The sequence below is a fragment of the Peromyscus maniculatus genome, chromosome 8, assembly GCF_049852395.1.
Source record: "Peromyscus maniculatus bairdii isolate BWxNUB_F1_BW_parent chromosome 8, HU_Pman_BW_mat_3.1, whole genome shotgun sequence".
NCBI lineage: Eukaryota > Metazoa > Chordata > Mammalia > Rodentia > Cricetidae > Peromyscus > Peromyscus maniculatus.
In genome coordinates, this window is record NC_134859.1 from 54,884,520 (window position 1) to 54,951,034 (window position 66,515).

General features: G+C 50.7%; 6 protein-coding genes and 1 long non-coding RNA gene across 23 annotated transcripts; 2 read left to right on the forward strand and 5 right to left on the reverse strand.

Annotated features, from left to right (window-relative positions):
• Positions 1-5,503: 5,503 nt before the first annotated feature.
• Positions 5,504-25,176, reverse strand: LOC121831337 (monocarboxylate transporter 13). 4 transcript variants are annotated; one of them, XM_076542744.1, is made up of 9 exons: positions 24,799-25,172; positions 23,274-23,461; positions 22,979-23,122; positions 21,346-22,083; positions 17,026-20,674; positions 15,562-15,711; positions 14,660-14,721; positions 14,477-14,568; positions 5,504-7,540 (listed from the first exon to the last, which is right to left on the reverse strand). In XM_076542744.1, exons 1-5 carry the CDS (start codon positions 24,852-24,854, stop codon positions 20,469-20,471), a joined length of 1,332 nt encoding a protein of 443 aa, XP_076398859.1. In that variant the 5' UTR covers positions 24,855-25,172; the 3' UTR covers positions 5,504-7,540; positions 14,477-14,568; positions 14,660-14,721; positions 15,562-15,711; positions 17,026-20,468. The 4 variants fall into 4 exon arrangements, with proteins under 4 accessions (XP_076398859.1, XP_076398858.1, XP_076398861.1 ...); XM_076542743.1 differs by having other exon boundaries at positions 15,562-15,714; positions 16,797-20,674; XM_076542746.1 differs by lacking the exon at positions 23,274-23,461 and having other exon boundaries at positions 15,562-15,714; positions 16,797-20,674; positions 24,799-25,176.
• Slc16a11 (solute carrier family 16 member 11) lies at positions 16,376-19,110 on the forward strand. Of its 2 annotated transcripts, none has more exons than XM_076542742.1 (5): positions 16,376-16,936; positions 17,184-17,391; positions 17,636-17,779; positions 17,982-18,749; positions 18,834-19,110. In XM_076542742.1, the coding sequence occupies exons 1-5, from the start codon at positions 16,388-16,390 to the stop codon at positions 19,061-19,063; spliced, it is 1,899 nt and encodes a 632-aa protein (XP_076398857.1). In that variant the 5' UTR covers positions 16,376-16,387; the 3' UTR covers positions 19,064-19,110. The 2 variants fall into 2 exon arrangements, with proteins under 2 accessions (XP_076398857.1, XP_076398856.1); XM_076542741.1 differs by having other exon boundaries at positions 16,377-16,936; positions 17,181-17,391.
• Positions 25,177-27,247: 2,071 nt separating the features above from the next.
• On the reverse strand, positions 27,248-32,986 carry Bcl6b (BCL6B transcription repressor). 2 transcript variants are annotated; one of them, XM_015992272.3, is made up of 9 exons: positions 32,904-32,986; positions 32,168-32,445; positions 31,669-31,890; positions 31,211-31,561; positions 30,731-30,855; positions 29,984-30,148; positions 29,777-29,907; positions 29,552-29,689; positions 27,248-29,218 (listed from the first exon to the last, which is right to left on the reverse strand). In XM_015992272.3, exons 2-9 carry the CDS (start codon positions 32,344-32,346, stop codon positions 29,102-29,104), a joined length of 1,428 nt encoding a protein of 475 aa, XP_015847758.1. In that variant the 5' UTR covers positions 32,347-32,445; positions 32,904-32,986; the 3' UTR covers positions 27,248-29,101. The 2 variants fall into 2 exon arrangements, with proteins under 2 accessions (XP_015847758.1, XP_006973454.1); XM_006973392.3 differs by having other exon boundaries at positions 32,168-32,358; positions 32,904-32,961.
• A 5,378-nt stretch (positions 32,987-38,364) lies between these two features.
• On the reverse strand, positions 38,365-41,107 carry Bacc1 (BPTF associated chromatin complex component 1). Of its 10 annotated transcripts, none has more exons than XM_006973386.4 (6): positions 40,951-41,106; positions 40,698-40,792; positions 40,031-40,132; positions 39,179-39,366; positions 38,861-38,965; positions 38,365-38,626 (listed from the first exon to the last, which is right to left on the reverse strand). In XM_006973386.4, exons 1-6 carry the CDS (start codon positions 40,969-40,971, stop codon positions 38,562-38,564), a joined length of 576 nt encoding a protein of 191 aa, XP_006973448.1. In that variant the 5' UTR covers positions 40,972-41,106; the 3' UTR covers positions 38,365-38,561. The 10 variants fall into 10 exon arrangements, with proteins under 10 accessions (XP_006973448.1, XP_076398862.1, XP_076398863.1 ...); XM_076542747.1 differs by having other exon boundaries at positions 40,879-41,073; XM_076542748.1 differs by having other exon boundaries at positions 38,365-38,622; positions 40,879-41,072.
• A 208-nt stretch (positions 41,108-41,315) lies between these two features.
• Positions 41,316-43,312, reverse strand: Rnasek (ribonuclease K). The gene is made up of 3 exons (XM_076542752.1): positions 43,091-43,312; positions 42,358-42,434; positions 41,316-41,671 (listed from the first exon to the last, which is right to left on the reverse strand). Exons 1-3 carry the CDS (start codon positions 43,166-43,168, stop codon positions 41,530-41,532), a joined length of 297 nt encoding a protein of 98 aa, XP_076398867.1. The 5' UTR covers positions 43,169-43,312; the 3' UTR covers positions 41,316-41,529.
• A 2,195-nt stretch (positions 43,313-45,507) lies between these two features.
• Positions 45,508-58,113, reverse strand: LOC102903566 (polyunsaturated fatty acid lipoxygenase ALOX12). 3 transcript variants are annotated; one of them, XM_006973384.4, is made up of 14 exons: positions 57,869-58,111; positions 57,138-57,339; positions 56,054-56,135; positions 55,828-55,950; positions 55,630-55,733; positions 55,221-55,381; positions 54,203-54,346; positions 52,793-53,002; positions 50,237-50,323; positions 49,836-50,005; positions 49,268-49,389; positions 46,375-46,475; positions 46,087-46,257; positions 45,508-45,982 (listed from the first exon to the last, which is right to left on the reverse strand). In XM_006973384.4, the coding sequence occupies exons 1-14, from the start codon at positions 58,001-58,003 to the stop codon at positions 45,803-45,805; spliced, it is 1,992 nt and encodes a 663-aa protein (XP_006973446.3). In that variant the 5' UTR covers positions 58,004-58,111; the 3' UTR covers positions 45,508-45,802. The 3 variants fall into 3 exon arrangements, with proteins under 3 accessions (XP_006973446.3, XP_076398854.1, XP_076398855.1); XM_076542739.1 differs by lacking the exon at positions 50,237-50,323 and having other exon boundaries at positions 57,869-58,113; XM_076542740.1 differs by lacking the exons at positions 57,138-57,339; positions 57,869-58,111 and having other exon boundaries at positions 55,828-55,969; positions 56,054-56,567.
• On the forward strand, positions 45,721-48,298 carry LOC121831339 (uncharacterized). The gene is made up of 2 exons (XR_013041717.1): positions 45,721-45,841; positions 45,977-48,298. It is a non-coding gene; the product is annotated as an uncharacterized LOC121831339 (long non-coding RNA).
• Positions 58,114-66,515: the final 8,402 nt, after the last annotated feature.

The window sequence follows — 66,515 nt, forward strand, 5'->3', positions numbered from 1 at the left end:
AGCATTTATGTAAACACTGGAGAAAGGTGAGCTCTAAGCCCTGTTTACCCAAGCGACAAGTCACCTCTGCCTAAGGACGACAAGGAAATAAACTCAGAAACCACAAACCTCCCAAGAGCCACCAAGAAGCCGGGAGAGGGGCACCCACTTGTGGGTTCCAGCTGCTCATGAGGTTGAGGATCATTTGAGCCCAGGGGTTTGGGTCAGCTTGGGCAATACAGTGAGACCTTCCCTCCAAAAAGATGAAGGAAGAGGAGGAGGATGGAGAGAGAGAGAGAGAGAGAGAGAGAGAGAGAGAGAGAGAGAGAGAGAGAGAGAGAGAAGAGAAGAAAAGAAAGGATAGCCAGCAGACTTTATACATTGTGGCGTTCAGTATAGACTCTCAGCTGCTGCACTGTGCCCAGCGCTCTGAGCACTCCCTGGCTCCAGTCCTAAAACATCTGCTCCAAGGCCTTTGGCACCAACTTCTCATCTCCCAAATCCCTGGGTCCGGTGAGGTGTAAGCGCATCGCCTGTAAACCAGAACGTCTCCAGTTGCCCAGTGCCTCGCCTCCCCTCCCCTCCAGGTAAGATCATGACACCACCCTCACAAATATGATTTGAATGAGGGGCAGCGTCCTTGCAAATGACTCTATGGATCAAGGAAAAAGGCGCGCCGATGAGAGTTTGAAACTCAGTTACGTAAAGCTTGGTAAAGCTATTTGTCTGAATATGCTAAAGGAGGAATCGCTAGGGAGAGGCTGCCAGGGTTTTTGAAAGGTTGAAAAACAGCGGGGCAGGAGAAAGCTTTCAGAGGAAATAACACTGGGTTGGACAAGGGCAAAGGAGATTTGTGGCAGATAAGAGGAACTCAGTTCAGAAGCAAGAGTTCGGACAGGGAAAGGATTGCCCTCTGGATAAACAAGAAGAGGGTGTGACCGCCTCCAGGTCATGAAACCTGCGGATCGGGGACTTTCCCAGGCTTAGCCAATCCTCCAACTTCACCGGGGCAGCTGCCTCCATGAAGCAAGCAGGGCCCCCTGCTTCCTTGGTTCAGAAGAACACCTTGGTCAGAGTGTTGCACAAGGCATGTTTTTGCCAGGAGTATTGTTATTTCTAGCCCCGGGCTGACTGACCTCCTGCATGTTCTGGTCTGTTAGCGCCCACAGGGTGTCTAGTTTACATTCCCACAGCTGCAGGGAAACCTGTTATCCGACTCCCTGTCTCCTCCCTCTTCTGGCTTCCAGCCCCAGTTGACATGACTCAGCTAAGTAGAGATACCGGCCTGGCCAAGCCCCTGCACCTCAATGGGATTACCTAGGGTTTATGTAGACACATCCTCTAGGAGACCCAGTGAGTTATGGCCTGAGGTACCAGTTTGGGACTGAAAAGGTAGATAAATAGGTCCAGAAAACTCAGTGGTAACTGAAAAAACTGGGCCCAAAAGAGAGAAAACTGACAGACCCACTCTCAATCCCTTCTTGTCAGTCTGTCTGTCTGACCGCCCTTCGCAGATCAAACAGGAGAAGTCCCACAGCCTGGGCCAGAGAGGACTGTGTGGAGATGTCGGGGTGAAACCTGGTGGGGAGAAGATTAGGATGAAATGAACTGGAAGGACGCCCATATTAATAAGCAGTGAGCCTACTATGCGCCTGGGCTTGTGATGGGTCCCTAGAGCATCACTGATAATCCTTGGTTCGTAGTATTGACCTTCTTTTATAGATGCCTCGGAACTGCGGGAGTCAGGCGCAATACTTTTCTTAGGTTACCAGGTCCCAGATGTCATAGTAAGAGGCACGTATACCATCCTCATGGTTCATACCTTTCTGATTGAGACAATCTGCTTACGTTTGGACTAAAACAGTTAAAAGACATTGCGAACGGCCCTGAATCTGGACTCTTTTCTTTTAGAAATCACTCGCCTCACTGTTCATTTATCTGTGTGTTATTTTTAAGGCAAGATCTTGCTATGTAGCCCAGGCTGGCCTTGGGAACGCTCCTTCTTTCTCAGCCTCCCGAGTCCTGGGATCACAGGCATGTACCTCCTCACGAGGTTTTTGTTTGTTTGTTTGTTTTATATTTGTTTGTCTTTAATTCATTTATTTTTCAGAGAAAAAATGCCTTGCTGTGTTTCCGACTCTGGCCCTAACCTCCTGACTTAACCCGTTCTCCAGCCTCAGCCTCCAGAGAGGCTGGGATGCCAGGTGTGCCCTTCTGGGTGTGGCTTTACCGTCCATCTGCAGACACAGAAAGCACGTGTTTGCTTTCCTGGCACTCCATCACTCGAGGCTGAGTGCAGGGGCCTAAGGCTGGAGAGGCCAGGACCATGGCTTTGAACTTGAATTTGGGAACTCCTGCCAAGAAGAGAGAACATTGCCGAAGAGCAGCAAAGGTCAGTGTCTGCAGAAGGCTGCCTGCAGCGACCCCTAGTGTCCTAGCCGTGGCTGGCGCAACTCATCCAGTCTTGCGTCAGTCCGGTCCTGCCAAACCTATTTCTGTAGCCTTCTGGATGGTTTTGTGCGTTATGCACCATCACGTAACCAGTCATTTCTTTCCTTAGCTATGTTAGAGTCTCTATCTACGGATTTTTAAAAAAGATTTATTTATAAGTGTATGTGTGCGTGCCTGTGTGAGTTTATATACACCACATGCATGCAGGTGCCTGGGGGGGCCGGGAGAGGGTGTCAGATGCCCTGGAATTGGAGTTCTAGGTAGTTGTGCTCCGCTGGATGTGGGTACTGGGAACCTGCCCTCTGCAAGAGCACTGAACCATCTCTCCAACGCTGTCCATGCATTTTTTTTTTTTAAATAATGTGACACAGATTTTAAACTCTAACACAGACATTGGCCAAAGTCCCAGAACCAAAATATTCCAAATAAGTCAAATTGGGGCAGAGAATGCTTTCGTGAGGAATTCAGGACACAGTTCCTTCATACAAACGGTTAGCATGTTAACAGGGATGGGAAGTGGGGGGAGGTGACAGAGGGGACGGATGGGGACAGGATGGAAAGAGGTAACATGAACAGATTTGGTAGGGGAGCTGAGAGGGTGGTCATGTCGGGTAGGACTCCTATCTCAGAATAGGCTTTGGCCGATCCAAACCACAGCCACCGACACACACACACACACACACACACACACACACACACACACACACACAGGCTCAGGGGATTCAACATGGTTTTCTATCCAGCCAATTCATATGGTCATCAAACAGATTTGGGCCTGTGCACAATGGGCCCCGCAACCTTCCTGCACCTTACCTACCTCAGCAGTGTTCCTATGGCCCTGAATCTCAAGCCCAGGCCCATAGGTTCTTACCCCCTTCACAGGCCATGTTCTTTTGCAGACTGTGTATCTGCAGTCTGAATTCCGTGCTGACTTCCTGCAGCCTGGTCACTGGTTGAGTTTGGGAAAGTGTCGGGGACGACTGGGGGGTGAGGGGAGAGAGGCATGCCTGTTAAGTTTTGGAATCCCAAGATTAGCCAAGCCCAAACGGGAAAGACGGTCCTTTCCAATTCCTCAAACAGCAATGTTTCTTGTGGACGCCGTACATCCCTGCTCTTCCACTCCCAGCCACCTTGACAGATCGCTCCCCTGTATGCGTCACAGGAAGAGCTGTGGTGGGTAGTACAGGGCTTCACAGAGATTGCAGGCAGAAGGCCTTGAGAATTCACAGGGGTCCTGTGAAAGCCATTTTAGAGTTCACTAATGTAGCCATACTCCTAGATCCTGTGTCCCCCAAATAAATAATGTCTATACAATTCTTGATCCTCTCTATGGCTTTCCTAAAGCCCTTGTCTGGTCCTCATCTACCGCTGTGCTTTCTCCACATGGACAGACATGTCATATTGCCACATGCTGTGGCTCTTTAGCCATTGGGTCCACGCTCTCAGTCACCTCCTCTTCAGGTTTTTACCACACCCCTCAACTCATCATTCACCTTTACCATCTTTGGATGTGGGGGACCCAGAGACTAAAATCTGAGGTCCCCCTCCAGGGCCTCGTGGTGAAGGAACAATTTCTCTGTGTTATGGCACAGAGGAATGAAGAGCCAAAGACAAAAACAGACAATTTCCTGGCAGGCTACAAGTGTTCTCAAGGAGGTAAACACAGGCAGACGAGGCCAGTGCCTGCTGGTGATACCAATAATCCCAACACACAGGAGGCTGAGGCAGGAGGATCAGGAGTTTGAGGCCAGCCTGGATTACATAGTGAGTTTCAGAGCAGCCTCTTACATAACAAGACCCTGTCTTAAGCAAACAAACAAGTCTGGTAGGCCAGCAGTTCTCAACCTCTGGGTCACGACCTATAGGGGTCAAACAACCTTTTCACAGGGGTGGCCGAAAACACAGATATTTACATTACAACTCTTAACAGTAGCAAAATTACATTTATGAAGTAGCAACAAAATAATTTTATGGTTGGGGGGTCACCACAACATGAGGACCTGTATTATAGGGTCACAGCGTTAGGAAAGTTGAGAACCACTGCCGTAGGCAGATTTGGTGTAGGTGTGGTCTGGGGAGACTTCCTGGAGGAGTCCTTCTGCTCAATCTATGGGTATGTCACCCTTAATGGCAGTGTGCCAGGGCAAACAACAGCTTGGAACAATCGTGTGCATCTTCCTGGAGTGTTTTCCTTTTCTTGAAGAAATGAGGAGACAGTGTGTAAGCATTCGTTTCCTATAAATAGTCATAAAAGTAAAGTGTAAAGTTCCCTCTGAATTTTCAACATTAAACATGACGTTTTGAGAACTTCCTCCTGTGTAAAAGCCTGTCCTTCATATTCTCCTCACCCCTCTGACTATGGCATGACTCCTCTCTCCCGTCTCCAGCTTCCCATTTTAGTGACCCCTCCTTCCACAGAAACTCGGGGGACATATCTCCTGGAAAACATTTCCGCTCTTTTGCTTGGCCTCAAGGCCTTCCAGACAGGCCTCCCTACCCCAAAAGGTCCCCCCACCACTGCCCTACCCAGTCACTTTTTCCAGCTCTGCAAACAGGAGGCAATACGCCAAGCTACTTCATGCCTTCTCAATTTTCTCCAAGTTTTGCCATTTGCCTGGAATGCCTCCTACCCGCCACATTCATCTGGCGAACTCCTACTCATCCTTCAAGGCCTTGCTTAAGGGATCCTCTTCTGTGAAGCCTGCAAGGAGGCCCAAACTAAATGAGTCAGTTTCCTCTCATGTGCCACTCCAGAGTAGTTTTCTTTGTCCTTGTGCTGAGATTTCTTTTCTGTGACTGTTTCTCTGACTTGATTGTGGGGGCTAGGAGAAGGAAGACTTAATTATTATTCATGCATGTCTCCTTACTCCTAAACCCAGTGATGAATATGACAGATGTCTATAAACACACACACACACACACACACACACACACACACACACACACACACACGGTTTTTCAGACAGGGCCTTCTGTATATAGCGGTGTGTGACTTTTCCTGGGGAAGTGTGAACACACTCCTATTCACCCCCAAACTAGTGCAATGATGACAGAATAAAGAAAACAGTCTAGCTTGGTGAAATGATGGATTTAATTGGAGTTATTTACAGGATATTCACACCACGGAAGACATGCCTCCCTTCTCAGCAATTATTAGCCACTTGTGTATCCCCAAGGAAGGATGGGAGCCTGAGACATCTCATGAGTCCCTCAAACACCACTCATGCCACCTTGTGAGCTTTGGGAGCTCTGCCCACTTCCACATGGGGGATATTAGTAGGCCGGTCATGTGAGTATCTCATGCAGACAGCCACATGATTCCAAGATAGAAACAGCCCTGTCATGTCCAGAGCACACAGTTCCACAACAGTCCACTCTTTTCTCCAGCTCTTCTATTCTTTGCGCGCTCTCTCTCTCTCTCTCTCTCTCTCTCTCTCTCTCTCTCTCTCTCTCTCTCTCTCTCTTCTGCCATGTTTCCTGAGCCTTGGAGGGGATGATATGGACATATGATGATTTCTCCCCACTTAGGGCTGAGCATTGTTTCTACTTCTACCACAGTAATCGTCGTTCACACTTTCAATAGTAACCTCCACCCACTCTATAAAGAAGCATCTAGAGCCAAGACCCACAGGAACAGTAACCTAGGGATCTAAACATAATGTTTACAAGGCAATTTGACAGGCATATCATATCCATTTCGGGCAAGAACAGCAATAACTTCTCTACTAAAGATTTGTGTCTTACAATACCAAACGCATGTCCTTTCCTGTAAAGGGGCCTTTCCTGTAAAGTTCAACTAGAACGCCGTTGGTTGCACTCATGACAGTTGTGCCACTACTGGACCCATGGGCACATCTTGCCTGGCATGTCATAGTGTAGCATGCAGGGTCCATAACCAAACAAGATTGTAGATGACAATCCTCCCCCAGAAGTCTGCAGAATACTTTCTGGCCCCATAAAAGCAGTGAGCAAAGAAGGCTGAGTTCAATTCCAATCTGATTTCCCCATTTCTTGCAACTAAAAGTGTGTGGTGTCTTCAACAACAGGGTCTTGAAGTCTAGTGCTGGCATGCACCCAAAGACAGTGGCAATAGCCAGTCTTGTGTAGGGGCATCTCTGACCAGCATCTCATAAGATGGAGGCCCATTTTTGGCACTGAGATTTTCATTCAATAACCTTATGGCCCTGGGTGGTGGCAGTGAACACCTTTAATCCCAGCACTCAGGAGGCAGAGGCAGGCAGATCACCAAGTTTGAGGGCAGCCTGGTCTACAGAGTAAGTTCCAGGATAGCCAGGGATACACAGAGAAATCCTGTCTCAAAAAAACAAAAAAACAAAACAAAACAAAAAACCCTTACGGTTTCTGGGAATGCCTTTTCCCACCCAGACAAGGTAGCTTAATTCAAAGTCTTTAACCATTATTTTAACTTACAGGCACTAGCTGTTGTAGGATTCTTGTCAATCATCTTGTTGGGTGTCACTTACACCTTAGGCAACCATAAAACCCCCTAAATACCACCCCTGGACCTGGCCCTTGCCCCTGTGTGGACTGTTTCCCATCCTGTCTCCGTTAGGTGCCTGCATCTCTTTCCATGCTTGTCTAAACCTGTAAAACACTTGGAGATTAGCATCCGATAATGAAACCTTTTCGCAAAGGGTGGGCAGGATCTCAGAGGTCCCACCAACAACAACCACTTCAAGCAAGTGCCGGTTGATCTTGGGATTTCTCAGCTAAAGTGATGTTAGAAAATAATGTCAGTAAGGTCCAAGACAGCATGAAAATATTCCATCACTTTGCAGCAGCTGTTTCCTCAAAAGAGCAATGCTGGGAAAGCGTGATCTGATTCAGGTTTCTGTATCCCGCGGTCATTCTCCACAGCCATTCCATTTCCCCACCCTGGGTGCCGCTGCACTGTCTCCACACGTCTTCACTCCAGAAGGGTCCCGGAAGTCTGGCTCACACTGTTCCATCTGCTATGAGGCCAGCCCAGGATCGGGGCTGTACTGCTGTTTGCCACACACAGTCCGGCTTCCTGACTCTGATGGGTTCTAGGGTTGTCGCTGCCGTTCTGCTGGTCACATTTGCCTGGGCTTCGTGAACAACCTCCACCCTTGGAAAAGAAATACATTCAGCATCCTCTGGTGAGATAATTGCCCTCCCTTGGGAACACCTTACTCTGTTCCACATGTACTGGTCTGTCATTCACTCCTTTTGCCCCCACGGAGGCTCACGAGCAATGACTTTGGCTTTCTGACAGCTTTTCCCCCTAGGGACTCCAACTCCACAAAAAACTGCTACATTTGCTTTTGAGTGACCTGGAAAAGTCCCGTGTCTGCTTTTTCTTTTTCTGATCCTGTATTGCTTGCTTCGGCACTTTATGAACATGATTTACATGCCAGCAACCATCACTCAGATCCTCCAGCACTTCTCCTGTCTTGTAGAGAAAATAGCCCACCACACGGCTCAGCCAAACCACTGAGCACAGATGTCAGGCCTGAGGTCCCCGCCTCAGTAGCTTCTTTCCTGGCTCTCCTGTGCACACAGCCCTATCAGATCAGGGAACTTGATGACAAACACTGCCCCCCCCCCCCCCCCGTGGGGTTTTTTCGAGACAGGGTTTCTCTGCGTAGCTTTGTGCTTTTCCTGGAACTCACTCTGCAGCCCAGGCAGGCCTCGAACTCACAGAGATCCGCCTGGCTCTGCCTCCCGAGTGCTGGGATTAAAAGCGTGTGCCTCCACTGCCCAGCTTACACTGCCTCTCTTATACCCTGCGAGTCTCCCAAGTGCTTGTCCTTCTTCTGTTATCTTCCAGTCCCTGATACTCACAGGGACCTCAACCAATAACAACCAAGTATCCCCAACAGGACTGCTTTCTCTCATATTGTCTCAGACACACAATCTTTGAGTCAAGGATGAAGGAGCAGCTGTATTACTCAGTCTCTTTGCTTCCACAGCAGCCAGACTGACGCCACGGCCCCCACCCCCCGCCCCCCGCCATGTCTCATATTCTCACCAGCCAGGGTTGGAGGCACTGTATAATTTTTTGGTCTTTTCCAGCTAAAGCAGTTCAGAGTAGCCTCTGATTATTGTGGTTTTCTGCTCTGGACCACTATCAAGGTCTCTACCTGCTTAGGTTTCCCTTCCTCTGTATTACAGAAGGGTGTCTCCTGTCCCCCCTCCCCTCTTCACTATCAGATTTTTCCCTATGGGTTCTGTGTTTTTGGATCTCAGGAGGGGCTATTTAACACAGATCTAATTGGTATTCTCTTTCCCTTATGTTCTTCACATGTCCCATCCTACGGAACAGCAAATCAGCGCCTTCCCTTTCTTCCTCTTGTGTTTCCACATTTCCTACCAATTAAGAGGCTATTGAAAAGGACAGACTCCAAACGTATTTTTCATGTTGCAGTTTGTCCCTTAGATGAGCAGGTTCTTTCTGGGCAGACAGTTGAGCTACGGTTGTATGCCTTCCCTTCACCACACACATTTGCGTGTGCATGCACACATATGTAGGCAGAGGAGAGCCTGTGGGAGTCAGTTTTCTCCTTCTACCATGTGGGTGTAGCAGATCAAGCTCAGGTCATCATGCATGGTGACAAGTGTTTTTATCCACTGAGCCGTCTTTCAGGATCATCATAGCAAATGCCACACAACTGATACCAAAGCCTTCATAGGAACTTGTCCCATATGTGCTCCTTTAGGGGACTGCAAAGTATTTTCTACCCGTCAGCCATTTGGTGGGCTTGGGCAATGATCCTCACGCTTACGTGGCAGACCCCACTCATCAGGGAGGTGTCTCATTTCCAGCACATAGAAGAGGATGGTCATGCTGGGATCCCTTCCACAGACGTTTCACCTTCAGATGACACAGCCTTGCTTGAATAGCAGCGACACCATGACTGCTACCACAGCAAGAAGGATACTAGGACATACAAGCAGGGAATGTTGTAGAATATTGTTTTAAGATGGTGACATTTGTTGATGCTGTGGAACATTTGCTTAATGATGCAAAGATGTGCTGCATTCCTTTATGCTGCATTTGTTTAACTCTGTGAAGCTGTGATGCTTTGCCTGTCTAAAACACCTGATGGTCTAATAAAGAACTGAATGGCCAATAGTGAGGCAGGAGAAAGGACAGGCAGGGCTGGCAGGCAGAGAGAATAAATAGGAGAAAATCTGGGAAGAAAAGGAAGAAGGAGCAAGAGAACAAGGAGAGGAGGATGCTAGGGGCCAGCCACACCGCCCACAGCACCACAGCCACACAGCCCCACAGCCCCACAGCCCCACAGCCACCCAGCCACCCAGCCACCCAGCCACACAGCCACACAGCCACACAGCCACCCACCTACCCAGCCACACAATCAGCCATAGAATAAGAGTGAAAGTAAGAAAAGGGAAAAGCCCAAAGGCAAAAGACAGATGGGATAATTTAAGAAAAGCTGGTAAGCAACAAGCCAAGCTAAGGGTGGGCACTGATAAGTAATAATAAGCCTCCGTCTGTGTGTATTTATTTGGGAGCTGGGTGGCAGGCCCCCAAAAGAGTAAAAACAACCAACAACCTTATGGCATGCCAACATGGGGCTAGAGTGAAAGAAAATCCAACAACAACCAAGGAAAGGTGCTTAACTCAGGATCCCCTCTGAAGATACTCCACCTTCAAATAGATCATCTTCAGCTGCATGTCTTATCATCCAGAGTGGGGGACAAGGCAGCTGCTTCTCCCAAAATCATCTTTGGTTTTGTTGTATGGTTGTTTGGCTGCCAACGGGTACATAATTTTCCAGGGGAGATGTTTAAAAAAAAAAAAAAAAAAAAGTCTGTCCACCCCAGATGGGGCACTGAGGACAGACGAAAGAAATGCTTTCAGCCAGGCCTGGCAGTGAACACCTTTAACCCCTGCACGTTAGCCCCAGTTTCCTCAGAGTCAGATGGATCTCTGTGAGTTTGAGGCCAGCTTGGTCTACTGCATAACAGGTTCAGGCCAGTCAGAGTTCATGGTGAGATTCTGTTGTTGTCCCCATCCCCCTGTAAAAAGGTGCCACTGAAATCTAGCTTGGTGAGTCAATGAATTTAACTGGGATTACTTACAGAAGCATGGGTGAGGAAGAATTTAAGAAAGCTTGAGTTTCATCCTCATCAGTACAAAAACAAACCCGAACCTGCCACACATCCCTGAAGGGGTGGTGGGGCCACATCCCGCCAGCTGTTCCTGAAGGGGTGGAGGGGCCACGTCCCGCCAGCTGTTCCAGCAGAGGATCTTTTTCTGCAGCAGTTACTGGGTGCTTGTGTATTCTCAAGAGGTGGTGGGGCCTTGGGAGCACCTCATGCACTGACTGCCTTCGTGCCTCCTGGTGATCTACCCCTGTGTCTCCACGGGAGCTTTGTGGGTCCTCTCCCATCCATAAGAAACTGTTAGTGTGCATCTCACACACAGGTAGCCACAGCGACTCTAGTGTCAAGATGGCAATGGCCACGTCATCCCTTAAGGGCAGAGTTCCACAGCAATACAGCTGACCTGGAACTGTGGATGTAGCTCTATTATGTACTATTATGTAGCTCAGGCTGGCCTGGACCTTGTGACCCCTCTGTTCCTACCACCTGAATGCTAGGATTATAGGTGTATATTACCACTTGGTAAATATATAAAAATGAATACGACTTATTTTGATTCCTCTTTTGGTTTTGGAGTCAAGATAAGGAAGTTGGCATGTTCTCACAAACTTGGAAAGCACAGGAAAAACAAAAACGCCACGATGATAAAAACAAAATTCTCTGTACCAGAGCAGGGTCTCTGGAGGAACAGAATAAATACATATATTTATACATATGTGTGTGTAACAAAGATTCTGTGGGCTGGAGCTGAAGATGAGTTGAGAACATGTTTGCTTTGTATGTGCAGGAGGTCTCAGGCTTCATCCTCAGCCCTGCAAAAACCAACCAAGACCAACGGCACTTCCTGAAGGGGTGACAGAAATGAGTGCCACCATCAAGGACTTCAAAGATGCAGGGGTGGCGGTCCTTACAGCTCCCTTTAACTCTTCCATTTGGTCTGTGCAGAAGACAGACAGATCATGGAGAATGACAATTGAATGTCACAAACCTAATCAAGCAGAGATTCCCATTGTAATTACTGTTCGATGTGATGTTCTTATTTGAGCAGATTAACACATCTCCTAGCACCTAGTATGCAGTGAGTGACCTAGAAGATGATTTTCTTCTTAGCACATGTACCTAAGGACCGCCAGAGACAAGCTGCTTTCACCTAACGAGGCCGGTAGTACACCTTTACAGTTATACCTCAAAGGTATATTGATTCTCCAGCCTTGTTCAAAGCGACCTTGATCACATTTTCCTTCCACAAATTATCACACCAGTCCGCTGTATTGACAACATTATGCTGATTGGACCAAGTGAGCAGAGGATAGCAACCACTCTGAACTCATTGGTAAGACATATGCAAATCAGAAGATGGGAAATAAATCCAACCAAAATTCAAGGGTCTTCTACTTCAGTGAAATTCTTAGGAGTCCAATGGTGTGGGGCATGCAGGGAGAGTCCTTCTATCTAAGGTGAAGGGTAAGTTATCACACCTGGCCCCTCCTATCACCAAGAAAGAAGCACAATGTTTGGTTGGCCTGTTTGGATTCTGGAGACAGCACATTCCTCACTTGGGTGTGTTACTCTGGCCCATATACCAAGTGACTTGGAAAGCTGCTAGCTTTAAGAGGGGCCTGGAAAGGAGAAGGCTCTTCACCAGGTCCAGGCTGCTGTGCAGGCTGATCTACCACTTGGACTATATGACCCAGTGGACCCGATGGTACTTGAAGTGTCAGTGGCAGATAGGGATGCTGTGTGGAGTCTCTGGCAGGCCGCTATAGGTGAAGCACAGTGGAGGCCCTTGGGATTTTGGAGCATGGCTCTCCACCATCTGCAGACAATTGTTGGCCTGCTACTAGGCCTTAGTGGAAACTGAACTTTTAAAAAATATATTGATTTTGTTTTCTATTTTATGTGCATTGGTGTTGCCTGCACCTGTGTCTGTGTGAAGGTGTCAGAACTCCTGGAGTTGCAATTAGTTGTTAAAAGGAAAATGCAAACTCCCTGTATCATGCCAAAATAAAAGAGCCATCTTCTACTGTGGGACAGGACAAAAGCCAAATTAATTAAGGGACTATTCTATTACTAATCTCAACTCTTTGATTCTATTCTGATTTTTTAAACTTTTCTTAAAGTATAAATTTTATATCAAAATTTACAAGATTAATATATATATATAGATAGATATACATTTTAAACTTTGTTAAAATATGAATGGTCATATAGAGTAGTAACTAATTCTACAAAAAAGGCTTCAATTAGCTGCATATATATGTCTTTGTGTTCGAGTCTCTTATCAGTTTTCTGTAGGAAATCATGGCCAGGCCTAACATCAACTGAAGTCTCCAGGAAGAAGATGGGGCCCCACAACAACAACAATTCCACGTGGACAATAATAATATCACTAAGCTGACAAACATCATCTACAGATCAGCTTTGAACTACAAGGTGCTCAGAGCAATTTTGAGATGACTAGCTGAGATGATCCAGTCTCAAAGACTACTTAAATAATGACTTGAGATAAACCCTGAACTTTGCATTATACACAGACTGGATAATGAAGAATATAGTTACCTTTCCTAGAATTTAACAATTAACCTAAAATTTTTCTTTCAGGATAAAGATAACTTTGCCCATGCCCACCAGGAAGCAATTTTAAGAATATGACACCCACGTTCCCAAAGAGGTGGTGTGGGGTGGGTGGTTTTTTGGTCTTTTTAATGGGTTTTGGGTCTGGGATAATTTTCATTGTTTAGGGGGGTTGGTTACAAGTTGTTGTCAAGGGTTAGGAAAAAGGCTAAGCAAAGGAGATTAGATTTAAGGTTCTTGTTTAAAAAAAAAAGAAAAGACGGATCTCTGTGAGTTCGAGGCCAGCCTGGGCTACCAAGTGAGCTCCAGGAAAGGCGCAAAGCTACGCAGAGAAACCCTGTCTCGAAAAACCAAAAAAAAAAAAAAAAAAAAAAATAAAAAATAAAAAAAAATAAAAAATAAAAAAATAAAAAAAAAAGAAAAGAAAAAGACAATTACTAGTTTTAAATACTTTACATTGGATTGGATTGTTTTATATTATACACAAATTTGAAATTGATATTGTTAGAAAATGCTATATATATATTTCTAATTGTATTTATACCATTCATTTAACAATGTAATGCAATTTTCTGATCCTTGAATGTTATTATTACCAACTATTAGGATATAAAGAAATGAAAGTTAGTAGTTAGACACTAGGCCTTAGTGGAAACTGAACTTTTAAAAAAAATATTGATTTTATTTTCTATTTTATGTGCATTGGTGTGGCCTGCATGTGTGTCTGTGTGAAGGTGTCAGAACTCCTGGAGTTGCCATTACAGACAGTGGTGAGCTGCTATGTGTTTTTTGGGAATTGAACCTATGTCCTCTGGAAGAGCAGCCAGTGCTCTTAATTTCTAAGCCATCTCTCCAGCCCTAGAAACTAAACGTTTGATGATGGACTGCCAAGTTACCATGTGACGTGAGCTGCCCATTATGAGCTGGGTGTTATCTGACCCGCCAAGTCACAAAGCTGTACATACACAGCTGCAATCCGTTGTCAAATGGAAGTGGTATGTATGTAACTGGGCCCGAGAAAAGCAAGTTATATGAAGAAGCTGCCCAAATGCCTCTGATTTCTGCCCCTTTTACCATGCTTTCTGTCCCCAAGCACACACCTACAGCTTCATAGGGTGTGCCTCATGGTGTGATGACTAAGGAAGAGAAGACTAGGTCCTGTTTTACAAATGTTCTGCACGCTGTGCAGACACTGAACCGCTGCAGCAATCCAGTCTCTGTCTGGGACTAGGGAACCTTAAAAGGCGCAAGAAGGGACTCCTTACAGTGGTCAGAACTTCTGACAATGCACACGCCATACATTCTGCTTGAAAGGAGAAACGGCCAGATGTGGGATTATATATTCATTCAAAGGGATTACCTGCGGTCCCAGCACGTAGCAGACGTTCAAAGTCATCCTTGGCTACACAGTGAACTTGGGATGAGCCTGGGCTTCATGCGCCCCTGCCTCCCCTGCAAAAAGGAAAGGTGTCACAATTTCCGTTTAAATTTCTTATAAATATTCATACTTTATTATAACCCACGTGATTCTGCTAAAACTCACCGGATTGATGTGGTTCACCGACCTTGAATTTGCTAGCTCTGTTTTGAGTCGGAAGTAGCCACCTGGCCAAGGGAAACAATGCTGTAGAGTCTCGTCAAGTTGCCCTGAGTTACAGCGGTGACCATGGAGCTCGCACAGGTCGTATTCAGACACTGTTCTCAGGCTCTTACTTGCACATGCACACACCATGTCAAATTTAATCCTTATAACAACCCTATCAGGTAACTATTATTATAACCATTTTTAAAAATGAGGAAGCAGACACTTGTTTGCAGTCAGATAAGCGACGGAGCTGAAAGTCGGGCTCCGTAAGTCTCGTTGGGGGTCCATTTCTCTAATGCTATGTTACCTCCAAGAACAACACACACCAATTCTGGCTAAGAACGTAAGGTAGAAGAGGAATGTGCCCTTTCACAACCGGTCACCCGAGGCTTCCGGGGTTTGCACACGGCCAAGGTGCACAGCGTTACTTGGTACAACCCAGACCCAGAGGCCTCAGTCTCCTCCCTGGCTGTATTTCTACTTCACCATGGAGAGAGCGATTTCTTTCGGTTGACCTGGTTCAACTTACAGCAGAGTCCTTACCAGCCTTCTGGGGAAACCAGTTCCCTGCCTCCCTGGTGACTGAGTACCTGCAGGCTCCACCACCCCGGTGGCTTTTACAAAGACAACCCCTGGCTGGTGAAACCAGTGAGGCCACTTTCCTAAAGCGTATGTAGCAGGGCCTTAAGCCTTCAAGGTCTCCTGTAATAGGACATTGCAGCAGAGAAAAGTGACCCAAAACCTAGAATTGACAAAAGAACAGACGGACTGGAGTGGGGCAGAAGCTAATTCCCCAGGGCGGGAGGGTGGGCTGGAAAGGTAGTCTGGCTTGCCTTTGATGATTGTGGGGCCTTACCCACCGTGGTCTGCCGCTGAAAGTCTGTCTGCGTTCTTCAGTTTCACAACTTTTGAACTGTTTTTCTTCTTTTTTTCTAGCCAAATGCTTCCTCATCAATAAGGAAACACTGCCATCCTGTGGCTATGGGTTGATACATGCTCCAACCTGCGAACTGCTGAAATTTCAATGCCATTGTTTAATGATTAAACCAAAGAACACACCTATTGAGTCAAACCGCCGAAGTAAAGCAATAGCGACCTTTAAAGAGGGATGCTCACTAGAATCTTCAAACGAACAACAACAACAGCAACAAAAACAGACAAAAATATCTGGTTCTTTTCTCTGAACTCTTACTTTGCTTTTAAAAAAATCTAGCCTAAGCCTTTAGCGATTCTGGTGGCAAAGATGTCATCTATCCCCAGCCACCCTTGGTTTGGAACCCCACGTACTGTGGCTCTGCATAGATGCTGCCCGTTCCAGGGCAGTCCACACCAATCTGTCTCCAAGCTATTTCGCTCGCCTGTGGCCGGCTCTGTTTTCACTCCCAGGTCTGTTCAGCCTGTATCTTCCCACAGTAGGCTAAACCTAAATTCAAATATTTCCACTTTCTTTTTTGAAGCTGAACGATTTGGGGGTAGGTCACCTAATCTCTTTAAGCATCATTTACTCCATTTCTAAAATGGGGATAGCGCCTTCGTCATAGGGGTAGTGTGAAGACGAAATGACAAAGTGTGTGTGTGTGTGTGTGTGTGTGTGTGTGTGTGTGTGTGTGTGTGAAGACAGCCTGGAACATCACATGTCTTGGTACTGGGAAGTCATCTTCCCCGTGAGGGCTTGCCAGTGATTTGATGTCGGAGGTTTACAGGATCCTCAGCAACAAATGCGAGAATCGAAGAACTCTTTTAGGCTTTGGAGACCACCGCTATTTTCACGCGTGGGCAGCCGGCCGAGCAGGGATTGCAACCCGGCTCGTCTTTGCGTGCGCAGCCGGCTGCAGGTGCGTGGGCGTGAGCCCCGCGGCGCCGAGCGGCGCGGGGAGGGGCGGGGCGCGGCCACCAGGCACACTCATTCCCCGCGGTTCCCTATCCAGGACTGGGGGTTGTGTGTGGATAATTCAATCCCCGTGGGACTCGGCGTCAGGCCTGGGCCCAGGCTTGGTGGATTGGCTGTCTCGCTTGCCCCCGCCCTCGCAACTCACACCCCCACCCCCACCCCGCGTCCCAGGTGGCTCGGGCCCCTGTGGTGATCTCTGTTTACCGGGAGAGCGGGTCCAAGTTGGGCTCCATCTCTGCCCTGGTTGGCTGCTCGGCAGAACCCTGCCGGCCTGGAAGGCGCAGAGAAAATCCGGCCGAACCCATCTTCGCCCTTTCCCTACCCCCACCGCCGGGAGAGGTCGGGTAAGAGAAAGCGGGTTTGGGAAGGAGGAGCCCCTGACCTGGGGGATCCTGCTGCTCCCCCCCCCCCCATTCCAGGACGTCACGCGCACCCAGGACTTCTATCCCTAGGCCTGGTTCCCGCGCCCATGCTCGGGGCGACGTGCCCACCCTGGGCGAGCAGCCCGAGGCTGGATCTCAGGGACGTCAGCTCCCTGGCGGAGGCCCAGGCGTGGAGACTTCATTCACAGGTGTTTCCCCACCCCAGCAGACGGCGATGACCCCCAAGCCGGCCGGACCCCCGGACGGGGGCTGGGGCTGGGTGGTGGCGGCCGCAGCCTTCGCCGTGAACGGGCTCTCCTACGGGCTCTTACGCTCCCTGGGCCTTGCCCTCCCCGACCTCGCGGAGCACTTTGAACGAAGCGCCCAGGACACTGCGTGGGTCAGCGCCCTGGCCTTGGCCGTGCAGCAGGCAGCCAGTGAGGGGGGGCCCCCCGAGGTGGGAGGCGGGAACCGGGTGGAGAGGCCGTGAATGTAGTGATGGGAGACAGCAGACTTGATTACCAGACAACCTGAGAGCTACTGGTGGAACCGAGTTCTAGAAGAGTGGGTCTTGAGGTCAAAGGGAGGAGTTACCAGGCCAGGCAAAAACAGCCAATGAGAAGTGTTGGAGATAGTTTGGGGGTCCCGGGGCATGTCTTCGTTGACTCCGCCCCCTTCTAGGCCCAGTGGGCAGCGCCCTGAGCACTCGCTGGGGGGCACGGCCCGTGGTGATGGTTGGGGGCGTCCTAACCTCGCTTGGCTTGGTCTTCTCGGCTTTCGCCCGAAGCCTCCTGCACCTCTACCTCGGCCTGGGCCTCCTCGCTGGTAAGAAGAGTGGGATGCTCTTGTGCTTCAGGGGTGATCATGGGGAGCTTCTTGTGGGGTAGGACACGGAACAAGGCGGTGTGTGTGTGTGTGTGTGTGTGTGTGTGTGTGTGTGTGTGTCCGCACGCGCGCATTAGAAGCAGGGCCAAGAAATGTTAGAAAAACCATCCTCGCACCCTCACTCTGTCCTATCCGTTTGCAGGCTCCGGCTGGGCCCTGGTGTTCGCCCCTGCCCTGGGTACCCTCTCTCGGTACTTCTCCCGCCGCCGGGTCTTGGCGGTAGGGTTGGCGCTCACCGGTAATGGGGCATCCTCGCTGCTCCTGGCACCTGCCTTGCAGTTCCTCCTTGATACTTTCGGCTGGCGGGGTGCCTTGCTCCTCCTTGGCGCTGTCACCCTCCACCTCACGCCCTGTGGCGCCTTGCTCCGACCCTTAGCTCTCTCCGGTGACCCCCTGGCCCCACCTCGCACCCCGCTAGCTGCCCTCGGCCTGGGTCTCTTCAGGCGCCGAGCCTTTTCCATCTTTGCTTTGGGCACCGCCTTGATCGGGGGCGGATACTTCGTCCCCTACGTGCACTTGGGTCCGCACGCTTTAGACCAGGGCATGGGGGGCTACGGGGCAGCGTTGGTGGTGGCTGTCGCTGCCGTGGGAGATGCAAGTGCCCGACTGGTCAGCGGATGGCTAGCAGACCAGGGCTGGGTGCCCCTTCCGCGGCTTCTGGTTGTGTTTGGGTCTCTGACTGGGTTAGGGGTGCTGGCCGTGGGGCTAGTGCCCACTGAGGGGACGGAGGACGGATGGGGGGTGCCCCTGCTAGCCGCGGCTGGGGCCTACGGCCTGAGCGCCGGGAGTTACGCCCCGCTGGTTTTCGGCGTGCTCCCGGGGCTGGTGGGCATTGGCGGTGTGGTGCAGGCTACAGGGCTGGTGATGATGCTGATGAGCCTCGGGGGACTCCTGGGCCCTCCCCTGTCAGGTAAGGGCTGAGCCTGCCGATTCTCGCTCCGGACTTCCGCCCCTGGGGTGCCAGGCCTCTAAATTCCTTTCCCCCTTTCCCCAGGTTTCCTAAGGGATAAGACAGGAGACTTCAGTGCCTCTTTCGTGGTGTGCAGCTCTTTCATCCTCTCTGGCAGCTTCATCTACATGGGGCTGCCCAGGGCTCTCCCAACTTGCCGTCCAGTCTCACCTCCAGCTACCCCTCCCCCTGAGAGAGGGGAACTGCTCCCAGTTGCGCAGGTCCCCCTGCGCTCGGCAGGGGGCGCTGACTCCACCCGGGATACCACTTGTTGATTATTTCCGTGTTTGAGCCCCTTCCCTAATAAAGGATTTTTATCTGACTCTCTTGAGAAAAATAAGTGAATGAATGCATGCATGCATGCATGAATGAATGAATAAATAAATAAAAATCTAGCTGAAAGCAACAGGACCCCAGGGGCCCTGGCAGCGGCGAGGAAGGATGCCTGTCTAGTCAGTTTTCCTTGGCTCAAATCCTTACCTTAAGTGGGCCTTTGAGAAGTTGTGAGCTAGTCAGTTTCAATTTGTTAGGGAGCATATCTAAACCTCATACTTTAAATATTTTTTTGTGTGGGTTTGTGGAGGCCAGATCTCTTGGAGCTGGACTTACAGGCAGTTGTGAGCTGCCTGGGGTGGATGCCCTGAGCCAAACAGGTCACCAGGAGGTGCAGCAAGCCCTCTGCCGAGCTCTCTCTGCAGGCCTGCTTTAAAAAAGATTGATTTTTATTTATGCTCTGTGTGTGTGTGTGTGTGTGTGTGTGTGTGTGTGTGTGTGTGTGTGAATGTATGCCACATGTGTGTGGGTGTCTACGGAAGCCAGAAGAGGACATCGGATCCCCAGGATCTGGATTAATAGGTGGTTGTGAACCACCATGTGTGGGTGTCTCTGGCCCTCTGGAAGAGCAGGAAGTGCTTTTAACTGCTGAGTTTTCTCTCCAGCTCCCAGGCTTCATACTTCTCCTTGCATTCTGATCTGCCTTTGTTAGCCTAAGAGAAACAAAAATCCATCTGGGTGTGATTGTGAGCACCTGTAATCTCAGCACTTGGGAGGAGGCCAGGTCTCAAGTTCAAGAACAGCCTGGGCCACACGGTGAGGCTCTTATCTTAAAAGTACAAAGATCTTAGGTTGCAGCTGGCGCCCCAAGCCACCCTTCTCCACACATAGACGTTTCTCTCCATTTTCTTCCTTCTGTATCACAGGGATAGTGGAGAAGAGGGAGGTAAGTGGATGGAGAGAAGAACTCTGGGTCACCAGAGCTCATGGGCGCCTCCACCCCTCTGCTCCGCCATGACCCCATTAGCAGTCCCAAGCACCTGGGCCTCCGGCTCTTTGTGAGGTTACAATTGTTGTCCAGTTTCCTTATTTGTTTTATATCCGAGGGATACCAGAAATCACATGAACATGAGAAGGCTCTCGACCTTTGATTTTCAGATTTGATTCAGAGCTCAGTGGGTTGAGAGATCTCCTGGATCCTTCAGAAAAATCTTGGGAGAACAAAGGAGGTGATATGAGAGTCGTCCACAAAATACAAAGGGTTGGCACATAAATTGCAGGAACCCCAGGTCTGCTCTGGTGGAGGCAGATCAAGAATCCTAAGGCACTGTGCTTCTGTGGATGCCTTGATGGGGCAGAAGACCCGCCAAGCTCTGGCTCTCCATGGCCACCGTCTCCTGGTGGAGTTCAGTCCTCTCCCAACCCTTCCTCCTTGGGCAGGGGAATTTTGGTATCCAGTGCCTCTATTCCAAGGTCCTGGGGTCTGGAGGTAGAAGATGAGATGCAGGAGAAGAAATGGGGCAAGGTGGTAAGAACTCCACTTCCTGCCAGAAGGAAGGCCCCGGCCACCATGAAGGAAACCATGTAGTTGCCTGTCACATCCCGGAGGTAGCCTGGGTCCGAGAGAGAAAAACAAATACACATGGGTGATCTGCACACTGGGGCTAATGGCCTAGATCCGTGTGGGGGCAAAGAAAGGCCCATTATCTTAGAAGAGATGGGATTCCCAAGGTAGGACTGAATGAATATGAGCCTCTAGTCTCTTAAATAGCCTCAAATGTCATTTCAGCCACCGCCCTCCCTGGAGAGAGGGAAGACCTGCAAACCAGCCTGTGGGTATCTGGTGAGCCATACTAAGTCAAGCGTATCTGTGTGTTTTGTTCTGGCAACAGTGGCCCTTCTGAGCCTTCGGTTAATAGTTAAGAGGAAGGTGTTTAAAGATCAGGAGGTTCTGGCATCTTGAACATGGAGAACTTTAACCAGATGTTTCAGACATTTGGGCAGGGGCCCAGTGGGCCAAAGGAAAAGAAGACGATCTTAGGTCAAGCTAGGTCTTCTAAAAACCCAGGCTGCAGTTTCACTGGGCTCCTCTTCCCACCCAGACCTCCTCAGACCCAAGTTCTGTCCTTCTGTGACCCTACCTCAGGACTGTTATGACTGGCTACACAGGCTGTGTACTGTAACACACCAGAGGGCAACATTCACATAGACCAATCGTGAGAGTAGTTCCTCCAATTACACAACATGACATCGCTGGCCCAGTTGGCGACCCCATTTCCCTTACCTGATAGAGGAGCTCCCAACAGCCCTCCGATGCTCTCGATCATCTGCACCAGTCCCAGGCCACAGTAAATCCTTCCAGTCCCCACCAGTTCAGGAATCACGGAGAAGGCCACTGGGGTCAGGGCCCCTGATGTGAAGCCATAGGTCACAGCCAGAACCACCAGGGTTGTGGGAGACTGAGCCACGGGGAAGAGGACTAGTGACACCCCAGTCAGGGTGGTCCAAAGCATCAGCAGCCGTGCCACGGGCCCCGGGACGGCATCTCCCAGCCAACCAGATGCCACCCGGCCCACGAGGTCAGAAATGGCGGCCACTGATAGCAGGAAGGCAGCAGGTAGTGGGTCCCAACCCAGGTCCTGTAGATGGGCCACCAAATGGACGTAGGGGATGAAGTAGCCAGTGTTAATCAGAGTAAGGGCAAGAGTGTACCGGACGAAGGGGCCGTCACGGAGGAGGGAGGTGAGCTGGGACCCAGGGCCACCCACAGAAGTGTCTTCAGTCAGGGAGAGTGGGCGGAGGAGAGCACCACAGGCCATCAGGTGTAGGGAGAGGGCAGACACCAGCAAGAGGGCTCCCCGCCAGGCATAGCGGCTGATCAGCCACTGGAAGAGGGGAGCAAACGCAAAAGAGGAGAGGCCCACTCCAGTCAGGGCCAGCCCCATGGCCAGAGATCGGCGTCGAGAGAAGTACCGGGAGAGGCAGGCCAGGGTCGGAGTGAAGGTCAGGGCCCAGCCAGAGCCTGTCAAAAAGGAAATCAGGGGAGAGGCTGTGGACTCTGGAGGTGCTCAGAACTCCCAGTAATCCCAGTTCTACCTAGCAGAAGACCAGCGCCTGCTCTGGACTCCCACAGCTCTGGGTTATCTTAGTGCTGGCTTCGACACGTTCTAGCTCTGTGACCTTGAGTGTTCTGCTTACCCTCCCAGGCTCAATTATCTCATCCACAAAATGGGGTTAACACACTTTATGGCGTTGGTTCACAGCCTTCCTGATGCTGCGACCCTTTAACACAGCTCATGTTGTGGTGACCCCCCTCCCCCCACATCATAAAATTATTTTCGTTGTTACTTTATAACTGCAATTTTGCTACTGTTATGAATGGTAATGTAAATATCTGATATGCACGATATCTGAATGCGACCCCTGAGAAAGGGTCGTTCAGTTCCTAAGGGGGTACAACTGACAGGTTGAGAATCGCTGCTTTATGGGACCTGGGAAGACAAGAGATGGTGTTCCTAAAGTAACTAAAACAGAGCTTTGTAATTAGAGCCCCATCTCTATGGTTTCTGGCTATGTTAATCTTCTTTTGCCCAGGTGTATAAACATTGATAAGCATTGAAAGCCTTATTATTATTATTATTATTATTATTATTATTATTATTTTTAAATAGGCCAATGATGTCTATTTCAGTTAATATCTAGCACAATCTTAAAGACATTCTCCCTTCTCCACTCCAGTCCGATGGGTTTGGGCTTGTATTTTCAGGATTCATTATCTCTGGTTTAGTCATTCAGCTTAAGAATTCCCTGCAGGGCACAGGTTCTTCCTAAGCCTTTTTGCAAAGAGGTGGAAGAAGGTGAAAATCCAGAGGCTTAAGTTCCAGGCCTTGGACTTCTGCCCTTGCCCAGGGTCTCACCTGACAGCAGCCCAATGCTCAGGTAGAGGTGGGTCAAGGAGGTAGCAAATGAAGCAAGCAGCATCCCCAGCGCGGCCAAGATGCCTCCAGTCATCACCACAGGCCTGGGCCCCAGCTTCGTGCTCAGGGCACTGCCTATTGGGCCTGGGGAATTGGAAGGGGTTCTGCGAGGTGGTCTCCGCCGTCCTCCCTCGGCATCCTCCCGACCCTTCGCCTTCCCCTTTTCTGGTCCCCAGATCCCCTCTCTCTTTTTTTCCGAGGGTGGAAGGCCACGGCACCCAGGCACAGCACTCACTCCCGAACTGCTGCACCGCGATCCCTATGGAAGCGATCCAGGAGACTCTGGCTGCCTGCTCCTCAAACGCCGCCACAAATTCCACGAAGAAGACACCGAAGGAACGGAGCACCCCAAACACGAGCGCCGACTGGATGAACGCTGATAGCACCACCATCCACCCCCAGCCCCCGTCGGGGGGCTCAGCCCTGCGCGCCATTCGGGAAGGAACAAAGCCGCTGCAGCCCCCACGAGCCCGTGCCTGATCAGGGCTTTAGACCGCCCACTTGAACCCACCCACCCCGCAGGACGCTCGGCGCTAAGCCGGGGCTGGTCGCTAGGAAGTTCCTGATAAAGCGTGGGGCGCCTGCGCCTTTCCCCCGACAGGAGGGAGGCCTACGAGCCGGGACCTGCCACGGAGACTGGGACCGGTTAGCCCACAGCTGGGAATCCAGGCCCAGAGGATTTCTTTAGAAGCCAGAGAACAAAACTGGGCTCGGGCCACAACCCCGAGGAGAGTCTAGGTGTGGATTATGTTATCTTTGAGGATTCAGCACCTGCCTAAGTGGGCCAACATCCAACCCCGAAGCGCGCCAATTAGGATGCAGGTCTCTGGAGCAGGGGGTGGGCCCGGAGGGGGTGGGCGGGGCTTACAGCATTGTTCCGAACCTGTAGTGAGGGGGCGCATGCGTAAGGAGGGACATGTGGACGATAGATCCCACGTGACCAGGGACCTCCCGCGAGGGTTCTGGGGGTGCTAGGGTCGTTCGCTTTGCAAGCCGTGCATCTAAGAGCCGGTGGTGGATAAACTGGTCCTGGCCAGGCAGGACCTCACTTGCTTAGTGAGAGATCCGAGAATTGCCCGGCAGCGTGGGTACGAAGGGATAGGTTGTGAGGTAAGAGTTAAACAGAGAGCACCTGGGGCGGCTTTTTAGAAAAGCCTTGCAAATTCTAGACCGCTGGGTCCGAGCGGGGCAGAGGCAGAGGGGAAGACAGGAGAGCCCAGCCTGTGATTCTAGCTGCTCCCGAGGCAGAGGCAAACTCATGGTCAGCGTGGGCAACTTAGCAAACCCTGTTTCAACATTTTAAAATAATTAAAGAGCCAGGCGGCGGCGGCGCACGCCTTTAATCCCAGCACTTGGGAGGCAGAGGCAGGCAGATCTCTGTGAGTTCGAGGCCAGCCTGGGCTATAGAGGGAGATCCAAGACAGGCACCAAAACTACACAGAGAAACCCTGTCTCGAAAAACCATAAATAAATAAATAGACAAATAAATAAATAAAAACAAAAGTTAAAATAAAATAATTAAAGGTGGCATACAGTTTTGTGTAGTTCCTGGTTCAATTCCCTAGTGCTGCTGTGTTAAGGGGAGGGGAGTGGACAGACAGACGGACTTGTTGGACTCCTGGCATTCATTTCAGTAATGAGAATTTGTTCCTGCAGTCTTCAGACCCACTGACAGGAAACTTGCAGGTCGCTGAGACCAAAAATAACCGAGGAGAGGAAGGGCGGCCGTCAGACCGTCAGAGTTGCCCAGGACCACCTACCTTTTCCTCCCTTCGCGGTGCTGGAAGCGTTCCCTTTGCCTTGTAGTGATGGCCATTTCCTGACCGGTTTTTGATCTCGTTCTGAAGTGTTACACAAGAGACAAGCCATAACCCTGATCACTGGAGCAGTCAGCCGGTCATCTAGCCGGATCTCTAGCGAGCACTCCCTCACCTCATGTCAGCAACGACTCGGGCTTTTCTGTTCCATTATTATACCCCAGGCTCCCCAGGACTCTGACCTTGAAACCTTGGGCTCAGAATTCATACCCAGACCAGTGGGGAAAGAGGCAAACGAGGGGGCTGGGATGAGGAGCTATGCTTTTAAGGAGTCTCTGCAGTTAAGAGCACTTGCTGTCCTTACAGAGCGGCAGGGTTGACACTAGTCAACACAGTGGCCTGTAACTCCTCTTCCAGGAGATCTGACACCCTCTTGTAGCCTCCACAGGCACTGAACCCATGTGGGTCACTTAAATTCACAGAGGGAAGAAAGCTCATCTGCATAAAAATAAATATATAAACCAAGTTTGATTGCACAGGCCTGTCTGCAACCCCAGCTGTTCAAGGGACGGAGGTAAGAGGATGGCAAGCTCAAGGCCTGCCTGGACTACAGAGTGAAGGAAAAGCCAGCCTGAGTGACAGAAGATGGTGGTGGCGCACTCCTTTAGTCCCAGCACTCGGGAGGCAGAGGCAGGTGGATCTCTGTGAGTTAGAGGCCAGCCTGGGCTACAGAGTGAGTTCCAGTACAGGCACCAAAACTACACAGAGAAACCCTGTCTCGAAAAACCAAAACCAAACCAAACCAAAACAAACAAACGAACAAAACAAAAACAAAACCCAAACAAACAGACAAATAAAAAACCCAAAGAGGGGCTGGGGAGATAGATGGCTTACCAGGGAAAGTGCTGGTGACCTGGGTTCAATCCCTGGAACCCACAGAAACATGGAATGGGAGAACTGACTCCACAGAGTTGTCCTCTGACCTCTGCATGTACACATGCCACGGTGTGTGCACACAAAAACATCATACACACATGCACAGTAATAGATATGTTAATAAAATTTGTGAAACGAAAAGCCCCTTCCCTAAACCCAAGGGGGTTTTGGCTTAACAGGTTCAACCCCTTGCACCAAGCAAAACCAACCATATTAACTTTCTCAGTTGCATATATGGAAAATAAAATAACTATGCCAAAACGCCATGGGTCTGCGATCTTGTTGTAAGTAGTCCTAAGTAGGGGTACATCGATGGTATAGGAAACAGGTGAATCTCAGGAGTCGGGAGTCCAGTCTGGAGATCTCTAGATTCAGGGTACAGCCCCAGTCTTGACTTTATCACTTATAATTTGGTCAAGGTAGGTAACTTCTCAGTTCTCCCTCACCTGTAAACTGGGGAGAACACTCCCTACCTTTTAGGGCCACCAGGGGGCTAAATTAGTAAGTCTTGTGCACTAAAATGCTTTATTTAAGACCTGGCATTTAATAGATGGTAAGTAGCTGGTCTTATTTTCAAAAAGGGGACAAGCTGGAATGGAAGGCGACAGAAACTTTTGCTTAGTATTTTGCCGCTTTTTTGTTTTTCAAATATAACCTAGGTTATGGACTTGTGAAAAAAAAAAAAAAGAAGAAGAAAAAATCCAAGCAGTCCCTAAAATAGATGATCAGGGAGAACACTAGACTGAAGAAGAAACATAACCACATTCATCTTTTCACAGCTGAGGAAAGTCCAGAGAGAGGTAACCTGAGAGTGACTTTTGGCCTTGGGCTAGAACACACCTGTACACCCTGGACACACGGGTCAAGGGAAAAAAGACACATGCATTGGACATTAGATATTAGACAAGACATTAGGGCTGGGACGTGGAACGGGCACAGAGTGATATACTCGGCCTTCTCCTGCTTGTTCTAGCCCACCTCGGTTGTTCTTTTTGTCTTTGTTTTCAAAACAGGGTTTCTCTGTGTAGCTTTGGAGCCTGTCCTGGAACTCGCTCTGTAGACCAGGCTGGCCTTGAACTCACAGAGATCTGCCTGTTTCTGCCTCCCGAGTGCCGGGATTAAAGGGGTGCGCCACCGCCGCCTGGCACCTCTGTTGTTCTTATGGGACCCAAGCCCTACCCATTTTCTTTGGCCATGTGTGACGGGTGGGTAGGTCACAAGTGTTAAGAACCCTGCTTGCACAGATGCATTTCCCCGCTTCTTGGTGCTTCCTACTTTCTCCCTGCAGCCTCCACACCTCAGTCAGGAAGTGACTTCAGACCAGCAGGATGCAGGTGGCTCCGGATAAGCTTCATGAAGTCACTGGTTCCTACACAATGAGCCGGAAGGCTAGAGCAGGGAGGGGAGAACCAGGACCATTGAAGAGGACTGGTGGACCAACAGTGACCTGAACACAGAATCCAAGTCCCCAGCCCCCCCCCCCTCTTCCCCCACAAACAGAAGCCCAGGACACACAGAGGGCACGAGAGGCTTCTTTATTCCAAGGATCTCACAGAAGCTAACATCTCACCCCGGCACTTCCCACATGCCCATCCCAGTCCGCCACACAGAAACCATAATACCTTCTCAATCTCTCCTCTGTTCCCACCCACCTTCAATTCTACATTCAGGTGACAGGAAAGAGAGAGAATGGCCTTCTCACCAGCCCTGAGCTGACTTAATTCTGGAAGCTCCGCCTTACAAATTCAAGTCTTCTTACCCAAGTCCTATCATCAGATAGGTCCCAGGGCAGCAAGAAGCAGGACTATAAATCAAGGCTCCCAAATATTGTCTAACATTCCAGACACTCCATCTAACCAGGGAACTCCATCCCTAACACTTTTATCTATATGGTCTACACCAGTAACTGCAGCCCTCAGCCAACCTCATCCACTAGCTGGCAACCTGTTCACATAGAAGGGGCCTTTGGCCAATCATCAACCAGTCTTTTAAAGCCTCGAAGCATGTAATTCCAAACACGAATCCTCCACTGACAACACATCCAGCATGGAACTCAGCCCCCTTTCTCTTCCCCTGTAAAGTCCAATACATTCACTGGTCTCAGACAGGAATGTAGTGGGAGAAGACTGAGTCACAGACTCAGGTTCCCAGGTAAGAAAACTACCAAGCACCCATAAAAGAGGAAAGTTTTGTAATCTGGACACTTTCCAGAAGCTGTCCAAAAACACATTCAAAGACAAAGGGGCATATTGAACCCTAAGGAACATTCCAACCCAGCTGCTCATGCACTAAAGGATGGGTCAGACTTGCATTCAGGGTTAGGAATGTCATTAATTCTCTGGAGGTCATAACATTCTTAGAAACTGGACAGATAAGAACAGGTCGTAAAATCTCTGGTACAGATCTTTAGTTCTCTCCCCATGGAGATCCTAACTCAGCCCCAGTGGGGATCACGGGCCCAACTCAGACCCTGAGGCAGGCTCTGTCTGAGATGGACACAGTGCATTCAAACCCAGGTGGATAGCTCAATGGAACAGTTTAGATGGTATGCCTTGTTGCAGGAAAGACTACCCACATCCATTTAGAATGAGGAGGAGGAGGAATCCAGCCCCCACTTCCCCAACCTTCAGGAGGAATTTATCATCTCTATTTTGTGTTCATCAAAAAAGCTTCCCACCACCCTCCCAGACCTGGAAGGTTTCTCTTTATGACTAGCCTGCTACAGGAGTTGCACCATCGGAATACCAGAGAGGATTCCTTACCCAACCTTCCATGTTCTCGGGGTTTGCCCCAGGAAAGCTGAAGGTTGCAGTCCTAGAACTGACGGACAAACCAACAGGCAGACAGACAGAAAAGGGACAACTCCAGAGAGAAAAGTCACCACAAAAACAAAGGAGAGAGCCAAGTGCAAAGACACCCTGCCAGCAGAGCGGCGCCCTCACCCTCTGTGTTTCGGGTCACTTTTGATCACACTTGGGGAAGAGGCAAGTCGGAAATGCAAACAGAACAAAGGCCCTGTGCCGCCCACAGGCCTTAATAAATTATATTTACAGACAAACCATTTGAAATGGGGAGGGGGGCAACAGTTCCCTTGAAGAGAGCAAGTCCGCTGTGTCTCTCTTTTTCCCCAGCCCCTAGCTACCCAATCTGGATTGTGAGGAAGAGGTTTTGACCAGCAAAACGGAGACAGATCTAGCCAGGATCTGCCACCCCTGCTCTCCCCAGTACAAAATTAAGGTGACAGAAGTTTCTGACACCAGAGTGGCCTGGCACACTCCCATATTAAGCCAAGTCAGGGAAGCCAAGCCTGGGCCTGGAGCTTTTGCAGCGCCCAGGGAGCAAGCATGGTTCAGGTGGGGGGAGGACTCAGCTATGGCCCCCCGAGGATGTGGTAGCGCACTTTCGTGTTGGTAGCGGCCCCGTGTTTCTGACGCAGGTGCAGCCGTAGTTGACTCTTGTGCCGAAAATGCAGGCCGCAGGGGTCGCACTGTGGGAGGACAGGTCTGTTAGGTCCCCACCCTTTCACAACCACCTTTTGGTTGGGGCGGGAAGGGGAACTGTCCAGCTCTCTGCGGACAATCAGCCCTTTAGCATTCACACCCAGAGTTCCCCCGGGGCGCCCAGGAGATAGGGCCTAGCCTTTCTTAACAAACGCATCAACACCTGTTAGCCCCTTAGGACAACAATTACCCCACCTCCCTCCGCAGTCCAAGCCCCTGATTCACTCGGACGCTTTTCCAAGGAATCTAGCCCTGGTGGCCAGACCAGGCCCCTGCCTGCGTACGTGGGGGATAACGGCGGGGCCGTGTAGGGTACCCACGTGGTACGGCTTCTCCCCCGTGTGGATGCGCACGTGGCTTTTGAGGGTCTGTAGGTGGCGGAAGCGGGTTCCGCAGGTGGGGCACGGATAGGGCTTCTCTCCGGTGTGGATCAGCACGTGTGCGCGTAGGTGCGCCACCTGAGGAGGGGCGGAGCCTTGAGATCGCCTCCGGGAGGGGCGGAACCCTCAACGCTCCTCCCACTTGCCTGCCAGCCCTCTCCCAACCTGGACGAATCGCGAGCCGCAGGTCTCACACTTGTATGGCTTCTCTCCAGAATGGATGCGGCTGTGCGTTTTTAGGTTAGCTGGTCGGTTAAAACGTGCTCCGCAGATGGAGCAGCGGTAGGGTTTTTCTCCTGCAAGCAAGGAGGAAGACAGTCAGATCATCGCCTTAAGAGAACGGTGGGCATGAAGACCAAGGGCCCCTCCTACCTGTGTGCACCGTGCGGTGACTAGCCAGGTTGCCCTTATAGCGGAAGGCAGAGCGGCACAGCTGGCATTTATAGGGCTTGTCCTCGTCCCCCGGAGCTAAGGAGTCCAGCCCCGATGAGCAACCAGCCACAGTCTCACAGTTCTGGCAGCTGAAAAACTCACCTCCTGGGAAGGGTGGAGAGCAATGATAACCTTAGTTTTTATTCATTGAGGACTCCCAGGTACCAGTGGGTCCACAACAGTACACTAATAGGATCTGTTTGCCTCTTTAACCCCTAATTTACTGTGAAGGTACTGGGGACTCACTTGGCTTGCTCACGGCCGTATAGTCTGTAAGACAGTTAGTAGCATGCTTATAATTTTTCGATGGTAGTGACAGTATGTGGAGGTTCTTGCAAGTGGGTGGAGGTTTCTGTTCCTCTCCTTTCTTGCCTCACTCTGGGTGACGCACTGCCAGAGAGGCCCTGCCAAACTCGGGGCAGATTGTTCAGTCCTGGATTGGGCTAGGCCAGAACTTCCCAAACTATGCTGCTCCTTGGAAGTACATGCAGAACTTAATTTTTTTTTTTTTTTTAATGATTGGTCGCCACTCAGATATTCTGACTGATGAGGTGAAAACTTCACAGAAGGGTCCAATTTGCAGTCAAATTTGGGAACTGTTAAACAGGTCTTTTCTGAGGTCTTTTGGTCCAGATTGACCTGGAACAGCCACAGGAGAGAAGCCAGAAGAGAAAGAATGGATCTTACCTGGTGGTGGGTGAGGCTGCTTAGAAGTTGATCCAGAAGTCTCTTGAGCCCCGGGTGTGAAGAGGCAGGGGGTATTTGCTGGAGCTCCACATTTGAATCGCGCAGTGGTAGTGGCTAGAGATAGCCTAGGCAGATGGTAGGGGCCATAGAAAAGGTTAGGGATTAACCTACACACACATACACACACACACACACACACACACACACACACACACACACACACACACACACACGGGCGTTCAGGGGTGGGGATGGGGGGGAGAATGCTGCTTTTTTTCCTGGAAAATATGGACCTATATCTTCTGGAAGGGAGCTAATGTTAATCAATAAGCCACATCCCCTCTGGCCTCTGCCAGCTCCCTGAGGTGGGCTAGTTTCTCTGAAATCCACCCCCAGATTGCTCCTCAATGACACCCTCAATGGCTCTGCCTCCTAGAGTAGGTCAGCCTCTAAAACTCTTGAGAGCTGCAGATTCTCTACCTGCTCTGGAGACCAGGCATGGGTCCTTCTTCGCTGCTGCTGCTGCTGTTGCTGGAGGCTTCGTCTCCACTAGGGAGCCTGGCTTGGGGGCAAGGTTGACCAGAGCTCTCCCCAACCGGGCTCCCTGCTTGTGAAGTCTGAGAATTTAGCACAATAAATTTGTACTTTTTCCAGTTGCAGGCCTTAGGGTCTGGGCTGGCTGGACTCGGGGAGCCTTGGCTGCAGCTTCGAGACTCAGTAGGGGGGTCTGGGTGTCCTTCTGAGCGCCTGGGACTACCTGGTGGAGGGGCTGTCGGCGGGCTTGGGGGTTCTGCCTCCAGGGGTCGCAGGGAGATGCCTAGAGGTTCATAGCTAGAAAAGGTATGATGGCCATTAACACCGTTTCCTAATCATTGCTTTTGCCCATAATCCCCGGAGCACCACTTCCACAGAGAACACAAACCCCGTGGTTCATTCACCTGGCTTGGATGAAGCGGTGGCATGCTTGGACCACATGTTCCATCTGCAAATAAGTGGCGGCCGCAAGGACAGCTGGCGCAGTGGCTGGAGAGAGGCGAAGCCTTGACGTGTACATGAAGTCCAGAAGCGGAGCAAAGCCTCTGGCTTCTGGCCCCCCAGGCAGAGAGAGTACATCCACTCCGACTCCTGCTCGGCCTCGGAAAATTGAATAGAAGAAGCCACTGGAGAGGGACGATTGGGCCATGTTAGGAACCGGGGGACCAAAGGTGACACAGGACACTTTAGAGTCTTGCTTCCCCACTAGCACTGCTGCCCCAAGTCCTGGATGCTCCCCCATGCTTCTCTTTTCCTTGGCATGCCCTCCCCTCTGCCTCCCCAATTCTGGATTACAGGTGTGGGCCACTATCCCCGACTTCCCTCGTGCGTTGGATTGCCTCTCCACGGCCTTGTGACTCTGTTCTCTACCCAGTCAGTCCCAGGACCCCTACCCCCTCGAACCTGCAGGCGATAAGAACTGCCTTGTGTGCTCTTAGGGGTTGCCCGCCAACCAGCAGCGTGACGTCAGTGAGGATCCCGCGCAGGCGCAGCTCATTCAGATTGCCAAGCACGTCGGAGGAGTGGCGCGTGAACTCTCGGACGTAGCCCAGCGCTCCCTCTGGAGCCGCTGGGGAACCCATAGCGACCCAGGCCTGTGCCAGCCACGGAGAAAGTTAGGGGATCCAGGCATGCCTAAGACACATGCTCTTTTCTGCTGGTGCTTCCTTCCCGGGGTGCCCCTAGAGTCAAAGCCATCAGATAGCCGGCCCAGCATCACCAGCCCCACTTAATTCATCTCGTTCACCTCGCCCTCAGCGGTCGCTTCTTTCCCTTTGCTGGATCGCAGAGCTCTTGAAGCAGGTTAGAAATTCTCGTACCTCCGCCTGAAGGGCGAGCGTGAGGACTTCCGCACCCCCGCCAGCAGTGCGTTGTTGGTTCGACTCTAGCTACCTCATCCATTACCTTCCTTTTCTCTGCTGTCCCGCGCGCCTGGGTCCCAGGTACCAGACCTTGCCTGGGGACCACATATGATCTGCAGCCCACACCCTTCCACGCCCATGCGACTCCTATCTCTAGATCCCATACTCCCCAATCTCTTTTTAGCATACTTTCTGGGATTCAAGTCTTATTACCATCGACAAACCCCAGCCCACTTTGGGGACCCAGAAGTCTGATTTCTTCAAGGTCTGGTTCTTACCCCTGTCCTGCAGGGGCTGCGGCTTCTCTCCTCGAGGGGGGCGGGGTCTCTCTTCTCTTTCGGCCTCGGCTCCTTTATCCGGCCGGGATGTCGGGGGCGGGGGTAGAGGTGGGGTGAACCCGTGGGTCCGTATCCTTCCTTCCTCTTTCGCTCTCCAGATGGTGAGCCCGGGGCGGGGTCTCTGTCTTAAACGCTGTGTCTCAGAATCGTGGGGTGGTCGTATCGTGGGTGGGTGGGTGGGGGGCTTTGGTTTATTAAACGAGCACCCGAGGATGAGGATATTAGAACTGGGGAGGAGGTTAGTGATGTGGAAGGTGGTAATATGGGAGCCTTGTGTCGTCGGAGGACCGGGGACAGCGAGAATTGAGTTTTGGGTTTTGGGTTTTGGAAGAGGGTGCCAAGAGCCTGTTGAAGGAGAAAGGAAATACCGTAAAACTCCCCTTTCCAATGTACTGGAATCGGGGAGAAAATAGAGAGCCCAAGAGGTATCGGGTTTGGGCAGGCGGTAGTGGACTCCCGAGGGCGCTCAGACAGTGGGAAAAGGAGGCGTGATTGACAGGCAGGGTCCACAAAAGGAGGGGCTCTGACCAGGCGGGGTAAGGAGAGGGCGGATATGATTTCTAGTTCGTTTCCTTCCATTGTCCTGCGACCGGACGGCTCCTGCAGCTGCTTCCCCTCGAGGAGGTGGGGAAAGCCCCGGGTGGGGACCCAGAGACGTTCGGGAGACCTAGGCGTCCGGCCTCTTCCTCCAGACTCTCTCCTGAACCCTTTTAGGGATCCAGAGAGACAGACTCCCTCCCAAAGCCCTGCTGCTCTCGGTCAGTCCTAGCTCACTAGGGCCTCGAGCACCCGCCGGTCGGCTGCGCTTAGAGTCTGGCGGGACGCCGGGGTCCAGCGCGGCAAGGAGGCAAAGCTCGGCAATGTCTGCATCCTTCCACGAGGGGGCGGACGAGCACTAGCCTCGCTTCGCCCCTAGGTCTCCTCCCGGCTGGGGATGTGCTCAGACCAGGGAGCTGGACGCCTTCAGTCTGGGCCACCACCGAAACCTTCCGCTGCCTTCTCTTTGCGAGAGTTTATTCTGCACCTCTGTCTCTTAGTGGGGCACTTAGGTAGAGGGCGGAAGAGTTAGGGTCTCCGAAGGAAACTCAGGCTGGAACTCTTGTGGAATTGGCCTTGGAATGAGGGGAGTGGTTGGGACGAGGAGTAGGGTCTTGAGCCTGGGAGCACGGGACTGTCTTTTCTAATTAGATAGGCGTGAATTTTTAGTGAACATTAATATGAACGTTGGGTGGAGTAAACAAAGACAGGGTTGAGGAGAAAGGGAGGAAGAACCCGAACCCGGTAACCTTACTTTAAGTACTCCATCCAGGAGACAGGCAGGGACCACACCCTTAGATTTTGTTTGGGGAGCCTTGTGGTACAGGAGGATGAGGTTTTGCTTGAAGAAGAGGGGCTAGAGCTGAGCCCAGGGGCAAAGCAGGAGCTCTTTGGTTATGGCGTCAGGGGCATATGTAGCTGACCAGGAATGAAGGAGCACTGGCCATGGAGCTGCAGAAGTAGGCCTGAGGCCTCTCCCTTCCGTTGGGGGGGGGCGTTTTTTGTTTGTTGTTTTTGAGCAGACAGACACACAACAAACAAAACAGCAGATCAACTGACATTTGGGGATAACCTAAGGATTCTGGATGAAGATGTGTCTTTACTTTGTCAGGGTTATTTTGGTCTCTATCCGATTTTTAACCTCCAAATTCGAGGTGAAAATACCAAGGGCTCCTCCCTTTGATGTCAGGATGGAGTTAGGTATGTGGTCAGTTTTGGGGTGCTGCTTGCCATAGGATGTTATTATAGTCCACGGGGCCTGTTTTTTAGTCTTGAGAGCTAATAGCAAGCCGGAAGTGTGGGACTGGGTTTTAAAGGTTGGGGGTGGGATTCTGATGACCATGATTTTGAGACTGTCCATCTCTGTTGTTTTGGTCTCCTGGGAGATCCTTCCGAATGCTCTGTGTTTCAAGGTTTAGAAGAGATTGTTTGGGGACATAAAATTCAATTTGGAGCTTTTTAGAAAGCATACATTGAGGTGGGGGCAGAGCAGGAAGCTAGGAGCAAGTTCGAAGGCTTTTGTAGCTGAGGACTTGTTTGGGGGGCAGTTTTATATCTGAATCTTGTGGAAGCTCATTTTGAGGGGAGGGTATTCCTGTGTACATGTTTAGGTATGAAACTCTTCTAGGGGGAGAGACTGTGAGAACACTCCCCCCCCGAGAAGGATAGTTTTGGGGTGTCCAGTTTTGGGGTGTCTTGTCACCTTTGGTGACGCGGAGATAGATCTTAAACTGAGATCAGTCTGGAAGCTCACCTATTCTAGAGCACATTTCTGGTTTAGGTTGTCTTTTGCTGATGGCCCCCTCTTGCCCCAGATTCCAGAAAGTTCTATTTTAGTGAACCCCCAAATAAGCCAAGGGTTTGAAGGGAGAAGCCTGGGAAAAGCAGTATGTTTCATCATAGACTTATTAGGATATGGCTTACTGAGCTGAGGGGGAAGAGGTGGCTTCACACTCTGAACCCCGATTTCTTACGGAAGAAAAAAAAAATCAGTTTAGAGGAAAACGAGGTGACTCGTTTAAAGTGGGTGCTTCTGACCAAGGTAGTGTTGCTGAAACTGACAAGGAGCGGCTGAAGTGGGCTACAAGGAGCTGATTCTTGCACCCTGGTTTTTTAGGATAAAAGCCCCAAACAGAAAGCAGACTAGGAATGAGGGTGAGCTGAGGGGGAGGGGTCCCCAACGGCAGCAGGGGCTAGAGGGTAAGCCAGGCCAGATATTCCCGCCTAGGTCCCTGTTCTCTTCGGCTCTCCTCCCCTCTCTCCCTCCCACCGCCCACCCCCCCAACCCAAGGAAAAAAAAAAACCTGCCTGTGCAATAGCAATGGCAGATTCCAGTCCTCCAGGCTTTCCTAAACCACCACCGAGACCAGCCAGGGGGGAGGGGAGGGGAGGGGAGGATCGGGCTTTCCTGCTTCCTTGAGACAGGGGCAATGAGCTTGACCTCTTGGCCCCTAGCCCTCTAAAGAGTGTCCCCCGGTCTGGAAGCCAGGTGTCCTGGACCCCAGCCCCCCAGCGGGGGGGGCCTGGAGACACGGGGAGGAGGGAGGAGGGAGGGAGTGACTTCCAAAATTGGCATCGGGACAGAGCAGGGCTGGCGGGAGGCAGGAGAAAGACAGAATTTTCCTGGAAAAACGGGGGTATCTAAGGACCCCAAATTTGGGTAGCTAGTCCAGGACCGTCTTCCCAACATCCTAGATTTTTTTGGGATTTTTTGGGGGCCCCGGGACCCCTCTAGATGGGGTGAGGAATGTAGTGTTGGGGGAACCTGACTGGGGCATTGCAGTGCAGCTGCCTCTCCCGCCGAGTTGGAGACGGATGGGCTGGGACGGGTTTTGGGGGGGGTGTCCCCAGTTCTGACTGGGAGTGGAGGAACCCCTCCAGAGCTCTCTTGTGGGGGTCCCCCTCCCCAGGGCACCCCCCAGTCCTTGAGCCAGCTGAGAGGAAGGAGGCCAGCGATGCGACTGGGCGACTCTTTTCTCCTGCACCCCAAAATGTGAGGGATGCACCCCCAAATTTGCTCCTTTCAAAATAGGGGACCAGGATCTCAGGGGAAAGTAGCTGAGGTAAGTGGGGAGGAAAGTGTCCCCTGTTTTCAGGAGAGACGTGGCGGTTGGGGGGGAGGTTTGGAGGTGCGTGCTGGGGTGGGGTTGGGCTCTGTAACTCTTGGAATTGGGGGGATGACCAGAGAACCTTTCTCTTGTACCCCTAAGATGCAGCCCCCCAGATTGAAACCAAAGCCTGAGACTTGAGAGCCTCCCAATATCCCCAGACATTAGGATAGTGTTTGATAATTTTTACCCCCACAAAAGCTTTGCTGAGATGGGAGCTGGGTACAGCAGTTTTTTGGGGGGCTCTGGAGGGTCTAAGGAGCAGGAGGCCTTGGCAGAGCTGGATATAGAACAGGTAGTAGTCTTGGAGAGGGTCTGACATCCTCAGGGGGCCCTAAAAAGACTGCTTACACACACCATCTTAGATTTTTTTTGATTGCTAAGAGTTTTGGGGGTGTGTCGGAAGCTTGGTGGTGGTTAAGGGTGGGATGAGAGTTGGGAGATTAATATTTGGGTATTACAGAGTTTTTCGTTTTTAATTTCCAGAAGAAACTTTTGCCTCTGGGAGAGTCTTTTTAAAATCAAGTCTTGGACAGGAGGAAAAGGCTAAGGGAAGGCCTAGGGTTGGGGGTGGGGAGAGACATGTTTGTCTCTGCTTAAACGTGGCTCTCAGGGGTGGGCCTGCCTGCCTGGGCCTGGTGAATGGGCTAATGAGTGTTGCTGTAGGGGTGGGGCGTGGGTCTTGGGGGACCATGGGGAATGGCAGCAGCACTTGGGGTGGAATACTTGGCCCTGAGGTCCAGATGGGCTTCTTCCTGGGCTCTGTGGCTCCCCTTCCTCCCTGGCCTCCATTTCCTGTCTTTGGCCTCCATCTTGTGGCAGGCCCAGGGCCCAGGGTGACTTCCGGCCCCCCTCTCTCAACCGTGGTCCAGCCCCACCACCTCTGGACTGCCAGCTCCCAACCCTGCCGTCCTTGGCCTTGTCTCTTCTAGCATTTTCTCTTGGGTTCTGACCTAGGGAGGGAGGAGTGGACACAGAAAGCCTCAGGTCGGAGGCAGTCTGTTGGTCTTCCCTGGTCATTCTGTTCCCTCAGCCTCTATCCTCAGGATCCCCAGAGCTGAACTCCTCCAGAGGTGAACAGTGTGCCAAGCTTATCACACTGAACCCATCTCCCAGGGCCCTGCCCTCCCTATTGCCTGCTGAACTCCGCTTGCTGGGCCGTGTTTGCCATCCACACCTCCTCCATCCCCCCACTCCTGGGGGGGGGGTCTTCATGGCACCGCCTTGTGCTCTCTTCCTCTCAACCCACCCAAGTCCTGCTCCCGCCCCAGCAGCACACTGTGGTTTGTACGGCACTGTGGCCACGTCCAAACCACACTGTGGTGTTAGAGCGAGGGTAGGGGAGGCGCCGCTGAGGCCTGGCCCTGGGAGGCCACCCTGGAGAAGCAGCGCACCCACACCAAAAAAAAAAAAAAACCTGTCCGGGCTATTGTCGTGGAGTTCTGGCAGGGTGGGGCGGGGGAGTCCGAGACACCGGAAAGAGCCCCTCTGAAATCCCCAGGTGGTCTAATACCAGTGGTCAGCAGCCCTGGGAGTACGTCCTGGCCCCACGGAGCAGAGTGGGGCCTTTGTTGCCCACACCCAGCTCTCCTGGCTCTAGCAGCACAGAAATATTGGCACTGGGAAGTGAGTCTGCCAATACTGGCTGTGCTGCTCCTGGCAGGGTGGTGAGAGCTACTGAGAAGGGGCCGGGCGGAGGGGAGGGCAGGGGAGGAGAGGGGAGGCCAGGGGAGGGAGGGAGGGCAGCGGCAGCGGCATGCTGAGAGAAGTTTTTATTATAACTTTCTGTATAAAAATGTCCATCAGACGGAGGTCAGAGGATGAGGGCACAGGTTTGTCAGGAGCAAGGCGGACAGCTCCGGTGGCTTCCTGACCCTCTCTCACGCAGTCCTTGCTTAGAGTCCCAGGTGAGCCACAGGTCCACGGTGGACAGCCAGGGTCAGAGGTGGCGGGCTCAGCAGGAGAGGAGAGGAGCATCAGCAGCGGTCGAGAGAAGGCCAGAGTCCAGGGTCAGGCTGTCTGGAACAGGAAGTCAAATGGACCGAGATGGAGCAAGCCCGGAGTATGGTTCCGAGAAAGCCTCACCTCCTCAAACATCGTATTACTAACTGGCCCATCCCCCTGCGCTGAGTGTCTTCCCTTCTGAAGCCCTTGCACGGGAAAGGGGGGGCTTCTGCCGGGACCCCCCCCTGCCATCCAGGTGAGTGCTTCTTCCCCACCCCAGCCATGGGGGAGGAGGAGGAGGACTCCTACCCTGGTCAAAGTTGAGTCTCTTGGCTGGAGGAGTTTCTCCCAGCCCTTCTACATCCACCAGGTCACTGTTGGCGTCCGAGTCGTTCAGAGCACTGAGTGTCACATCTGGGGGGGCACAGGCTAGGTTCTAGGTTTCCTGACTGCTTTCCCTCCTCCCGGTTCTCCAAAGCCTCATGCTCTACACACCCCTCTACCCGGTCTGGAATCACCACAGAGTCCAGAGGAGCGACCTGTCCTTTGACCCAGGCCCAGTTCTCTCACGGAGTCTCAGACAGGACCTTTAACCCCTCCCCTGGGCAGCAACTCCACAGCCCTCACCAGCCTTTTGTTTCTTTAGGGGAGGACCCCCAGCTTCGGGGACACTGGAGCTGCTGGGGGGAGGGGCGGTTGGAGGTGAGAGGACCCCAGATGTCATCTTCTTGGGCCCTTTCTTCGGTGACTCAGTTGGAAGAGGGATGCCAGAGTCTTCATATACTTTTCGCTTTACAGTGGTCTTTATCTGAGCCCTGAAGATAAGAGACAGCAGATTAGGGAGACTCATCAGAGAAGCCGAGGGGAGAGGGGAGGAATAATGGACCACTCTGAAGGAATTCTAGTTCTTCACAAATATCCAGATCAAGGCCCTAATCCATGTGACATAAGGGTGCCCCCCCCACTCAGCAGCTTTGTACCCCCTTAGGGCTAATGGGTTATGAAGAACAGAGTCCCTGAACAGAGCAGCCAGAAAGGCCCTTTTCATGATCCTCTGGGAGAGATGTATGGATGTACAGGGCCACCAGGTATGTTGTGGTGACAGAAAGGTCGACTGAGACTTTTTTATGGATCCTGATCAACTAACTAGTCCAGAATGCATCTCTGGAAATACTCGTCTCAAGGATTTATATAAAGAGCTAGGGAACCCTCATCATCAAATACACCCATTAAGTATCTGGGCACCTGAAAATAAAATTCTCTGAAGGTCCTAATTAACACTGCATTTCCTGAACTTCCGACCAATTGCCACAATTATTATATTCTTTCAGTCTTCAAGGAAATGCTTTAAAAAAAAAAAAAAAACAACTAGCAACAAAGTAGGAAAGATGCTGAGCTGGGGGTTCTGAGAAAGAACAATGGGTAAGGAGAAGAAAGGTGCCCACCCCTCCCCTTTCTCTGCCAGCCACCCTCCCTCACACTGTCCGTTCCTTGATGACACAGCTGATGTGATTAAGATCGTCCCCAAATCGCTTCACAGCAGCCCTCAGCATCTCTATCTCCGTCTCCGTCCACTTGGCACTGTCGGAAGGGGAGAAGGGTGATAGCAAAAATGGAAGGAGGGGTGTGTGGAGCCAGCCCACAGGCTATTCCGTCCACAGCCAAGTAGCCTCTCCCCCTAGTCTCCCGGGCACCTTTCAAAGATTGGTAAGGAGGACCTCCTTAAGAAAAGCCCTGGGACAAACCGCTAGCCACATGAAACTGCATCCAGAGCCACTTGAAATCATCTCTTTTCATCATGCACCAGCTGCTACAAACAACCCACAGAAACCAATGCAACAAGCAGGGGGGGGGGGCTTACAAACAGAACCCTTGAAAGATGTGTAGCAACACTCTGAGGGATTGATTCCACAAGGCTTGGGGTGGGTGGGAGACAGTATGTCGGTTTGCAGCGGGGGGGACTGTGGACCTGGTAGTATCTTCAACCTGTCATTCACTAATTCAACAATGATCCAACAACTACGCTGCGCTGGGCCAAGCAGCACAGAGGAATTCATAAGATCTCCCTGCGCTAGAGAGGGTCGTGTCTGTGACCGGATCCAAGCGACTGCTCTCGGCGTCCAGGTCCCAGGCTGGCCTCACGTACCCGGCAGGGGAAGAGTCCGACACTGGATGCAGCTGCATCGTCAGCTCCCCGAGCTTCGTGAAGGCGGCGCCGGCCGCGGAGAAGATCTCCCCAACCTAGGGGCGGAGCAGCATTACGGGGGGCCGGCAGCGCGCCGTCCCACCCCAGCCTCCGATCAGCCCGCCCCCCGCCCAGCGCGCACCAGCCGGGAGCCAGGCAGGGGGCCCACCCTCCCGTGGCCGCCAGGGAGCGCAGTCCGCGAGGGAGGTCGAACCTTGGTGGACGCTGACGTCATGGCCCCGCGCACCTCCTCACGGAGACGCTCCGCCGCCGCCGCCACCACGCGAGCTGGAAACCACGGAGAGCCGGGCGGCCGGCCGCTCTGGCTCCCGCGCAGGAAGTCCCGCCCTCCTCGCCGCCGATTGGCTGACACCCGACCTCCCTCCTTTCCCTCACCCCTCCCCGTCACTCCGGTCGCCTCGCTGCGCGGAGGAAGACGCGATGGAAGACGTCGCCTCACTTCCGGCTGGCTTCATTCTACTTCCGTCGGAGGGACGGGACTCCTCGAAGAGGCTAGGCTCAAGTCTTTCCAGCCCGGGCCCGCCCCCTCCCTGAAAGCACAGACACCGAGCTCAGGAGAACCGCTGCTTTTTTTTTTTATTGTGGTTCAGGATAGGGCGCGGTCAGCACCGGCCCCCTCCGGGGTTTGCAGGGCCCGGGATGCGGTCCTGCCGGGGGTAACTCGGCCCCGGAGGACGCCAGATCGGGGGGGGGGGGGGGGACGGGACAGACGGGCCGAGGAGTCCTTAAATAGAGACTGGGGTGGGGTGGGGAGGGAGAGCCGGGCCGCGCTCTAGCGCACCATGTATTCCTTTCGCTTATTGAGCCGAACTTGGCAGAAGGAGAAGCCGCCGAGGAGGAGGTAGAGGCCGGCGGCGATGAAGCAGTTGTAGCTGACCTGCTCGTACAGGCTGTATATGTTCTGAGGGCCGTTCCTGGAGGGTGGCGAGTAAGCAGGGACATGTCAGTCACCCAGCATCCAATACGCACGCAGTACTGTGCACCAGACACCATGCTAAACGCCTTGACGTCTCTAATAGTCTTCCTGACAACCATACGGGATGAGTTCTATCATGGGATCCATTTTGCAGAAGTAGATGAAGGCTCAGGAAGGCCAAACATTGGAACAGGCCACATCTAAACTGGTGGGCTTGGGGTGGCCACGGAAGCCTAGCTTGCAAGACTGCTCCTAAAATGCATTTTTTTCTTTTTTCTTTTTTTTTTTTTTTTTTTTTTTTTTGGTTTCTCGAGACAGGGTTTCTCTGTGTAGCTTTGCGCCTTTCCTGGGACTCACTTGGTAGTCCAGGCTGGCCTCGAACTCACAGAGATCCGCCTGGCTCTGCCTCCCAAGTGCTGGGATTAAAGGCGAGCGCCACCACCGCCCGGCCTAAAATGCATTTTTTAAAAACATTTTTTAGTGCTGGGGACTGAAACTAGGTCCTTGCATGTTAAGCCCACGTTTGCCACTGAACTCCTTTATAGACAGCAGCTCTCTTCTTGCAGTCCCCCAACTTAAGGCCATAAACGTCCAGCCATTAGCGGTGTCTCCCACATAATTCTGAGCCCAGGCCCTGCTACTTCTCATCTGCGCCCAGGCTCGCCTAAGTCCCCGACCACTTACTCAAAATCTTTCTCCGTGAAGGGAACGTCCTCAATTAACACAGCGGAATGGACATTGAAAAATATCCCGAGCATTATCTGGAAGAACAAAGGTATAGGTAGGTAGGTTGTCAAATTCCGGCACCTTACCTCTTGGTGGCTCCCTAAGCTCCTCCCATTTCTAATGTTGGCCCAACACTTGCCCCTTAGATAACCAGAAAGGACTAGGAGCAGGGTGGTTGCAGCTGGATTCGGACTCAGCCATCTGGAGTAGGGCATGAGGTAGGACACTGGGAAGAGTGGCTGGGCACAAGGGGGGTATAGCAAACAGCTCTCCAAGACGCGTCATTATCATGGGACCGGGCGGACGAGAGGAGGGAATCCCAGCATTTCATATTTCTGAATGTGAAGGCCGGTAGCGCCCTGGAGAAGAGCAAGCACACTTCTTCCTCGCCTCCCTCCAACTCAAGCATGTGTCGGGGGCCTAGCTCTTGTTTACCTTGAGGGGTCCGCAAACTTACCAGCGTTGGCTCCCATTCCCAGGGTCCTGCCCCCATCACCCTGTCGCTCTAGTTCCCCTTCCCCCCCCCCCCCCCGATCTAAGTTCCGTCTCGTTTTCCAGCGACTAGCTAGCCAGATCCTTAATCTGTCTGCCACTTCCAAAGGCCTGGGGGTGCCCGGCCTCCCAACCCGTCAACCCCGGAGCCCCTCAGGCCGGCTCCGATTCTCGGGGGGGGGGGGGGCAGCCCTCTCACCAACATGATCACTCCCCAGGCGCTGAGGACGATGCCGCAGGCGGCCAGCTTCGGCCCACAGCACAGGAGCGACGCCATGGAGGAAGGAGGGAGGGGTCGCTAGAGACAGAAGATCGAGGCGCAGAAGCGGCGGCAGGGAACCCTGGAGACGCCGGGGACAGGGAGCTGGATTTGGGGACTTGCGCGGCGCCGAGCGGCGGGGGCGTGGCCTTGGGCGCGGACCACTCTGAAGGGGCGGCGGGCAGAGAGCGCTGAGCCAGGCGGAGGGCCCAGCCTCGGGCGGAGGACGGGGGCCAGAATCCGAAGTGGCGACTCTCTAAGTCCTCCCTGATCTAGACAGTAGGGACGTGAGGGATGCAGGAACTGGGGCCGGGTGGTTCTTCCCCTTCACCTACCCCGTCTTGGAATGGAAGGAGCGGGCATCTCATGTGACCGACTTGGCAGGTCACATGACCAGGAACTAGCTTTAACCTGGCGTCAGGGAAGAATCTGGTGGGAATGAGCGCCGGCTGAGTTGAGTATTGGACTGTTCGGTTAGGTCGAGAAGCTCGGGATCGTCTAATTCCTCACCCCCTACACGCATCCCTTAGTCTCCAGTGGTCTTCTGTGAAGGGGGAAACGGTAAGCGAGATGGTGAGATTACTCGGCGTGGAGGTCTATCGCCTCTATCCAGGTCCCCCTTTCGAAAGATGCTTTGACAGTTGCAGAGGAAAGAGGAAGAGCCCCTACCTGAGGCTGAGCATCCTGCTTGGAGGACGGTTTTTAAATAGTTGAGGTCTTTTTGACCCTGGAAATGCTTCACTTGAAATACAGTATCGTTCTAATGCCACGTTCAGGGGAAAATATGGGGCTAGGAAAGCAGACTCATTGGACACGTTATGAAGACAAGCAGACTAGCTAAGTGTGGCGGAGAAATGAGTAAATACACTGAAATGTCGCTGTTGCTTCTCTCCACTTTAAAGTGCTGCAGGCACTTTAAGACAGAACGTAAGATGTGTCGTGGTCACAGTGCTGTGAGGAGACACCACGACCAAGGCAACTCTTAGAAAGCATTTAATTGGGGCTCCCTTCCAGTTGCAGGGCTTTAGTCCGTTATGATCATAGCGGGGAGCATGGCGGCAGACATAGCATGGCCCGAGGCAGAGCTACATCCTGATCAGTGGCGGGGAGGGCCGAACTGACTGGGCCTGGCATGGGCTTTTGAAACCAAAGCCCACTCCCAGTGACATACTTCCTCTAACAAGGCCTCAGCTCTCCTAATCCTTGTAATCCTTTCGAACAGGTCCACTCTCCAAGCATTCATATCTATGATCCTATGGGGCCCTTCTCAATCAAACCACCACAAGATGTAAAAATAAGAATAGGCCTTCCTCTCCAAAACAAATTTGGTAACTTCACTAGTGAGAAATATATTTGTAGTAATTAGATATGTTTAAAGAACACCCCCTCCTCTCCAGGGCGGGGGTTCAAGCTCGGGGCCACGGATGAAGAAAAATTTTGCACTGAGTTCGGTATACCCATGCTCGTAAGGACAATAGCCACAGAACAATTGGGAGAATACGCTTTAATTTCAAGACCCCAGCACCAAACAGAGGAACCCTGTCATCGACTAGAATCTTGTGGCATTTTTTTTTATTATTTTGTGGATATTGGTCATGAAATGGTTGTGAAAGAGAACCTGTGATTACTGTGTGGTAAGCAGGGTTGAAACAAGGGTTCTCTGCCTCTCTTGTTTGTGACTGTTGGGAGGGAAGCTGTCTGGGGAAATGTTTTCTACTTGGGGCCACCTTTATTAGGGCTGTCCAGGGTTTGTGTTCAAATTGGAAAAGAGGGGGTAGAGGGGAATTGTCAAGGAAGAGAGTCAGGAATTTACAAGTTGGCTATCAAACATGAGCCTGGTACCTGGCAAAGGGGAACTAGCTGAAGTAGCTGCTTTCATTCAGAAATATTATTTTCCTCTCCACAACCCTGGCTCTTGGATGTTTTTCTAGAAACTAAATTTTAGGCTTGAGGCTTGTATTAGACCAGATCTATTCTGAAATTGTGCATGGCCCTCAAAGCACTTTCATTTTCCCTTGTTTGCTTGTTTTTAGTTTGTTTGTTTTGTTTTGTTTTGTTTTGTTTTTGAGACAGGGTTTTTCTCTGTGTAATAGCTCTGGCTGTCCTGGAACTTACTCTGTAGACCAGGCTGGCCTTGAATTCAGAATTCTGCCTGCCTCTGCCTCCCAAGTGCTGGGATTCAAGGTGAGTGTCACCACTGCCTGGCTTTGTGGTTTTTTTTTTTTTTTCCAGAGCTGAGGACCGAACCCAGGGCCTTGTGCTTGCTAGGCAAGTGCTCTACCACTGAGCTAAATGCCCAACCCCTTGTTTTTGTTTTTAAATGGCTGGGAAAAAAAAAGAGCCAAAATACTGTGTGGTGACATGTGAAGTTGACATCTCAGTGTCCATACATAAAGTTTTATTGAAACATAGTCACACTCATAATGTTGGTGGCTGCTCTAATGGTACAGAGAGAGTTAAGTAATTGTGGCAGAAAGTATATGGCCTACAAAGACTGTTCCTCTTTACAGCAGAACATTTAGTGCCCTGTGGTAGAATCCTGATGTGGAGTGTGCTTAGTCGGGAGAGGAATTAGAGTCTTAGCAGCAGATGTGAGAAGGCCGGGAACCAAGAGAACAGCGGCAGCCCTAGAGCTGATGGGATTCTTCCGGCTCAGATGGTGATACTGTTCTCTATGCGGCTGGGCTTGAGGTATTCATAGGGCAGGTCAAGTTGCTCATTCCGGGCTATAATCTCTCTTTCCAAATTCCCCAAATCTGCTTGAAATCGGCTGAGCACAGTTTTGGTCCTGGGATCTGAGAAATATTTTTCTTTGTGTTGTCCTAGGGGTACCTGGGACAGAATGGATCATTCAGGTTCCAGCCCGAAGACACCCAGCCCCTCACACTGATACTTTCTCCCCAACTGTTACTTCCCTCTCCTTGATCCGTACTCACCATGTCTGGCTGGAGGCGACCCAGATGCCATGTGATGGTCATTTGAAGACAGGACTTGTGAATGTCGGGTAGTGAGCCCATCACCGTCTCCATAGTAACGCCTTCCTTGTTGGTGGGTGGGGGCATCCTCATTGTGCATGGAGCATTAGGTACCCAACCGAACCAGTCCAGCTGGGGAAGGAAAGTGACTCAGAACCAGGTAGGAGGATCTGAATCCCCACCTCTCCCTTAGCTATCCCAAGGTCCAAACACTTACTTCCTGGGCCCTGGGCCCTGTTCCCTCCGTACCTGGCCCTGGTTGATGGCAGCATGCTGGGCAGTGCACGTGAAGATACACATGGTAAGGAAATGGCCCAGCTGAGCCCGGGTCTGGAAGGAGACAGGGAAACCTGCAGGGAGAAGAGCAAGATCTAAAGGCTGCGGAGTAAGAGGAGAGAAAGCAAGGACGCTCTGTGTTTTAGAACGGATGTGTGGGGTTTTTATTTATGCAAATATATTTGTATCAGATATAGGTTCCAATACTGGCCTATTACTTTAGACCAGAGGTTCTCAGCCTATGGGTCTTGACCCCTCACAGGGGTCCTATATCAGATGTTCTGCATATCAGATATTTACATTATGATTTATGACAGTTGTAAAATTGTAGCAACAAAATAATTCAAAGGTTGGAAGTCCGCACAGCATGAGGAACTGCATTAAAGGGTCGCAGCATTAGGAAAGCTGAGAACCACTGGTCTAGACCAATTACCTAACCTCTCCACATTCCAGTTTTTCCCCATCTGCACAGTGGATGTAGTGGTACATGCATGTAATCCCAGCTCAGAGGCAGGAGGCTTGTGAGTTCCTGGCCAGCCCAGCCCACATGTAAAGTTCCAAGCCAGTCTGCACCATTGTCTGGACTACACAGTGAGAGCCTGTCTTAAAAAAAAAAAAAAAGCCGGGCGTTGGTGGCGCACGCCTTTAATCCCAGCACTCGGGAGGCAGAGCCAGGCGGATCTCTGTGAGTTCGAGGCCAGCCTGGGCTACCAAGTGAGCTCCAGGAAAGGCGCAAAGCTACACAGAGAAACCCTGTCTCGAAAAACCAAAAAAAAAAAAAAAAAAAAGCATCAAAATCATCTGTTTTTAAATAGTGCTCAGCAAATATTAGATACTCTTATTGTGGAAGGATTAGGGGCTGGGCAATCAGTTATCCCTAGTTGATTAAGAATTAATAATGTTTCAGGCAGTGGTGGCACATGCCTTTAATCCCAGCACTCTGTGTGTTTGAGGCCAGCCTGGTCTACAGAGCAAGATCCAGGACAGGAATCAAAAACTACACAGAGAAAACCTGTCTTGATAAACAACAAAAAACAAACAAACAAACAAAAAAGAATTAATGATGCTTCTTCCTATTTCTAGACAGGGAATTATAGAGAATTATATGGAGAATAAGAGAAGTCCTGAGCTGGGCCTGGTGGCACATGCCTGTAACCCCAGCACTTAGGAGGCTGAGGCGGGAAGAGCATAAGTTCAAGGCCAGCTTTCACTATGTAGTAAGTTTGAGGCCCCGCTAGGCCAAATGACCCTGTCTCCAAACAACAAATCCTGATTTGCCTCATGCCAGTTTTTTTTTACAGTACGTGTGGGAGCTTTGAGTTTGAGCTGGCGCATAGATAATCACACCTGTTTTCCAGGTAAGAAAATCAAAGACCAGCGAGAGTAAATGCTTGTCAAGATTACCCAGTGGGGAAAAAACAGAAGCTGACTTTGAACTCGGGTTCCTGACTGCTATTCTATTACCCATTTTAATTTTAGCATACTTCCTCTAAGTGCAGCAGGAAAGTTAGGCAAAAGTGAGCTCTGTGAGTTGAAAGAATAGAGAGAAGAGGGGCTGAGAAGCTGTTTGTGGAGGTTCAAGTAATATTTATGGTATGGAATGAATGCTTGTGTTTCTACCCCCAACTTAATACTCTGAAATTATTTGCCAGTGTGATGGTATTTGAACACAGGAGTCCCTGGAAGTTTATAAGGTCATGAGGTTGGAGCTCTCATGAGAGATGGCAGTGTCCTTATGAGACAGGACAGACATCTAGTTTGTTCTCTCTCTGCCATGTGGTGCCATGGAAGTCACTTGGGTCACCCGGAAGAGTGCCCACCAGAACCCAAACACGCAGGCACTCTGCCTCAGACCTTCAGCCTCCAGAATGGTGAGAAATAAACGTTTGATATTTAAGCCACACTGTCTGTCTCATTATTTCGATCCAAACAAACTAAGACACTGAATATTTGTTGTAAATTTCAAGATGTAGATACTGCTTGAGGAGAAGCCTGGGAGAAGAAGGTCTTTCTGGACTCATGAAGCCACAAGGTCAGGACCGAGAAACACTGGAGAAGCTCGGTCCTGCCGGAGTGGAGGTGGGGAACCCTCGCCTCCTCAGTGAGAGGCTCTCTCCAGGATACAGGGCTTTGCTGCATTGCAGGGTCTGGCCATGGTGGCTCCACTGTGCCATAAAGAAGCAGTGGATGGGACGCAAGGTGGTGGAAGTCAGAGGGGCAGTGACGGAAAGAAACCTCAAAGCTGGAGAGGAGGAGGCGTTGTGTTTAGATAGCCCAGGAAAGGCTAGTTTTTTCTGGAGTTAAGGGAGGAGGGTGGAAGCTGACCGGAAGTAGTGGCTGTACCCTGACTGGTGGTGGGGGAGCTGGGTAGTGAGAACCAGGTTAACCAAAGCCCCAGGGGTCGGGACACTGGGTTCAGATTTGAGCCATATCGTGCAGATAGTGTTGAGGTGTAGAAATGACATTGCAGTCTGGCAAATGTGCAGCATGCCAGAACCCTCTGTGTGTGGACCGTAGCAGGCACGGTGGGACAGGATGGGCTTTGGTGGGAAATTTTCCCCATTTATGTCTCCAGGTAGAGAAATAGGGAACCATGAGCACAGAACTCCACAAACCCCAGCAGGGACTGGGCAGAACTCGTTGTGGTTCTGCGATCGCTGAATCCTATGCTCTGGCAAGTTAAGACATGACTGAGGACCTGAGTATGATGGTCAGGGCCTCCTGAGGAGGGCAACCTGGGTATATAGGATGGTTCTGGATATTTGGAGGCATGGAGGATGCTTTCATGAATGGAGGGGCGGGTGTGATTAGGGAGTTCTGTTCCTGAGGTCTGGGGAGGGACGCTTGTCTCTGGGGCAGATCTTACCTCTGTCCTGGGCATGGCACAGCCCCACCTCAGTGATCTCCCGACACCAGGCCTGCAGCTCTGGGTCTCCCCTCACAATGTCGTCACTCTGGTAGAAGAGGTGGACCATCCCTTCCACGTACCTGCCCAGAGAAGGAAACTGAGCCGAGAGCAGACGCTCCATCCTCTCACCTCTTTTCCGGGGTCACCTCTCATCTGGCTCTCACTCTGCCTGGGTTGGATCCTACCAGATTTGTGTTTTGAAATTAATTTATTGCAGCATTAGGGATCAAAATGAAGGCTTTGCTCATGCTAAGCGAGCGTCCTGTGGTTGAGTTACACCCCAGGGCTCGGGGACATTCATGTAAGGAAAAGAGATGTTAGTCATTCTACACATCTACACATGACTGCTAGTCACTCCTGACAAAGCCCTGGCTCTTCCAGATCCCCCAGCCTCCGCTCCAACAGCTGTCCTCGTCTAGTCTCTTTGTTTTTAAACCTGACAACCAACTCCACCTGTTCCTTATCTCTCTCTCTGGGGAGAGACTTCCTGCCCCAAGCCAGAGCTCACCCATTCCCTCTCACTCACCTGGCAGTGACTTCCCAGAGCTGCAAAGCATCCTGAGCATAGAGAGCACTTGGGAGTCTCAGCAGGCCTCGGTCAGCCAGGTCGTCAGGAGGACAGAGGGAGCAGTAAGTCAGCTGGGCCATTGCCCGATTGAGCAGCTGAACGTGGCCCCCTCCTCCTGTGCTCACTACCTGGGACGAGAAAGTTGACAGGTCTTGATGGATGGAAGCAGGGTTAGAGAACCACCTGGGCTATATGGTGCCCAGGCATGGAGTTGTCAGATTTTAAGTCATGTATATGAATGAACAGGACTCATAGGTTAAGGCTTAAGATTTCCATGGAAGTTGGCCTGGCACCCCCAAGTGTTCAGACTGTCAATGGAAGCTGGGAGATTGGGTAGCACCATACTCCCCCCCCCTTACCTGATCAAATATTCCCCCATCTGAGATGAGCTGGGTCCGGCTTCGTGTGTTGATTTCCATAGTGTAACGGATGTGGGGAACTAGGAGCTGGGGTGGAGATTGAAGGGGGCTGTACTTGAGACCTGCCTTGTAGGACCTGACACCAATGTCCTACTGCCCTCTTGATGCTTTCGCTCTGCTGCTTCCTTGACGGGCTGGACCCTTAGTTCTCTGGTCACTCATCACACTTTCTAAATTCCTCAGCACTTGTTCTGTAGAGCCGTGGTGACTGGGATTTCAACCCACACCTTAGCACTCTGATACTTAACCAAGTTAATTACTATTCAATGTGCAATATCCCCACCTGCCAACAGGGGGCAATAATAGGCTCTTATCTGAGGGAGCTGTAGTGATGTGTGTGTGCCTCCGTAGGTGAAGTGTCTACATAAAGGATCCCCCAATCATTCTCTTTACTTCCACCTTGAGTGTGGGTGTCTTTTAGGGGCTCTCAGTGCCTTTTGATTTTCTTATATTCTATCGTTTATATCCTCATAGCTTAAATTAGCCTGCATGTTCCTTGAGTGCCCCTCCATTCTTTGGTTACTTGCCAATTGGGTTTCTTCGGGACTGGCTTGTGGGGGAGGGCATATGGAGCTATCTGTTTACACAGAGAGGTGTCAGCATCTAATCTGTCCCCCAGCCTTGATGGTATTGCTCTCTCCTTTTCCTTCCCTGGTATAAAAATCCACCTCATTCTCATACTTTCCTTTTGTCTTCTTCTTTTTTTTTTTTTTTACACAGTACATATTCATATTTTGTCTAATTTTGGTGTTTATCCGAATTGCTTATGCCAAACACAGGAAGTGCTAACTGACCTCTTTGATCTTGAGATATCAAAGCAGCTCACATGAGTCTGAGATTTTTTTTTTCGGAAAAACCACACAAGATTCTGAATGTCATAGAAAGCCCCAAGTCATATGAGAAGAAAAGATGCCTGGAAACAACTCTGAAGAACAATTGCAAGAACTTATTAGATAGCATTTCGTGTGCATCATATTACAGTTTATGTCGTGCATCCTTTAACAGTCCTAACAGAGACCTCCCATCATAATTTTAAAATGTGCACATCTGGGCTGGAGATGTATCTTGGGTGGCAAAATGCTTGGGTATCATGTACAAAGCCTCCAGGTTCAGTTTCCAGAGCTCCATAAACTGGGTGTGGTGGTGCATGCCTCTGATCCAAGCATGTGGGAGGTGGATGAAGGAGGATCAGAGAAGTTCAAGGATGTCTTTAGTTAGAGTTTGAGGCCAGCCTTGGTTGGATGAGACCCCTGTCTCAAAAGCAAAACAAAACAAAAAAAGTGGACATTTGGAAAAAATCAGGTAAGATTTAGGATTTAGACCCTGACCATCCAAGTCCAGATTCTGCACAGTAAGGTAGCCCTTGGGACATCGGCCCATTTAGCCCTTGGGTGTGTCCTGTGATGGAGTTGTTAGGGTGGATGGAGACAGGAGGAGGCTGAGCCAGAAAAGAAAATTTCAAGTGTGAGTATATATAGACTTTAACTATACACAGTGAGTAGAAGATGCAGGTGGCATCGTGGGGTAAATGAAACCCAGGGTACTATTAATCAGCCTGTGTTACCCAAAGGGGTAATTTCAAAGGGTCCCAGCTATATTGGCCAGGCTTGGGCAGTCAAACGGAAGCACCCAGCTGGAGGGATTTAATTGTTCTCCTTACCATATTCCTCACTTGAATACCCCAACAACGCTTTACATACCATGCAGCTAAAACAGACACCTCATTTTGCCCTGAAACTAGCCCTGACAGTCACCCCCTTTTATACGCTTGCACCAGTTTTGGGATGTCTGGGATATTCTCTATATGTGAAATGTTATGAAGGTTTTTCAAATCTTTTTATTTTTATTACATTATTTTTTTGCACATGAGTAAGTGTGTATGGGCACGCGTGTGTCATGGTGCCCATGTGGAGGTCAGAGGACAATTTTTGGAAGTTGGTTCCCTCTGTCCCCTCACCATCACGCTGCTGGGGCTACAGATGAGCCACTGTGCTTGGATTTTGCGTGGGTGCCAGGGACCCAAACTCGGGGCCTCACGCTTGAGCGGTGAGCATTTTATCCACTGGCCATCTCCCCCGCCCCCAGTTGGTTCTTAGCCATTTGTCTTCTGAGGTGGGAGTAATGCTCCCTCCACTCCTAAGTGACAGTGTCTCAACTGTATTGTAAGCCCACCGTGACACTGTCAGATGTTCTGAGAATTTCAGAGCTCTCCCTCATAATGGTCCTGAAGAGGTCTTAAATGACTCAGCTTGATTAAAATAAGTTCCAAAGAGTCGGTAGTTTCTGTCCCCCGATTTTCACTCAGAGATTGCTATGAAGATTTTTGCTGTTGTATCTACCTCCTTTGAGTTGTGGAGGGTGGAGACAGGTAGATTCCAGGGACTTGCTGGCCAGCTACTCTAGCCAAAATGGTGAGCTCCAGGTCTAGTTCGAGACTTTGTCTCAAAACATCTCATTGGGTTCTAAGGGAGATGGGACAGAGGGCAGAGTGTGTACCTTGAAGATAGGGTGCAGTCCTGGGAGGCACCTCATGGTGGCAACAGCGATGACCTCAGCCACCAGATGAGTGTTCAGCAAATGGAACTGGAGCTCCTGCAGTTGGAAATCTGAACTTCGGACCCAGATCTTAGCCAAGAGCCAGGCAAGAGGAGGATCTGAGGGCAGGAACAATGTTGGAGCTGGGGAGCTGGAACTGGGAGGCTGAATCTGGGAGAAATCGAAATTGAGTATTCATGGAACTTCCCCTCTGTGACATGGTGACAGTTCTTGGGGGATTCCATGACTAAGCAAACTGTTTCCTTCTAGCAGCTTACACTCAGGCAGAAGGAATGAGACACCTGTCCCTCTGCTTTCCTCGCTAGAATGCCACACTGGGCAGGCTGAATGCAGGCTGAGTGATGGGGGTCCAGCAAAAATGTGGTGGGGCTCAGAGATCAGGTGGTGAAATGGAGAGCAATAGCGGCTTGGATGTGAGCCAGGTGTGGTGGTTTCCCTCTTTAATTACTCAGGGAGCAGAGGCAGGAGGATCTCTGTGGTTTCAAGGCCAGTCTGGTTTACATGGTAAATTCCAAGTCAGCCAACTAAGTAGTGAAACTCTGTCTCAGAGAACACCAAAAGCAGGACAATGACCATGTGTAAGATTGTGGACAGTGCTCGTCAATGACTGATGTGAGTGTGGGTGAAAAGAATTAGTCAGCAATGGATTTCTAGAAGCAAGGACACTGAGAGGTTAAATATTGCTCTCAGTGTGGTCCTCAGCTACTTAATCTCAGCATTAATTTGGAACTTGTAAGGAAAGTACTTTCTGTTTTTTTTTTTTTTCCCCAGAGTTGAGGACCAAACCCAGGGCTTTACACTTGCTAGGCAAGCGCTCTACCACTGAGCTAAATTCCCAACCCAGAAAGTACTTTCTTAGATCCACTGAACCAGAAAGTCTGGGGGTGGGACTTAATACATTTCCTCACCCCCGACTGCCCCATGCAGGACCTTGTGCATGCTCGGTAAGTGCTGTGCACGGAGCTACACCCACCAAGTACGAGAGCTGATTCAGAAGCACACTAGTATTTGAAAATTGCTGATAATAGGTGAGGATTGTTTGTTTGTTTGAAGATCTTAATATGTAGGTCAGGCTGGTCCAAAACTTGTCATGTATCCTTGGGTAGTCTTGAACTCAGGATCCTTCTGCCTCCAGAGTACTGGGATTATAGGTATGCACCACCACCTCCAGCTGCTTCTGTGACTCATGAACAAGCACTTCCATCTGGGTGAGCTGGGGGAACTAGGCTGTGCAGTGAGGGTAGCTCTCAGGAGAGGGCCTGGGAGCCACGCCTAGACACTGGGGCTCTGGGTGCAGAGGTCTAAGGGACAGAGAACAGTGTTAGGAAGGAGATACATAGGGAGACTTACCTGGATAGCCATGGGTAGCAGCTTCCCACTGGGGTCCATCCTCAGCATGACAAGAGGGGCAGCCAGGTACTGCTGCTCTCCTCGGATCACGTTGGCTGGAATCCCATCCAGCAGAATAAAGTCAACTTCAAACAGGGAACCATTCTGGAGAAAGGGATGCATCCGTTTTTAGAGGTCAAAGTTCACACAGAGGGGCCAGGACAAAGGGAAGACATTTACAGACATGGCTTTCAGTTTCTTGTCATTGTCGTCCATCAATCCCAGAGTCCTATTGGCAGAGCCACAGTATCCGGTTGGTCCAGTTCCCCTCATCTTTAAGTGAAATAACAACCCCAAAACACAAACCATGCCGATGAGGGCAGGTGTCTCGTGTGGGGATATGTGCAGCCGATCTGGGTTCGGAATAGGCCTGCTCAATCCAGTTTGTACCATAAGCACTAGCAACCTGACTCTGTGTCCGGATAGCCAATCCCCTGTCCTGTATCATTCCCAGTGGTCTGCTCTCTGCTCTTGGCTCCCATCAGCTCAGCAACCCCTCCTCTGCTCTGTAAGGATCTCACCTACTCTGAGGAATATTCCACGTTGCCTCCTGAGCCATTGCGCCTGAACACAGTGTGCATAGACTATCCTCCTGGTGACCAGTTCACCCTTCCCAAACTCAGCTCTTTACAAGTTTCCAGACGACCTCCTGCATCGCCCCATGCCACAGCACAGGGGTCACCTTTTCACCTGCCAAGATCACTGGGATCCAGGAAAATGACAGCAGCTAGAGTATCACGATTCCTTCTAACGTCTCTGGACCCAGCCTGTGCCCTAGGGGTCCATCCTCTTCCCCCATTCATACTGGAGTTCCTTGTAGCTTTTACATGACATTGCCATTTTTCAGATTTCTTTTTTTCTCTAGCAGAAGGCATGCACCAAGGGGCGCCTCCTTTTCTGTCACTTGATGTTGGTGTCCCAACCTCAACAGGTCTTACACACTGGTAATGAGAAAACAAGGCCAGGCGGAGGGAGGTACCTGGAGTTCTTTCTCCAACTGGGCTTGGAGCTCCTCTGTCCCAGAGGGCAGTACCAGCCTGGAGGGCAGAGAGGCGGAGCGTCTCAACAGCATGGGGTTGGCACCGTTGAGGAACTGGTAGCCAAAAAGCTCATCATCCTGCCAGCACCGGTGAACCTTCTCTGTGGTGTAGGGGTGAGGTACAGAAAGGAGGAGATTTATGGTGGTCTAGATGTTTCTGTTCTTCACGTTGGACCTCGGGGATTTAGACTAGCCTATGCCCCGCCCATTTTTATGCTTGTCATTTTGGAGGCCTCAGTGAGAATATCAGGCGTAATATATTTTAACTCGGCAAGGAGCTGCAGGAACCATGCATGGTAATGAAAAGGGACCCCTGGGAGGTCATGGAGATCTGGGAAAAGCCACACACCAGCCAAGGCACTCTTCTGGCCCCAGAAGATCTGATCAAAGTCTTCCAGACGGCTCCAGCTTCTCAGGAGGGTGTAAACACGTTTGAGACCCATTTCCAGAACCCTAGGACAGGTGTTAAGACACGAGCCCACCGTCTGAGCCTTAGTTCCTCACTAGGCACCACGGTGCTCGGCTCTCCCGGGCTCCCTTTTCTTACCCCGCCTTCAGCGTCCATTCAAAGTCCAGCCTCTTCTCCTCGTGGAATCTCATATTGAGAGGCAGGTCATCCTTACAGTCGGCCGCTATTGTCTGAGGTAAGCCTTCCTTCCAGGTGGCCCAGCTAGAAGTTGGGGACAGCACTTCAGGGAGAGTGTTGAGATGAGTGGTGGGGGTGGGGCGGGGGGAGGCGGGGGCAGTTGGGAGGCCTGTGGGTGGACGGTCACCGGTAGATCTGCTGTCTCTCCTTCAGTTCCTTCTCTCGATGCTGCTGGAAGACATCCAAGGCATTGTCTCCTGCCAGGCGGGCTGGGGAGAGTTAGAATTAGCTGCGCTTCTAGTCTGGTTTGGAGCACGCTCTTGTCCCTCCTGCCCCTGCTCTTTCTGTAGCCAGGCTGTGTTTGCTGCTGGGTTCCGTTGTCTTATCTCTGGCTTTACCTCACTTGACTGCCGATCCCCTGACCTATCCATCCGGTTCTTGCCTGAGCTCACAGTTTCTCTGACTTCAACCCGAATCTTGCTTCCAGACCAGATATCTGCCATGTTTCCTGGTTCCTTAAGCTCATAATCCCCTACCGACCTTATTTCATCAACGTGTAAAGTTGGGGGGAAATCACCCCAATTAAGGTGACAAAGTCTTGGTCACCGACACCACACCTATCTATTGCTCCCTGTTACCCTAAACATCTGGACACCTTCACCTTTACATTCATTGCCTGGTTTCACTCTCCTGAGCCCATCCCTGGTACTGACTCCCCCCCCCCCCCCTGGCTTAGATTGGATCCACTCATCACAGTTTCGTGTTTCCACCTGGCTTTCCTTTCATCCCTTTCTCTTGTTTCCCATGGTAACTATTTGAAGCTTTGTAGCTCTTATGCATGCCCTCTCCTGCCAGGTGGTCCCCACTACTCCGATCAAACCAGCTGCCCGTCATCCCTTCCTGGCTGCCTGGCTGCTGTTCTGTGAGCCTGTCACCTGTCCCTGCCCTAACTTGTTCTGAATCACAGAACTCATCCTGTTGTTCTTTGCTTCTCTGTGTACACAGCTCCGTGACCTACTTCCTATGTAGGAAAACAGGGTCTCCAGATCGATGATTGCCCTCTTGAATTCATTCGCAACATCACTTCTTCTGGGAAACGCCTGGAGAATTCATAACTTCTTCCCATTTCCTCACCTGCACCCCGGAACCTCACTGTCCCAGCGCCTGTCCATCCTTTCTCTTTAGCCCTACCCCGTCCCCCATCACCTCCAGCACCCCCCTTTCCCTCAGGCCTTCGCCCGCTTCCCCAGGGTGAGACGCTGCCAGCTCACCTGTACCCTCGGGCAGGCTTAGTACTCCCTCTCCCTGCACCCAGCGGTAGCAGGGGAACACTGCCTCCGCGCTTGTTCCGGGCGCCTGAATCGCGATGAGGTTGCAGAACCAGGCGTCGTCCACCACTGTGTGCTGTTTGTGGAGTTTCACAAACTGCAGTGGCCCCAAGTCCTCGGCAACATCGAAGTCAAACTCCTCCTCCTGTGGGGACCAGACTCGCCAGACTTAGTGGCAGGAATTGGGGGAAGCCTTTGGGGAGACGGAGCCGCCCTCTGTGGAGCCTCAGTTTACCGCAGCGGTCCAAGAACAGCACCCCTCGCTCCCGCTCTCCCTCCCTCTTCCTCCCCTAACCTGTCTGGTGGGTCTAAGGTGTCCCGTTTCTGTGGGGGAGACCAGTCTACAGCACGCTGACCAGAGATCTGAGCGGATGATGGAGCAGCAGCATCACCTGCCTCATTCTGGTCCTTGAGCTCCCACCACACTGGAGCTCCGAGGAGCTTCAGGACTGATCACAAGTCCTGTATTTACATTCGCTCTGGGCCTCTCTTTGCAGGAGGAGTCAGGGGCTGCCTGGGCCAGGGTCCGGGAAAGGAGACCAGCCTAGGCCAGTAATTGGCCTCACTCCCCGGGTCCCACCTCCCCCAAACTCCATTGCGGTGGTGCTGAAACAGCCCCTAGCCTCCTGTCCCTTGCCAACCTCCCATGCCCAGTCCGGACACAGCCCGCTAACCTTGCCCCGCGCGGGCCTCAGCTGCAGCTCCAGTTTCGCCTCCCGATGCGCCCCAACCAGCCACAGCCCCACTCGGTTGAGGGATCCCGAGAAGAGCCAGGCCCCAGTGACCACGCGGACGCGGTAGCGGCCCATGGCGCCCTCTGGCCTCTTCGGAGGCGATCCAAGCAAAGCTCAATTCGAAGACCGCCCAGGGCCACCGTCGTCGCCTCAGGGCCAGTTCCAAGGCTTTAAAAGATGGATCTGTGTCCTCCCCTCTCAACTTCTAGACACTCCTCCCAAGTCCCCGCCCTAGACCAGCCTGAACCTGCTAGTCCAGCAGGCTTTGGGGAAGGGCTCTCTGCCTTTAGGTTAGCTGTGGTGTGGAAGAAACTAAAGGAGGTGCCCTGGCAGTGTGTGTGTGTGTGTGTGTGTGTGTGTGTGTGTGTGTGTGTGTGTGTGTGTGTGTGTGTGTGTGTGTAGGCTTAGAGCTAGATATGACAGAGGACTCTCTAGAGCAGCGGTTCTCAACTTTCTCAATGCTGCGACCCTTTATTTAAATACAGGTCCTCATGTTGTGGTGACCCCCAACCATAAAATTATTTTTGTTGCTACTTCATAACGGCAAGTTTACTACTGTTAGGAACCATAATGTAAATATCTCTGTTTCCGATGGTTTTAGGCAACCCCTGTGAAAAGGTCTTCAAAGGGGTCGTGACTCATAGGTTGAGAACCACTGTTCTGAATTTACAGAGAATTCCCCCAGGGCAGGACCATCCAGGCTGGAGCTAAGAAGGCTTAGGAGACTCCCCAAGGTCTCTGGGCCTTTAGGAGAACTTGCAGAAGGGTTGGACTGGGTTTTCTTTTCTTTCTTTCTTTCTTTCTTTCTTTCTTTCTTTCTTTCTTTCTTTCTTTCTTTCTTCCTTCCTTCCTTCCTTCCTTTTTTTTTTTTTAATATTTATTTACTTATTATGTATACAGTGTTCTGTCTGCATGTATCCCTGCATGCCAGAAGAGGGAGGCAGATTTCATTACAGATGGTTGTGAGCCACCATGTGGTTGCTGGGAATTGAACTCAGGACCTCTGAAAGAACAGCCAGTGTTCTTAACCTCTGGGCCATCTCTCCAGCCCAAACTGGGTTTTCTGGGCTGAGACCAGATGAGTGCTTCTAGAAGGTGAGACTGGGAACGTCTGAGGGCTGCCCAGCTGCTGGGCCAGCTGTGGTCCTCCAACACCCCCAGTCACTGCTCTGTACTGCTTTTGAAATCTGCCCTTCAACAGAACCCCAGGGGTTCCCAGGCTGCCTTGAGCCCCAAAGGACAGCATTTCCAGACTTACAACCCAGCCCCCCCTTCTCCCCCCACCCTCAGCTTCCCTCCCACTCACCTGAATATCAAGACTTTAAGATTTCAAAAACACCAAATGTCATGGACCAGACAGCTTGAGAGAGGCCAAAAACAGTGAATGCCGCATTTTGTCCAACCTCCCACAGGGGTGCAGAAAAGGGAGGGTGCCCGAGAACACCAGGCTATGGGGGTGCAGTGTAGAATCGGGGATCCAGCAGATGTGGGTGGGTCCCCTGAATTCACTCCTCTCGGGGAAGGACAGTGAGCCCCTTTTCAGTGGATCCCAGGCTGGGTTTTCTTCCCAGGCCATCTCCTGGTCTTGGGTCTCAGAATAGGAAAGTCATGAACTCAGAGGGATGCTTGATAGGGACTTTGTAAATACTGAAAACTGGTCCAGGACTCAGACTTGGTCACCTGTACAAGTCTCTGTCTAGGTTTTTATGAACTTAGATGCTAAAGTTATGGTGGTTTGGGGTAGGCTAGGGCCAGACAGATCCATTTTCTGGAGCTGGTATGATGGTTGTTGGTAGGAAAGTCAGGGGTTTCTAGGCTCCAAACTTGAGGCATGCCCGGTCTTTGGTGGGTTACCACTTCACACCCAGGCTCATTTCTCTCTATATGTTCTGTGTTCTGGATTGGTGTCTGTCAAGTGACAGTCCCCCTTTCTTTCAGTGTTTTGATGTCACCCTTTTCTGTGCACTCCCCATGGTTCAGGACAGCAGGATGTGGCCCTCTCACGTGCATTTTCATAGGTCCTGTTCAGCATTCTCGACGAGTTTTGTTCACATCTGCTAGATGATTCCTTAATTCAAAACTGCTTCCCTAGTGCCTTGTGTCTAGTTTTCTGCTGCTTTAGTGTGCTACGAGGTTACATGGAGAGAGAGAGAGAGAGAGAGAGAGAGAGAGAGAGAGAGAGAGAGAGAGAGAGAGAGAATAACGAAGAAAAAGAACCTGAGCTGCTGCATAAGTTTGGTGAGTTAACATGTTCAAACACTGAGCACGATGTTTGACACATAGCTACCCTCTCTGTTTTAGCGGATTATTATTCACAACGGAATGAAGTTCCGTAGGAACTTAGAAGTAGGTAGGAATCTTAGAAGTTCCTCTCCCGTTTCCTACCACCCACTGCTTCCTCCACAAGCCCCCACATCCTACTGGGGACTTCACTCCTCAAGACCTGCTCCCACCTTCATTTTTCACTGGTTTTTAAAAAATATTTTATTTATTTACTTATGTGTACATTTGTCTGTGTGAGGGTGTCAGATCCCCTGCAAGTGGATTGCAGACAGCTGTGAGCTGCCATGTGGGTGTTGGGAATTGAACCCAGGTCCTCTGGAAGAGCAGCCAGTGCTCTTAACCACTGCACCATCTCTCCAGCCCTGTTTTTTTTTTTTTTTTTTTAAGCACATGTACATTGGGAAGATCATCCAATTTTTAATTGTATTCTGTGGTGCTGAGTATTGAGCTCAGAACCTCAAGTATGCTAGGCAGGCATTCTACCACTGAGCTACACCCCAAGTCAAGGAGGATATATTTAAAATAAAAATCTTCTCCCAACCCTAAAAACCTCTTCCCAATGGTAGCAGAGAAAGAAAACAACTTTATCACCGAAGGAGCCTTAAAGCAGAGTGTGATGTATATCACATGTGAAGAAATTATGAAGATAAGAGGAACTCCTTCTGGCAGACACTTAGGTACAGCCCACTGCAGTCCCCAAAGTAAATCATAACTAATCTCAAGGCAGGTATCGTGGCTCCCTTTTATAATGCCAGTATTTGAGAGGCTGAGGCAGGAAGAGTGTCAACATTTACAAGTCAGCTCCAGTTACATAGTTCCAAGCTGGTCTGGGTTACAGAGTGAGATCCTGATTCAGAAACAAACAGGTACTGGAGAAACAGTGCAGAGGTTGGGAGCACCTATACTCTTGCAGAGGACCTGGGTTCGATTCCCATCACCCACATGATGGTTCATAACCATCTGTAATTCTAGTCCTAGGGGATCTGATGCCCTCTTCTGGCCTCTGTGGACACCAGGCATGCACATGGTACACAGATATTCATGTAAGCAAAACACTCATACACATAAAATAAAATATAAACAAAGTTTAAAACAAACAACAAATTCTAAACAAAACAAATGAACCTCCTTCTCCACCCCCCCAAGCCTCAGGTAAGAGGACTTGATGGTGCCCTGAGTCATACATAGTACATCCTAGACCACTTGGGAACTGGAGTGACCATCAGTGTTTGCTTAAATGGCTTAATCAGAGGAACAAACAAGCTCCTCCTATATTTCTGAAAGGAGACTAGCTCTCAGTTCAGAGAAAGTGCCCATCTGAGTTAGGATCTCACCCTCGAATGAAGCTTAGACTAGAGACCCGGTCTCCCTTCACACACATGCTGCAAATCTCCCAGGGCCTGGAGACGCACGTTCCTGGGCAATAAAGTTGGCTCAAGGCTTGTGTAGGTTCGTAGATTCACACAAGTTCCTCAGAGATGGAGAACTTGCAAGTTTCCTAACACATCCTCCCAGATCCTTCCTTCCTTCCTTTCTTCCTTCCTTCCTTCCTTCCTTCCTCCCTCCCTCCCTCCCTCCCTCCCTCCTCCTTCCTCCCTCCCTCCCTTCTTTTTATTTTTTCGAGAGACAATTTCGCTCCGTGGACCAGGCTGGCCTCAAACTCACAGAGATCCGCCTATCTCTGCCTCCGGAGTGCTGGGATTATAGGCATGCTCCACCATGCCCAGCTCCTTTCCTTGCTTTTTAAGGGAGAGAATTCAGCACCGTATCTTAAATCTGTCCTCTGATGCTATGGTCTCCCTACATACGGCACAAGAAGGATCAAGGCCTTGGTTTTGTCCGGCCCTTTGCAGTGGGAAGTTCACATCGGCCCAGGTGCACACTTCAAAGCTAAACTCTCTTGGTCCAGACTTCCAGTGCCTGATGTCTGTGCCAAAAGCCAACTCCTACATTCCCATGACCTGTCTCTGCAACTTTTAACTTCTTGATCAAAGCTGCCTTCCCTGGGTTATGCCCCGGGGATGTGGATGAGCAAGGTGACCCTTGGATCCCCTAGCCAAAGATGCTTCTTGAAACTTTTTCTAAACACAACAATCCCATCCTTTTCTTTCTCCCAAGCCACTATGCCTCATTCTGCAGCAACTTTTGGGGGGATGATGCCTCTATTGTCTTTGCTGCGTTATTACTTGGAGCTCATGTATGGCATGGGGCTATATAAACTCATCTTAGTTTCTTGAGGCATTTACTCATAAGAAAGTCATTATTAACCATGTAATTTTAAGTGTGTGATCTTAGGTTATGATTTCAAGGCAGATAATGTAACATTTACTTTTCTAATTACTAATTTGGGTACCCACCTGTCTTTATTTGCAGGCTGGCCAGGATTTCCCTCTCTGAGTGTGGTCATTGGTGTCTTGTGGTGTGGCAGGAGAAGCTTTGTCCTGTGAAATCTACGAAAGTCATTTCCTAATGCTTCTGGGATGTCTTGCCTAGGTCCCAGCAGTGACGCAAGCTAGAGCTTCCGGACCCCGGGTTCACACAGGGTCCCAAGCGTTACTGTGGTGCTAGGTGGCTGTGCCAAGGCTCTGTCCGTCCATCCTCAGTGTCCTGACCCTGAGGCTTGGAGTAGGGTCTAGTCATGGAGGGTTCTCCCTTGGGATTATGGGAGTTCTTTCCCTGACGCAGCCTTCTCTTGAGACCCTCTCAACCTTTCATAGAGGACTAAGTACCGCACAATGTAAAGGGTTTCTCTCCTTGTCCTCCACCCTCAACTCTATGTGATGGGAGTGTTGGAGTGGAGAAGGAGGCATGGAAAAGAGAGGATCAGGAAAGATGGGACTGTTTGTCTTTGGAGGGTGTACAAGGGGGGACTCTCAAGTCCCAGGGAAGAGACCAGGGGTTTTTGTTCAGGGTGGATGGTTTTAATTATTTTATATGTCTGTATAGCTCGATCTTCTTGTGGGACTCCTAAAGTGGGAGGGGGAGTGGCCTCTGATGCTTGTCTGATTTGGGGACCCTTTTCCACTCACTGGGTTGCCTCACCCAGCCTCAGCACAAGAGGAGGTGCCTACTCTTGACTTGGTATGCCATGCGTTGTAGAGTGTAATTTTAACTAGGTAAAGATGTGTTACACTACTTTAACCGTGTAAAGGTGGGTTGCTTTTGTTTATGCTGCATTTGTTTAACTATGTAAAGATGTGCCGTATCTGTTTCATTTTTCCTGCCCAAGGCACCTGATTGGTCTAGGGAAAAGCTGAACAGCCAATAGCTAGGCAGGAGAGTGATGGGCGAGGCGGCCAGGCAGAGAGAATAAATGGGAGAACTCCAGGCTCAGGTGAAGAGAGAGGAGGAAGAGAGAGAGAAAGGATGAGGAGAGAATGAAGGACATGCCCAGGGTGGGAAACCAGGCAAATGCCAGACAGACAGACATAGAGACACAGCTAAAGTAAGATATACAGAAGTAAGAAAGGTAATAAGCTCTGAGGCTAAAGGTAGATGAAGAGAAACAGGTTAATTTAAGTTGAAAGAGCTAGTCAGAAATGAGCCTAAGCTAGGCTGAGCACTCAGACCTAATGAAGAGTCTCTGTCATGATTTGGGAGCTGGTTGGTAACCAGAAGAAATAAGCCTGGCAGAGCAATGTTTGGTTGATATCCCAGGGAGGCCTGCCCTTTCTGAAGGGAAATGGAGGAGGAGCGGATGCGGGGAGGAGAGGAGGGAGGGGAAACTGTGGTCAGGATGGAATATATGAGAGGTAAATGAAATAATGAACATGGGAAGAAAAGAGAAAGGAAAGAAAAAACCCTGTGCTATACTGTGTGCATTTTTTTTCTGTAGCTTTCTTAGAGATCATGGTTGGTTCAAAGTTTTAATTCCAGTACTTAGGTAGCAGAGGCAGATATGTCTCTGTGAGTTCAGGGCCAGCCTAGGCTATATAGTAAAACCTCGTCTCAAAGACAAAGGGTTGCGTGTGGCCTGACTCATTTTATACAAATCTTTGGAGCTCTGTAGTTACACATCTTATTTATTTATTTTTTTTAATTGGTGTGTGTGTGTGTGTGTGTGTGTGTGTGGTGTAGGCCAAAGATAGGCCATGGTGACTCCCTTAGTTGCTTTCCACCTTATATGGAACCTAAGAAAAGTTGAACTTTTTTTACTGTTGAACTTCCAACAGTAAAATGGTGGTTACTGGGAGCTGGCAGGTCCTTGTTTGATTTACGTTGCTCTGATGGAACACTGACCCAAAGCAACTTGGGGAAGAAAGGGTTTTTTGTTTGTTTTTTCCTTCTATGCCCTGATCATAGTCGGCCATTGAGGGAGCCGGTAGGAACTGAAGCAGGAGCAGAGGCCGAACCACGGAGGAAAGCTGCTCACTGGTCGCTTTCTGTGGCCCACTCAGCTTGTCTTCCTGTAGAACCCACAGCCACCTGACTACGGGCGGCACTGCTTAGAGTGGGCTAAGCCCTCCCTTCAGATTCAGCGATCAAAAAAATGCCCCAGAGTCAGGCGGATCTCTGTGAGTTCGAGGCCAGCCTGGTCTACAGACCGAGTTACAGGACAGTCAGGGCTACACAGAGAGACCCTGTCTCAAAAAACCAAAACCAAAAAGAAAAAGAGAAGGGGGCAGGGGGAGAGAGAGAGAGGGAGAGAGAGAGAGAGAGAGAGAGAGAGAGAGAGAGAGAGAGAGAGAGAGAGAGAGAAGAAGAAGAAGAAGAAGAAGAAGAAGAAGAAGAAGAAGAAGAAGAAGAAGAAGAAGAAAAACGCCCCAGAGAAATACCCCCAGAACAATCTGATGGAGGTAATTCTTCAATTAAAGTTTCCCCTTCCCAGATAACCCTACTTTGTGTCATGTTGACAAAAACTAACCAGCACCTGGGGTTTGGAAGAAGAGGGGAAATATTGGTCACAGTATACAAGACTTCACTTATGAGATGAGTAGGAACCAAGGACACAGCACAGTTCATAATAATGTATATCTAAAATTTACTATGAGTTCAGGTGTTCTCATAACGAATAAGTATTCACAATAAAATAAGCATAATATAAATAATAACAGGTATATGTAGAATAAAATGGTAACTAGATGAGATGGAGAAGCATTAATTATTTTGATTACAGCAATAATTTCACAACGTATACATAACCATCACATATGCCCTATTAAAACATACAACTTTCATTTTCCCATCATGCCTCCACAGAGCAGGGTCAAAGTTTCCTTCGGCACCTGGTGTTGCTTTCTCCTGGGTAGCACAGCTACCATTCTGTCACCTGGGAGCGCAGATGGCCGAGTCTGTGTGGGCAATGCACCACTCTGAGCTCTTCCCTGCATGGGGAAGGCAGTTCAGTGGAGACAGAGGCAAAAGGCGGCCAGAAGCACCATGAGCCTTCCAGGAAGTAACTCTGTGATGGGGAGAAGGGAGGAGAGCTGGAGAGGGCAATCAGGAAGACTGGCAAGAGGCGGAGGCCGAGATGCTGGAGAAGGAGTGAAAGATTCTGTAGCCCAGTGGTTCTCAACCTTCCAATGCTGCGACCCTAATTTAATACAGTTCCTCATGTTGTAGTGACCCTCAACCATAAAATTATTGTCACTGCTACTTCTGACATTTTGCTACTGTTAGGAATCATAATGTACATATGATATTCAGGATCTCTGATAAGCAATCCCTGCGAAAGGGTCGCTCAACCCCAAAGGGGTTGTGACTCACAGGTTGAGACCACTGCTGTAGGAAGAAAGAAAATTCTGAGACTGTGTGGAAGAACGGGTTCCCTGTGCTGCATTCTCATGGGGGGGGGCAGGACAAAAACAGCTGCTGCAGTGGTTTGTGCCCCCCCACACACACCCCAGAGCACAGAATGTAAACGTGTGTGAAGGTATTAAACATTTATGAGGAGGCACAGGTAACAATTAGAAAATGTCTTAAAGACTCCTGGAGCAGGGCAATGATAGAAGGAAGGTGGAGAGACAGGGTCCTAAAGGACAGGGGAGACAATGGCCTGCCCTGTGACAGCGAAACAAAGAATACCCAAGAGTGTCAGTAGACAGGACATCAGGGAGGCACTCGTAACCTGTCCGGCGGCTTGTGTTGTGTTTCCTGAGAGACCGACAGCAAGAACGTGACACCATGCCCAGCTGCCATCCATATTCTTAGGATGTTCTGAACCATTCCTGTAACCAGGGACGTCCCTCTGGCTGACTGGATTTACCACACCCACATTCCCCACACCGGAGATGTCTTGTCCTAAAGACGCTTTACTTTGTCTTGCTTATTTCCAGGCCTTCTCCTCAGGAATGGCATTACTGAA

Bases quoted from the DNA above. Each gene is read 5' to 3' on its own strand.
- Slc16a11 (XM_076542741.1), top strand. From the start codon at position 16,388: ATGTCGGAGGTTTACAGGATCCTCAGCAACAAATGCGAGAATCGAAGA. The intron at 17,780-17,981 runs GTAAGAAGAGTG...ATCCGTTTGCAG, and splicing joins CGGCCTGGGCCTCCTCGCTG to GCTCCGGCTGGGCCCTGGTG. The intron at 18,750-18,833 runs GTAAGGGCTGAG...CCCTTTCCCCAG, and splicing joins CCTGGGCCCTCCCCTGTCAG to GTTTCCTAAGGGATAAGACA.
- LOC121831337 (XM_076542744.1), bottom strand. From the start codon at position 24,854: ATGGCCATCACTACAAGGCAAAGGGAACGCTTCCAGCACCGCGAAGGG. The intron at 23,462-24,798 runs GTAGGTGGTCCT...AATGGCGCGCAG, and splicing joins CACCGCGAAGGGAGGAAAAG to GGCTGAGCCCCCCGACGGGG. The intron at 20,675-21,345 runs GTAAGGGAAATG...TCTCGGACCCAG, and splicing joins GTTGGGAGCTCCTCTATCAG to GCTACCTCCGGGATGTGACA.
- Bcl6b (XM_015992272.3), bottom strand. From the start codon at position 32,346: ATGGGTTCCCCAGCGGCTCCAGAGGGAGCGCTGGGCTACGTCCGAGAG. The intron at 30,149-30,730 runs GTAAGATCCATT...CACCCTTCCCAG, and splicing joins GCAGCCTCACCCACCACCAG to GAGGTGAGTTTTTCAGCTGC. The intron at 29,219-29,551 runs GTGGGTACCCTA...GTCCTCCCACAG, and splicing joins CGGGGGAGAAGCCGTACCAC to TGCGACCCCTGCGGCCTGCA.
- Bacc1 (XM_076542747.1), bottom strand. From the start codon at position 40,971: ATGACGTCAGCGTCCACCAAGGTTCGACCTCCCTCGCGGACTGCGCTC. The intron at 40,133-40,697 runs GTACGTGAGGCC...CCCTTCCGACAG, and splicing joins TCGGACTCTTCCCCTGCCGG to TGCCAAGTGGACGGAGACGG. The intron at 38,966-39,178 runs GTGAGGGCTGTG...GTGCCCCCCCAG, and splicing joins CCTAAAGAAACAAAAGGCTG to ATGTGACACTCAGTGCTCTG.
- Rnasek (XM_076542752.1), bottom strand. From the start codon at position 43,168: ATGGCGTCGCTCCTGTGCTGTGGGCCGAAGCTGGCCGCCTGCGGCATC. The intron at 42,435-43,090 runs GTGAGAGGGCTG...TTGTTCTTCCAG, and splicing joins CCTGGGGAGTGATCATGTTG to ATAATGCTCGGGATATTTTT. The intron at 41,672-42,357 runs GTAAGTGGTCGG...GCCACCCTCCAG, and splicing joins TTCACGGAGAAAGATTTTGA to GAACGGCCCTCAGAACATAT.
- LOC102903566 (XM_006973384.4), bottom strand. From the start codon at position 58,003: ATGGGCCGCTACCGCGTCCGCGTGGTCACTGGGGCCTGGCTCTTCTCG. The intron at 53,003-54,202 runs GTAAGTCTCCCT...GATTTCTCCCAG, and splicing joins TGCTACCCATGGCTATCCAG to ATTCAGCCTCCCAGTTCCAG. The intron at 45,983-46,086 runs GTGAGTACGGAT...ATTCTGTCCCAG, and splicing joins GTCGCCTCCAGCCAGACATG to GTACCCCTAGGACAACACAA.